Raw genomic sequence first — 58,451 nt, 5'->3', positions numbered from 1 at the left:
TAGAAACACCTTACTAGAGAGACAGGGGAGTGGCCTCTCGGCCCTGGCAGAGGAAGACGCCTCATTGTCTCATCTGTGCCCACATCCTGCTTCTGGGAGAAAAACCCACTCAGAGTGGGGAAAGGACTGAGCTCCAAGCCCTCGGCATCCACAGCTGTGCTTCAGTGGTCTCAGCTGGCATCAGCAGGAGCCAGATCCCTACCTGAGCTTGGTAGGGCTCTCCACACCGCCATGGCACACACGGGATGCCACAGCAAGCAATCTAGTACAAGCAGTGGGCTGGCAGCGGCCGTGGCACATCCGCGGGGGCGGTTTCCGTGGGGGCCGGTGCCGGTGCCGGGGGGCACAACCCTCCTGCCCCTTCTGGCGGGGGGAAGATGAAGGATTTCAGCAAGGCTTGACCTGAAATGACATTGTACCGCTTCTGTTTTTCTCACAGTTCTGGGAGCAGGGTGATATCTCGGCCCCTGCAGCCCACTCGCCCTTCAGATGCACACGCCTGCCTACGTGTCATTTCAGGGTAGCTGAAGGGACTGCTTCATTCTGAAACAGGAGCTCTTGGTTTTGGGGTTTTTGGGTTGGTTAACCCCCTCCTAACTGTAACAAACGTGGTGATGAAGGACACAAACATATGACTGTGGAGGAAGGGGACCAAAAGATTAGAAAAGGGTGAAAAAAACACTCTGATTAGCTCCTTTAAAAACAAGTTTCTTTAGCTGAAGCTGCTAAATTTGACTCAACTTTACACACTGGAAAGGTTTTGTGGTTCCTTTTGTGGTTTGGCTTGGGTTTTTTTCCGGTGAATACAGTGTTTTTTCCTCATAAAAGCCCCCACCAACTCTCAGGCTGGGTGATGCAGTTTCGGTGTGTCACAGAGGCAGGGTTAGATCCCACTCTCGGAAAGGTTGGTGTAAAGCCCAAAACATGAGACTCTGGTCTCGAGTGGGGCTCCAGGTGCCTGAAACCAGCACCTGGCCCCTCTTGTTGTTGCAGCACTGAGGCTTTTTTTTCAGAAGAGGTCTGGGAAGGGACATCTTTAACCCCAAATTCATGCCGAGAGATGTGCAGGACTCTTGTCTTGGCTCCTGGAAGACTAATCCCCTTGACCAGGGTATGTGGGGTCATCCCAGAATCATTTCAGTTGGAAAAGCCCCTGAAGCTGCTGCAGCCCCAGCCCTCTCCTCACCCTGCCAAGCCCACTACTGACCCTTGGCCCTCAGCACCTCAGCTTTGGGATTCCTCCAGGGCTGGGCACTCCCCCAGCTCCCTGGGCAGCTCACTCCAGTGCTTAAAACATCAGAGGTCTGAAGCTCTTCCACAGCCAGTCTCAGCCTGAGGAGGGATGGGGCGGGGAAAGGCAGGCAAGCCCTGGCTCCACCACAAGAGCTCTCCAGCCAGCTGAGGCACAGTGCCCCAGTTCCCCCACATGCCCTGTGGAGATAATGCTATTGCCACACAGGCTCTTGGCAAAGGGCATTCAGAGAGCCACTTCCACAAGGATTCATTACTGGGAGCTGGAGCTGTGGGACACCTGGTTTGCTGATAATTCACCCCCATCCTAAGGCAGGTGTCTAAAATAGCTCATGTGGCTCACTGTGCCAAGCAGGGCCCAAGGGCTTCACATGCTGCCTGGGGGGCAGCTGGATGCTTTCCTCACAAAGGGACAGGGGTGAGATGCCACCTCTGATACTCCAGCTCTTTGTGTCCCTGCAGCAAGACCAGCCTCTGCTCCCCAGGTGGCTTTTCCCCTTGGTGCTCATTTGTGTTTTTCCAGCCGTGGCAGACATTTGGCTATTGCTCATCTCTCATTCACAGAAAGGGATGTGGAAAATACAAACATCCCTTTTGCTGTGGCTCCAGGGTTCCCTGACCAGTCTTTTCTGTACCACCAGCCAGCTCAGCTGAGGTTGGACACGTACAGGGAGACATCGGTGTGAGAGCATTGGCCCTTTGCAAGTCCTCAGCCATCCATGAGACCCAGTGCTCCCACAACAGATGTCCCAGCAGCCTGAGATCCCCTCCTAGACCTGCTTCATCTTACTGGGTTAAGTATTACTGCAGAGGGGCTCCAACGTGCACCGATCCTTTCCCAACACCCGAGCCCCGGATGCGCCCGGGCAGCAGGATCTTGCCAGGGGACACAATGGTCCCATTCCCCTCCTGCAGCACGAGCCCAGCAGAGACAAAATCATCCGCAACAGGAGCAAACGAAGCGACTATCAGCTCGGCAGCCCTGCGCCCGACCCGCTGGGCCCTGCTGTGGTGAGGTTTCTAAGAACCACGGCAGCAGTTAGCGCGTGTTTACGGGAAGGGTGGGCCGAGCTCAGCCCGCAGCCCGAGCCGCCGCGATAGTGTTTGGGGCTGCCGGGGGGAACAGCAGCCACTCGGGGGCTTGGGCTGCTGGCACTAGCAGGCAGCATGGCCTGGAGGTTTGCTTTCGTGTAAGAGCAGCTTCCCGGGTGTTCTGGGGCAAAAGTAAGAGAGGAGGTTAAATACAAACCACATCGCAAAATAAGCCTCAACTTGGAAGGGTTTGGAGCTGCATCTCCTGCTTCCTGCAGCCCCCAGCAGATCAAAGATGCAGCTGAGGTAAAAACGAAAACCAAACAAACCCAGTTAACTCCTTCTGCTGCAAGCAGCAGTGACACAGCACACCAGGGCACCTCACAAGGCTGGGACGTGGCTCCAGGACCCTTCAGACAGCGGCCCCATGGCCGAGAGAGCGGTGCTGGCAAGCCTGGGGTGAGACAGCGAGAGGGACTGGCTGCTGGGCAGGGGAGCCAAGGAATCAACTGTCCTGTTGTGTCAGATCTGGATGAGGAAACTTACAAAGCAACGTGCTGAAAGGGGAACGTGTTCCTTGCTTGGAGCAGGCACAGGGCCCTCTGTGCACACAGCAGCAGGTGCTCTGGGAGGCCAAGCAGGAGCCTACAAATTCACCCCAGCGAGCTTGCAAAAAATCTCAAGAGGAAAAGGAAAAAAAAACCCAACCCTGAAACCCATTTACCCTAAAGCTGGGCCCCGGGCTTTGACAGGTTGGAGGGCAAGAGCTCGAGCGAAGCGTCACCGCTGCCGCCCGACTGCAACCGACTTCTGGTAATCCAGAGATCGACTTCCTCCGGCTGGGTTCCCCGCGGCGGAGCTGGAGGTGGGGACAGCCCGGCTGCACGCAGCCCTGCTCCCTGCCCACGGAGCTGGAGCAACAGGATCAGCATCTGCCCTGCCGACATTGAATTTGGCTGACATCTGGCGTTTCTCAGGCTGCTTTGATGTTTGTTGACGCGCCGGCCCCAGCACACGCATGGAAACGAAAAGGGCTCCGCACCTCTTTGATCTCTCCCAGGAGAGCTGCCAGGAGCGGGAACACCCCGGGAAGGACAGGTCCAGCCTCCCCTGTGGCACTTCTGGCTGGCTGCTCCTGGTTAACGTGCTCACTAAGCCTTTGAGTGGGACTTTGCAGTCGAGTCTCGGCTGGAGCCAAACTGGCAATCCCTGCAGTGGCCACGGGGTGCTGGGCAGGAGCCCAGGCGCCGTGTCCTTCATCCAGCCCCCAAATAAAGGGATCTCACCACAGAATCACAGAATGGTAGGAGTCAGAGGGGCCTTTAGAGATCACCTTGTCCAGCTTCCCAGCCGCAGCAGGACCACCCAGATCAGGTCACACAGGAACACGTCCAGGAGGGGTTTGAAAACCTCCCGAGGAGCCTCCACACGCTCCCCGGGCAGCCTGGGCCAGGGCTCCCTCACCCCTACAGTATCTTCCAGCTTTTGTCCATGACCCCTTGTCCTGTCACTGGCCACCACAGAACAAAGTACTGCCTCATTCTCTTGACATCCACCTTTTAAATACTTGTGTTAATGAGATCCTCCCTTCCCCAGGCTGAACAGCCCCAGGGCTGCAGCCTTTCCTCCTCACACGTTCCATCCCCTCAGCATCTTGGCAGCCCTGCACTGGCCTCTCTCCCTGTCCCTCCTGAGCTGGGCAGCCCAGCAGTGGACATGGGACTGTAGATGAGACCACCCCAGGGCAGAGTAGAAGGGGAAGAGAACCTTCCTCAACCTGCTGCCCACACTCTCTTCATGCCCCCAGGCTGCCACCTGCTTCTGGCCCACGAGGCCACGTTGCTGCTCGTGCATGTGCTGCCCACCAGCACTGCCAGGTCCCTCTCCTGGTGCAGGGGTCTGTTCCTCCCCAGCTGCAGCACACCAAACAGTTTTCAGTTTTTATTTATTTATTAAAACCGCATTAAAAAAATAAGATTTGTGGATTCCCTGTAACAACATCAGCTGTGAGCAAAGGGCCCGGCGGGCACACGGACACACCACACAGCCCAGGCCTCTCCCCTCCCCAGCCCCAACCAAGACACCCGTGGAGAACACCAAAACTCATCCGAAAACTGAGATTTGCATGTGGTGAGGAAACAACAGCCAGCAGCAGTAGGTGCAGAGGCAGCTGGGGAGCGAGGCAGCCGCTCCACACCTCCAGCACACGCCCAACACCACGGGCCTGGGGATGGACACGGGACACACACAGAGGGGAGACCCGCACGGAGACCTGGGGGATGAGCAGGATGAGCAAGGTGTGGGTCCAAACCCCACGTGGGTCATAAATAAATAAATAACTTACCCTACTGGCTAGAACTGCCTTTAAAAAACAAAGACACGTGGATGGAAATAAATTAACAGCTGGGGGGGAGGGGGGAAAGAAAAAACACAGAGAGAAAAGGTAAAATGGCACCACTATGAACAACTGTCATCGAACTCGGCTGCTCTACAACTTTGTACATATTTACAGCTCTGTTGGTTTGCATTGTTTGTGCATTCGTGAGGGCACAGGGAAGCAAAAGAAACCCAGACAATCCACGTGAGCTGGAGGCACGGGAGGCAGCGGCACCTGGCTCCCAAACATCTCCTGCCCTGTTTGCTTTTGGAAAAGGAATTATACACCCAGGCGAGTCTTGGGAAAGCAGCAGCGCAGGACAATTCAAGTAGTTCCTCCAGCACAGCCCAGGTCACACCTGAAGGCACTCAGCATGAGAAGAGACAAGAGACGCGGCTCAGCTGCAGCAACCGCCCCCTTCCCCCCAGGCAGTTCTCCCCTTGAAGCTTTTCTCCAGTAAGGTCTCTGATCCTCTCGCCGTCCTGATTGCAGCAGGTCAAGAAGACGTTTGGGAGCCTCCGAAACCAGAACCAAAGCCATAAAAAATAACTTACTGGCAAAACATCAAATGAGAGACGGGGTCATTCAGATGGAGTCCAGGACAGCTGGCTTGGCTGGCAGCCACCAGCACTTGGAAGACCAGGTCTGCAGCGCAGCTCCAGGAGAGATGTGCGTGTTCCTGTCTGCTCAGGGCGACGGCCAAGGGGAAGACTTCTGCTTTTCTTCTCTTCCAGTGGCCAGGAGACACGTGGAGCTGTTACTTCCCAGGCTCCTGGATCAGACTGTGCAGGTGGATCTCTGCTGTCTCCTGGGGCAGGTGGACATCTTGCAGCCAAGGATGGTTGAAAATGTCTTCCAAAGCCGGTCTGTCCGTGGGGCGCATGGACAAGCAGCACCTGATGAGGTGCTGGCACTCTGGGGAGAGAGCCCAGAAAGCGCTGGTCAGCCAGAAGGCTCCTGTGCACCCCGTCCCACCGTCTGCAGCGCCCAGGCCTCCCTGGCTGTGCTCAGAGCTGCACTCACACCTCCCCATCCACTATCCGCTCTGGAGGAGGGCAGAGTGGCAGGACACGCATCCCCTCCTCCAGCTGACCACGGCAGCTCAGGCTCCTCCAGAGCTGCTCACGTACCCAGGAGCCATCTCCCAAAACCCGTTACGCCCCGCTGCCGCCCGGCCGGGTACCCACCTAGAGAGATGCGCTGCCGGAAGAAGAGCTGTCCCCGGATGATGTCCTCGTCCTGCTCGAAGGGGACGTCCCCGCACACCATGTCGTAGAGCAGGATGCCCAGGGACCAGACGGTGGCGGAGTGGCCGTGGTAGCGGTGGTAGCGGATCCACTCTGGGGGGCTGTACACGCGCGTTCCTGCGGGACACGGGCAGAGCTCACCCCGCGTCCTCAGCCCCGGGCAGGGGACACACACACACACACACGCTCGGCGTGACCTGCCACCCCCACAGCAGCACGTGACTCTTGTTTACAAACTTTGGGTTGTAAAAAGCAGGCGGCGGTGCCGGAAGAGGGCAGCACGGGCCCGGGGATGGCCCGACCGTTACACGCAACAAACCACCAGCCCCTGCGAGGGAGGGGCAAAAACCACGCCTTTCCCCTGCCTCGGTCACACGGAGAAAAAGGCAAGGCAAACAAGGAGAATGGAGCAGCCAGAACCCTTCCGTGCCTGCAAACCAAACCGGCCAGCACACGGGTTTTACAACCCCCGCCTTTGCTTACCCCCAGGGGTGTTTGTTTTGGTCGGGCCGGCTCCCCCCGCCAGCCCCAGCCCGGGGCAGGGTGGGTGGTGCAGGCTGTCGGCAGGGCCAGGAGCCGGCTCCCGTTTCACAACATCCGCCCCGTGCCAAAAAACAACTTGGCAGCCGCTCGAATAATTAATTCCACCCTCCCCCACCAGCAAACGGGGGCAGCCGGGGTGCCCGGCAGCGGCGGCGTCCCCCCAGCCGCGGGCTCACCGTCAAATTCGGTGTAGACCGTGTCCTTGAGGAAGGTGCCGGAGCCGAAGTCGATGAGCTTGAGCTCCCCGGTGGAAAGGTCGATGATGATGTTCTCGTCCTTGATGTCTCGGTGCAGGACGCCGCAGCTGTTGCAGTGCCGCACGGCCTCCAGCACCTGGCGGAAAAGCCCCCGCGCCAGCTCCTCCGACAGCGGCCCCCTCTCCGTGATGAAGTCGAAGAGGTCCTGCGACACCTCCGGACGCTCCAGCACCAGCAGGAAACCGTCAGGCAGCTCAAACCAGTCCAGGAGGTGGATGATGCCGTGGAAGCTGGAGCCCACCTTGTTCATCAGGACGATCTCCAATGGCACGCGGGTGCCGTTGGGCTGCAGAGGGACCACGCTGCCGTCAGCAGGACCGATGCTGCGCCACGAGTCTGGTACCCCCTGCCCAGGGATGCGCCGGTGCCCCCTGCCCGGCCCCGCTGGTGATGCGCATCCCCCGTGCCCAGGGGATGCTCCCGCGGCCCCCCTGCCCGACCCCCCCCGGCGCTGGACATCCCCCCAGCCCAGGGGATTCTCTGCCTCCCCCCGCGGTGTCCCGGTTTCTCCCGGTGGCCCCGGTCACTCACCAGCTCGCCCCACTCGGAGATGCGCTCCCGAGCCACGTGTTTGATGGCCACCTGCAAGCCAAGGGGAGCGGCGGGCTGAGCACGCTGCCCGCGCCGCCGCAGCCCCGCTCCGCCGCCGCCCCGCCACCGGCCCCGCCACTTACCGGGGTGCTGTCGGAGAGGCGGACCCCCGAGTACACCGAGCCGTAGCCGCCGCTGCCCAGCAGCTGGCCCACCCGGTACAGGCTCTCCAGCGGCTCCCGCTCCTTCCCTGCGGGCGAGACCCGGCCGTTAGCGCTCCGCCCGGGGCCCCAACCGCCTCCCCCCGCCCCAACCGGGCCGGGACCGCGTTCCCCTTACCGGGCTGGAGTTTAGCGGCGTGGAGCTCCCCCCCGGTCCCGGAACGGAGATGGGCCAACGAGTTAATTTTCGAGAGCAGCATCCCGGCTCCCTCGCCCGATTCCGGAGCCGGTCCCGGCGCCTCCCCGGCCCGACCGGACCCCGCTGGCTCGGTTCCGGCTGCCGGGCTGCCGAGCTCGGGCGGGGGAGCCCGGCGAGGCGGCGGCGGGCGCCTGACGGCCGCTGAGCGAGGAGGCGGCGGCCGCGGCGCGGCGCGGCTGCTCGGCGCGGTGCCGGGCTCCCGTGTGGCGGGGCGGCCCCCAGCCGGGCCCGGGCGGAGCGGCGGCCGGGGGCGGGCCCGGGGGGTGGCTCTGCGGCTCCGGGCCCGGCCGCCCCGAGCCCCCGCAGCCAATGGCGGCCCGAGCACGGCCGGGGGCGGCGGCGGCGGGGCGCGCCGTGGCGGGAAGGAAAAGGCGCCAAAGGTGCCGCCGAGCGGGGGGAGATGCGGGGAGATGGGGGTGTCAGCACGGGGGCGGCTGAGCGGGGCCATGGGGGTGTCAGCACGGGGGCGGCTGAGCGGGGCCATGGGGGTGTCAGCACGGGGAGCAGCTGAGCTGGGGGGGAGATGCGGGGAAGTGGGGGTCCCAGCACGGGGAGCTGATGGGGGTCCCAGCACGGGGAGCGGCTGAGCAGGGGGGACATGCGGGGAAGTGGGGGTCCCAGCACGGGGAGCTGATGGGGGTCTCAGCACGGGGAGTGGATGGGGGTCCCAGCACGGGGAGCGGATGGGGGTCCCAGCACGGGGAGCGGCTGAGCAGGGGGGACATGCGGGGAAGTGGGGGTCCCAGCACGGGGAGCGGCTGAGCAGGGGGGACATGCGGTGAAGTGGGGGTCCCAGCACCGGGAGCGGCTGAGCAGGGGGGACATGCGGTGAAGTGGGGGTCCCAGCACGGGGAGCGGCTGCGCGGGGCGCGGAGCCGCAGCCACCGCCTGCCCACCCGGCCGATCCGTGCCCGGCGTCCCCCGGGAGTGCCGCGTGCCCCGGTTACCGCAGCGAGTTCTCGCACGGTGCCCCATTGTTCCGTGAGCGCGCGTACGGCCGCACAGCGCGGGTGGGACGCAGCCCACCCACCCCACCCACAGCACAGGGACTAGGGCGACAGGTCCCAGCCCGGGACCGGGCTCTCCCCTGGCCGCAGCGTCCCCGCGGCAACACATCCCCATGAAAAGCCTCATTTTTTAGGTTGGCTTGTCCCTCACTACTTTTTCCTGCGATCTCACACCGTTCCGCTGGGGCTGGGCATCCCCCAGCCCGCCCGCTCAGCCTGTGCTGCCCCCTCTCCATCGCTGCCTGAGCCTGTCCCGTTCCCAGTACAAGTGTCGGTTCCACTCGGAGACTCTTTTGTCTTTTTTTTTCCCCCCTTTATTTTCTGTTGTTCCCCAGAAGTCGCTGCCTGAGATGCTTTCCTGAGTTCCAGAGATAAATAATGCACAGGAGCGAGGGCTCTGATTACTCACTCCAGCAGCATTTAGAGCAAAGAGCTCCAGCCACTGGGAGCTGAATTCTTCCAGACGAAGCCCATCTGGGTTCCCGTGCCCCAGGAGCCGGAGGAGTTCCCAGCATCCCACACATACTTGTGGGATGAATTGCTTGAAATCGAATGGGTTTTACTGGAAATGCTGGTGAGCTCTCGGCTGCTTTAGGATTTTGTTTTCAGTACCGTGTGTTGCTCAGCCACAAGCCCAGAGCAGCCCCAGGTGAGGGACAGAGCTGAGCCTCAGCCTGCGAGGTCTCACCGCTGCTGCAGCCCCTTGGGTGTACCCAGAAGGCAGGGAATGAGACGACTCAAAACCCTAAAGCGTTGGGGTTTTACCCAGAAAGTGCCGTTTTTTACTCAGGGTAAACCGTGGAGGGTCTGACACAGTGGCCTCCATCCCTCTGTTGACGTTGGAAGGTGTTGTTTGGGGTGGAGGACGGCGCGGGCAGCGCTTCGCTCCCGTCTCGTTCCCACCCCACGCCTGGGCACATTTGGGATGACTGGTTCTGCCGGTCCGTGCTCAGCCATGGGACCAGGTGACTCAGCATCTGGCCCCAAACTCGTTCTCAAATTCTTTAGCAGAGTGATGAAAGGTATGAAGGGGCTGCCCTGGAAACGCAGGTCCTTTATTGACAAACAAAGCTCACCCTGGGGAGTGGCAGGGCTTTCCTGGGGGCTGCCTTCCCCTGACCTCCTTGGGAGGTGCAGCCTTCTACCCCTGCACAAACCTGCTAATTAGCATCCAAAGGAGCAAGAGTGTCTTGCAACCTGGATGATCCAAGGCCAAATCATCCTCCTGCGTAAACTGCCCCAGCTGCTAATTTCCCTGGGGGGACCGAGTCAGCAGCCAACTCTTCCTGCAGCTCAGAGGGGTTACATCCCCTCTGGGGTAGGGGAATCCTGGCTGTGTGGAGCAGGATGCAACCCCATAGTCACCTTTTTCCAGAGGAACCCACCCAGCTGCATCCCTGTTCCCCTTCAAACCAGGGCTGGGAGACAACTTTTCTTCCCCAAACGCATCCCACATGCTCACCTCTCCCCCTGCCAGCCCAGGTGAGGCCATTGGCGTGTGTCAGACGTTCAAAGTAACATAAAACAAACCCCATCCTGCTTCCTGCCCAATTTGCACTCAGAGGAGGGATCACTTCTTCCCAACCCTCTTCCTCCAGGACGAAAGCTGCCCAGGGTGCCTGGTGCAGGACAGCAGCACATCCCTCAGCTCCTGCCCCAACCAGGCAGCAGCATCTCTGACCCAGGCTTTTCACCCCAAATCTTGATGTGAGCCCCCAGAGAACAGTTTGTGGCTCGGAGGAGACTGTGCAGAGCTGGCAAGGAAGGAAAACCTCAGAAGGGCCACACCTGGGGAGAAGCGGGACGTGGCACACGGAGCTGGTGGCAGGTCTGGGGGAGAGAAGCTCCCAGCAGACATCAAAAGATCAGTTCTGAGCCCTGCAATCAATCCCAGCAGCTTTGGGGCTCTTCAGCAGCATTCCAGTCTAACCGGGGCTGCCTTGCATGATAATCAGGCTTAATTACTGCTTTATCACTCGATTGCTGTGCTGGGCCCTTGGAGCTGCAGCGGGGCTTTGGCAGGTTACTTTTTGTATTTCCTCCCCCTGCCTTCCCCAGCAGCACAATTAACAAACAAGTGAAAACAGGGAGGGCCTGGGCAACACCCAGGAGGGAGAGAGGGGCAATTTGCTGCCCAGGAGCCGCTGGGATGAGAGTGGGGGGAAACCTGCAGCCCCTGGAGCCTCAAAACTGAGGTTTCCACCGCTGTCCTGCAGATGAACCAGCAAGGTCAATGCCAAGCCAGGGGCACAACCCCACGTCAGCCCCCTGAGCAGCAGCTTCCCAGGGGACATGAGCATCCCTGGAGGAGGGAGGGGAGGGTTGCTGGCCCATTAAAGCCGTGACACACAGGCTGTGGTTTTCCTGGCACGAGCTTTGAGTCATTGCGTGACCTTGGCTGCGTCTGCCCCCGGCTCCCTCCGCTCGGGCTCAGTCGCCTGCAGAACCGGCTGGCCCAGGGCGTGGGGCCAAGCGGCGGCACAGAGCTGCCAGGCCCCGGGGAAAGAGCAAAGATGCTGCCGGCTCCGGGCAGGGAGCGAGGCTGGTCTGCACCAGGAGACGGGCCGGGACACCCCAACACACCGTCACCCGCCTGGGGCAGCGCCAAGGGGGGCTGAGGGCTGTCTGCTGACCCAGAGGTGCAATAAAACACGTGTGTGCTTCCCAGCAGCACCTGCACGGGCAGCTCTGGGCATCACCCTGCTGATGTGGCCGGTGCTGGGGGCTGTGGAGATGCCTGGGCTCTCCCAAAGCCATGGGTTGGGACCGTGGGTGCCACAGGGTGCTGGGTGGCTGCTGCTTCTCCTTCCCATCCTCCCAAAGATCTGCCAGGACCCAGCCGAGACCCCCAAGGCTTGAACCTCACGTCTCCCCCTGGGGCTGGAGTCAAGACAGAGAGGAGAAAGCTCCTCCTGCAGCATCCCGAAAGCCCTGAGCCAGCACCCAGCCCTGAGCCTTTGGGTGCCCATCCGCCGTGCTCGGGAGGGCGATGGGTCCCATCCTGCTCCCGGCCAGGAGCAGACGCAGGGACAGCGACACTGTTCCCGGAGGTGTGTGCAGGGGCCGATGTGCTGCGTGAATGCAGCCGCGCGGGGGGGCCGGGGGGGCCGCGGGGAGCTGCAAAGGAGCCACATACTTGGGATTCCTTCATCTGGGTGGGCTCCTTCTCCCCAGACTCTCAGGATGTGGGAAATGGAAGATGAAAGAGCTGCATTTCCAGCCTCTCGGGTTACAATGTCTAAAGCAGAAAAGGGTGGTTGGGGGTGGAGGGGGGAAGGAGGAGGGAGGGGGGAGTGGGATGCTACAGGGAAACCTGGGTTGGGAAGTGGCCTGCGAGGCTGGGGCAGGGAAGGGGCGGCTGGGGCCGAGCCACTCATGTTTCACATCACGTCAGGGCTCAGGAATTTCCTCTGCTCTGGGGGTGCCTCACAGAGAAAAAGGGGGAGGCTTTAAGGTTAGCTGGGGAGGAATAATAGCCAAGAGGCAAGGGATTAGAAGTGTTACCCAGGGGCTGCTGTTTGCAGGCAAAGCCCTTTGCGGAGTGGAGGGGCAAGGGGGCTGCATGGGGGTGACTGGGGGGACCCTGGCCCGGGCATCACCCGCACTCTGACCCTGGCACTCGCCCCCAGCCCCTGCCTGCTTTCCTCCCTGCACAGACGCTCCCCTGCACGTGGGGCATGTCCTGGGGTGCCCGGCCTGGCTTCCCCGCTCTGCCCTCCCGTGGCCCCAGGAGCTTTCCCACCCTCCTTGTCCCCAGACACCCAGATCATCCCTGTGCACAGGCAGGGAAATCTGCTTCTCCCACATGCTTGTGCCACCTGTGGGGTGCCTGGGAGAGGGGCAGGAGGGGGCAGCCAGACCCACGGGGATGTGCCAGGCAGGGGGTTTGTACCTGCACCTCCTGACAAGGGACAGTCCCAAAACACTTCCTTTTCCTTTTCTCCTTTATCACTCCTTTGATTGATTCAAGGTCAAGGTGTGGAGGAGCTGGGGTCTCCATCTCTGCTAGGACAGCTGGGAAGGGGCTGTCTCAGGGTGGGAGTGCAGCCCCCAGGCTGGGCCAAGGGCTGCTGCAGGGTGCAGACACAGGGTACCGTGTGCTGACAGGCTGCTCCCCCTGATTTAGCCCAGGGAAACTGAGGCAAAGAGGGGCCACGGAGCCCCTGAAGAGCTGGAGGGGCAGATGGGCTTATTCTGCCCCCAAAAAGGGGATGAAAGGGTTTGCAAGATGTGGATGGGTTCAGCCCAAGAGCTGCCTAGAGGAGGCTGAGCCTGCACCAGGTGAGACCTCTGACTGTGCCTGGGCACTGAGGGCTGGCAGCAGCACGGGTTTCCCTCTGCAAAGCATCTGCACGGAAAAAGCACCTTGCAAAGGTTATTAAAACGAATTTGGTGGCTGATGGTGGGTCGGAGGGTGCTGGGCTCTCCTCTCCCCCCTCCACCCTGCCCAGCCCTGCCTGTTCCCAGGTACATTCCTGGCATTGCTCCCGCGGGAGTGCAGGGGGGTGCTGACCCCCTGAGCCTGGGAAAAATGTCAGTCTGCGTGCGGGAAAGGAGGTGCAAATAGCGTGGGGTGAGGAGGTCAGCTGGGAAATCCCTTTCATCTTCCCCGGGGCCTCGAGCCGCCGCAGCCGGGGCTCGGCAGAGGGTTCGTCTGCGGCTGCTGCAGGGGAGGCTCCGGGGAAGCCGCTTCCAGGCTGCAGGAGGCTGAGCTGCCACGTGGGGCCAGCGCTGCGGAGATGGGATGGACAGGTCACAGCGCCAGCCCGGGACAGCCGATGGGCAATTAGGTTTGGCCTTTATCCCTTTGCACAGCTCAGCGGGATGCTGGGACCCCCCACACCCTGGGGCAGGAGGGAAGGGACAGCGTGCCTACACACTGAGGTTCCTGCCCCAGCATCACCCTGAGGGGCTCTGCCTGCTGGAGGGAGCCAGGACAGGACCCCCCAGCCCAGAAAAATCCTGCTAGGAGCCCAGGCCCTGGGAAAACAATCCTGCCTGGAGGAGATGGGGGAACTCAGGAGATGTGGGATCATCCCTCCTCTGCCACAGACCCCCTCGCTTGCCTTTGATCTGATCCCTCCTTTATCCTACCTGAACTGTAATAAACCTTCCCCCACAACTTGAACCCCGACATCTCCCTCCTGGCAGCCCCTGGGGAGCTCGGGGCCGCCGTCTCCCGCCCGTGTTGGTCAAAGGAGGAGCCGCAGCACAGCCCGAGCCGGAGCCAGGAACGGGGCTGTGGCTCCAGCTGCTGCCTGGGCTGGGAGCCCCTTGTCCCGCCGTGCCCAGGCCCCCGCGACCCCCGCGCCCGGGGCCTGCTGCGCCGTGGCACTCGGCCTCTCCCCGGCTGCACCACGGGGCAAAGGCTCCTCCTGCCTCTGCAAAGCAGATGGTGAAACAAGGACTAACGAGATCAGAGATTCATCTGCACTTTGCTTCCAAATCACATAATCATCTCATTATTCTCAGTATCAAGGTGGAGCAGGCTCCAGGCTCCAGGGGCTGCTCCTTCCCTGGCTGCTTTGCGGGGCAGGGTGGTGGCAGGGGGTCGGATCCTGCCCTGGCACTGCTCTGGGGCCGTTATTTGGTGGAACTGCCGGGTGCCCCGGGGCTGTGCGCAGTGGGAGGTGGTGGGAGAGGGCTCAGGCACCAGCCCCCCATCACAGCCCCAGGTCAACCCCACGTGTGCAGGGGCAGCCCAGCGGGAAACAGAACCCCCAGCACCTCCCCTGAGCAGACCCAGCCAGCGACTCCCAGTTCCCAGCAGTGAGAGGCAGGGAGCTGGAACTGGGAGCACCCCACAGAGCGGCTGCTGGGGAGAGGAAACGGGGGAATCTCAGGTCTCGGGGGCCGCGTGTGGCCCCGAATTCCCGCGGCGCGGCGTCCCGGCCGTTGTGGGCACCGCGGGGCTGGGTGACCCCACACTTCCTTCCTTTCCTGGAAGCCGCTGGCTCCGGCCCTGCTGCTGCTCCGATAACCGGCGGCTTTCACCACCCTGCCACGGCCCACACAGCCCCGAGGGCAGCTGCTGCTCCCCTGCCCCGAGGAGGTGGAGGCACAGCCCCCAGCCCCAGCCGCTTGCAAGAGCAGGGATGTGTTTCCCTGCCAGGTGTAATGAAGTGAGTCAGGTCTCAGCCTCATTTCCCCATCATCCAGACACCTCAGTTGCAAAGGTTGTGCTGGAAACTCCCCTTTGAAGGTACTTAGAGCAGAGGCATGAGGAGAAAAGGGCTCTTTCATCTCCTTGGCAGCACCCAAGGAAGTGCTGGTGGGTCCTGTGGGGTGAGCCCTGGGGCTGTGCTTGTGGCCAGGGGAACACTGGTCCCGTTGTCCCGGGGGGTGTGTGTGGGGCATCAGCACAAGCTGCGGGACAGGAGGGGTTGGGGATGCTTTGGTCTCCCCCGTGCCTGAAGCACTGAAGCTGGTGGCTCTTGTTTGCTCTGAGGGGCTGAGCAGTCCTCACCTGCCTTGGAAAGCAGGGGCAGGGGAACTGGCAGGCAGGGTGCTGCCCAGGGCAGGCAGCGTGAGGGCTGGGCACGTACCGGCCCCATCCCTGCGTGGTGGCAGGTCCCTGCATGCCGGGGCAGGGAGGGATGTACAGGGCAGGGCAGCTCGGCCAAAGGGGAAACTGAGGCAGCAACAGGGCTGCCATGACCTGCCTGCACCCTCTGGGAAGGGGATCCAGCAGCACTACCTGCTCCCTGCCTGGTGCTGGCAGCTCTTGGGGTGCTCAGTGCTGATGTGGCATTACAGGGTTCAGCCCTGGACTTGGAGGCATCCCCCAAACCCCGCTGGGACTCGCTCTGCTGTCTGCAGCCCTGCCCTGTGCAGGGCCCAAGGCATGCCCAGGGGATCAGCACTGCCCAAGACACCCAGCCTGGGCTCAGCAGCAAGGCCAGGGCGCCGGGTCCTCGCTGCCAGGCGGCTGCAGGGCTGAGCTCGGCTCCTTCACCTTATCCAGGCTGTGAGAGGAGGAAGTTTGCAGGGTGGATTCCAGCAGGCAGGTAAACAGCAGCCAGATGGGACGCAGATACCCGCCTGGAGACACCCTCAGAGCCAGGTTTGCACAGCCCAGACGCCTGTTTGCTCTGGGGAGGGCTTTTCCCTCCCGGACGTCACCAGCAGCGCCGGGACGTCACCCCAGCAGCAGCATCCCCGGGCTCCTCGTCACCCTCCCGGCCACGGGCCAGCAGCTGGGCTGCAGGTGCTGCCGTGGCACAGGGGGGCTGGGAAGTTGCTCTGCTCCCTGTGCCCCTGAGCCAGGGACTGTGGCCTCATCTCCCACAGACAGGAATCAGCAAGGTGCTGACGTGCTCGGGGAGCCTCGGGTGTGGGGCAGTGCAGGAGGCACCAGCCTGGCCCTGCTTTGGCTGGGGGGCTGCTGCTGGTACCTCAGGTGGTGAAGCTGGCTGTGCAGAGCCTGGCTGCTGGCAGCAGATGCCAGGCGTGCCCTGGCACACGTGCAGCCCTCACCCAGCCCTGGGCTGCAGCGCTGGCAGGCTGCTCCCAGCGCTGGTTGCGAGATCTGCTCTTGGCTCATCCGGCTCACCCTTCTCCCACTGCACCCAGGAAGCCTGAACCACGCTCCGGGGGAAACTGAGGCACGGGACTGATGCAGAGACACGGAGGGGAGCTGCCAGGGGAGGCCGTGGGCAGCTGGGGAGGGCTGAGCCTGGCACCAGGGCTGCCTGCACCCAGCTTGGACCCAAAGCCCTGGATCTGTCAGCATCTCCCGTCCCGTGGATGCTGCTGGGACGTTTCTTCTCCCACATCTCTCTCTTCCCCCACCCGGCAGCTCCAGCCCTGAGGTGGGACGGCTCCAGGGTGCAGCACCCACCACAGCATCACCCCCCTTTCTCTGCACGTTGTGGGGTGACTGTGCAGAGCCCAGAGGGTTCCTCGCTGCAGGAGCACCCCGGGACGCTGCTGCCCTTCCCTGCAGGGCACGGGGAGGGGGGAGACGCGGGGTCGGGACCTGGGAGCGTTTGTTTACTGTGTCGGGAAGAGCCGTAAATTCGCCCGGTTTAATTGAAAGCCGGTGCTGTGGGTTTGGCTTCATCCACCCTCCTCCTCCTCGTCTATTAGATAACGTCTCACTGAAACCACTTTGCAAACTCACGGCATTCCTGCGTGCTGAGCACCGGCTGCAAGGGCTGCTCCCCCGCACTCATCCTGCCGCGGTCCTGGCTGCGAAGGGCTGTCTGCAACAGGAGAGAGCTGAGACGTCACCTGGATGGGGCTGAAGCGGGCTGCGGGGGGCAGGGGGCAGCACCCCGAGGGTCCCCAGGAGCCGAGCCCAAGGGCTGCAGCCCATAAAGACACGGGGAACTGTTTCGGCTGGGGAGAAAACGTCACCCTGGGCCAGGACCCCCCGAGGGGACCCTGCTGCCCCGCACCCGGCCCCCCGGACCGGCACCCGCTCGGGGGGAGGTGGGCTGTGCCGGGGGGCCGGGCCGAGGGCAGGGCTGCCGGGGGCTGCCGGGGCCGGGGGTGCCGTCGGGCCGCTGCTGACCCGCGAGGAACGCGGTGAGTCACGGCACAGGCATCCCCGCGGCTGCAGCCCGGGCTTCGGGGTGAGCCCGCTGTGCACCGTGCCAGGACACCCCCCGAGCGGCCCCGAGGCAGATGCAGCCCCCGGCCGGGCTCTGAGGGCAGCCGAGGTGCCGGTGCTGCCCCCGCGACCATCACCGCGGCGTCTGGGCACGGGACGGGGTGGGCAGGGCACGGTCCCCGGCTCTGGGGACGCCAGACGTGAACTCAGCCTGTGGGATGACGTGAGGCTGGGAGGTCACCCAGGGCCAGCAGCACATCCCAGCCCCGCTGCGGGCTCAGCCCGCTCCGTCCCCCCGGGCGGGGAGGGAAGGGGGCAGCCGCTCCCGCAGGCAGCTCCCGCTGCAGCCCTGCCCCTGGGGAAGCTGCTGTTCTCAGCTTTATCAGCTCACCACAGCTTCGTGCTGCAGAGAAGACAGAGAGGTTTTTCCCAGCAGTGCCTTATCGAGGCGCTGAGCCCCGGGTGCTGCTCTGCCTCGGGTCATGCTGCAGAATTAGAGGGAAATGGCTTTTGGGGCAAGAAATGCAAATTCCTGGAAGATTATCTGAGCAGGGCAGCTGCCCCCAGCACAGGCTGCTGGGAGGTGCAGTGGGGCCAGGACCCTGCTGGGAGCCAGCACAGAGTCCCAGGAGGGGACAAAGCCCAGAGCATCCTCCACAGACCAGCAGCCAGAGCCCTCCTGGCTGTGCCCTCGCAGCCTCCACGGCTGGATGTGGCCTGACCAGGCTACATTTCCCCAGGTGCCTCAGCCCTGGGCTGCTCTGGGGCACTGGGAGGGCGCTGGGAGGATGCTGGCTGCAGGTGGGAACGGCTGCAGGGAGGAGCTGCATCGCTGAGCGAGGGACCAGCGCCAGACGCTTCCTCGAGAGCAGCCACAGCCTTTGCACAGCACCGTGCACGGGGTCACTGACGGGCCAAGCACGGCCCAGCGGGAACCTGATGCCACCTCCTGCCTGTGCCCAGCACCAGGAGGTGACAGGGAAGGGGGCAGCTGGGCAGTGATGCTGAGCTGATGAGGGACAGGCAGTTCCCTCCCCGAGCTGGAGCTCACATCCCCTGCTCTGGGCATCTCCAGCTCTGAGGTGTCACACCAAGAGCCACCTCATCATCATCACCCTGTCCCTCCTGTCCTCTGCCTCTGCTCAGCTCCAGGAGGAGCAGAGACCTGATGCTCTTGTGACACCTAATGGTGGTTTCTGTTCCCAGACCTGGCAGCCTCAGCCTCCCACAGAGCCAGAGGGATGCTCTGGTCCCCAGCCCAGGCTGGTGCTGCTGGGGCTGGATGGACCTGCCCAAGGGGCTGGAGACGGAGAGAGATGGAGAGATCGTTCCTGGGAAAGACAATGCCAGAAGCTGCTTTGCCCCCACCCCTCTTTCTTATGGGAACACAGGCTGTGACTGTGCTGGTCACTCATTCCCCTCCTCCCAGGGACTTCTGGACCTGCTGGTCCCTCCAGACTGAGGAGTGCTGCAGAGCTGAGAACCACCAGGCAAGATGCACAGACAGGAGAAACTGACTCTCCAATCCTCCCCTCACATGAAGGGAAAGGCAGGAGCCTGCCCACAACCACAGCACCAGACATCAGAGAATCCACAGCAAAGCACCACAGAGCAGCCCTGGCTCCCCAGGTCCTGCTGCTGGAGGAACACCCTGATAAACCAGCCCTGTCCCCAGGGTGCAGGATGTGGCCCCTCACACCACAGCACCCAAACCTCAGCCCAGGGCTCACTGCAGCACCCATGGGGGAAATTGGAGTGACCCCAAATCCAGCCCTGAAGGGGTCAAACCCTTTGAATTCCCAGAGCCCCAGGACACAGCCCTGGCTCTGATCCCTGTCTGATGGCAGCCCAGAGCACAGGACCCTCAGCCCCCAGAGCCACGAGGCTGACAGAGGCCTCAGGCTCCTTCCCCTGACAGCAGAGCAGGATCCTGCCGTTGGGCTCTGCTCAGATCCAGCCCAGGGACGGGCAACCCCGAGGGGTCCCTCGGGCCCTGCTGCCAGCAGGGGCCAGGCTGGGTGCAGGGGCTGTGGGGGATGGGGCAGGGGATGGGTTTCCAGGAATTGAGCTCCCAGCCCACACACCACAGTCCCCACTACTTCTGTTCTGGGGAAGGGAGGTGACAGGGGACACAGCCCAGGCAGCGCTGCGGGAGGGAAACTGAGGCACAAAGCAGGGGCCTCTGGGCAGTGTCCCCCCAGCTCTCCCAGGGAAACAGGGGGCTCGGGAGACAGCCAAGCCCAGGAGCTGACCCTGGAGCTGGCAAAGCATCCTCAGGGCTGGATCAGGCTCCAGGAGCTGCAGCCCCACGCTGCCCCCCCATTCCCACCCACCTCCAGGCTCTTTTCCCTTCCTGAAGTGGCTCTTTGCAGCGTGGCTGGCAAAGGGGGGCACAGGCTTTAAGTGTATTTGATGGCTAATTCCTCATTACTTTAATGCATTTGCAAGCTGGGATAATTGATGGATGTTTAACAGGATGCGTTTCCGACACTGGGCTGCAGAAATGGACTCCCAGCACCCCCCAGCGCTGCTGCTTCCCAGCCAGCTCCTTTGTTTCGATTGATCCTCGTCCTTCCCATCACTGGCTGCTCATTAATAATCCCCAAAGCAGCTGCTGCTCCCCCCTCCAGCTCCTGCTGGCCTCAGCAGCTCGACCTGTGCTGCAGGCAGCGTTCACAGGGGCTGGAGCAGATCTGGGCAGTGGCCCAGGTCTCTTATCACAAGCAACACCTTTCTTTGCCCCCTCAAAGCGTGGTCAAAGCTGAGCAAGAGCAGGGCAAGGGCAGGTCTGAGGGGTCACCCAGGCTGGAGGGACACAAGCTGCACTGCAGGGAGGGGAGAGGAGGGGGGATGTGGAGTGAAGTGGGGCAGGCAGCCAGTGCCCTGGGCTGAGCCCAAGGGAGAGGTGGCTCTTTGGGGCCGGTATCAGCCCAGGCCAGGCCTGGGGCTGAGCCTCCCTCTGCCCACCACAGGTTTATCTGCAGCTCCCTCTGCTCAGGAAGGGCAGCCCAGGGGGGTTATCGGCCCTGCCCGTCCCCAGCGAGGCTCCGTTGCCCCTGGTGAGGGGTCTCTGTGTGCCGGGGGTCTGGGGGGCAGCCAGGGCTCTCCCAGCCCGTGCTGCAGCAGAGCCCTTGGCAGGACTGTGCAGACAAGGCTCCTTCCTCAGCTGGTGCCACTGGGGTAGGGGTCTGGGCCCCCACATCCAGGAGGCACTGGGAGTGTCCCAAGGGGCTGTTTCCCCAGCATGCTGAGCTCTTCCCACTCTCCATCCTGCTGCAGCCCACACTGAGTTGCTTCCCCCACAACGCTCCCACCTGCAGCCCCATCCCTCACCACTCACCCCCCCAAAGCTGGATTTGGGGCTCCCACTTCCCCCCTTTCCCCAGCAGACCTCAGGCCCTGCCCAGCCCTTGCTCACACCCTCGCTTCTGCTTTCCAGTTCCCCCCTGAGCTGCAGCCAGACCTGCAGCCTCCTCAGCAGCTTTGCTGCTCCCATCCCCTTGTCACACCCAGCCATGCACCTCGCTGCCTCCCTCCTTATGCCACTTACCACAAGCTGCCCCTGCTCTGCAGCATCCCTGCTCCTTCCAGCCCTTTTCCTCCCCAGGCTGAAGCAGAAGAGCCTTGGCACAGGACACGAGCAGCCACAGGCTCAGTTTGAGGTGCTAAGGGTTTATAGAGCCCCAGGTGGGTGAGGGGCACTGGCTGCAATTCAGACCAGCTGAGGAGATGGGATGGGACAGGACTGACAGACCCACAGCTGGGCTGGAGGTGGTGGGGCTGCAGGGTGGGAACAGGGGCCTGCAGGACACATCCTTACCCCAGGGGGCTCTTGGGGGGTCCAGGGGCCACGTCCCAGTGCAAAGAGCCTGACAGAGCCCACGCTGCCAGGCTGTGCCAGGCTTGGGGCCTCAGCTCAGGAAGGTCTGGTGGGACAGAAGAGCCCAGGAGCCATGTCCATCCTCCTCCACAGCATTAACACAGCCCCTGGCAGTTAACCAGGGGAGGGATGAGCTCAGTGGGCAGAGCTGGATGAGACCCTTTTTGCTGCAAAGGAGGTGCTGAGCAGGAGAGATGGGGGGGATAACTGTGACTGGGGGCTGTCACCATTCCCACAAGGCACATCCCAGGGCAGATGCCCAAAGCAGGCTCCAGCCCCAGAGATGCCCCACGAGCACCCAGGGCTGGCACCTGCCCATGTGGGGCATCTCCAAGCCAGGACCAGACCTCACACGGGCAAACCTGGGGGGTCCTGCCCAGCTGCCAGCACAGCTCCACTCCCCCCCTGAGCTGCAGAGCTGCTCTTCAATCATGGCAGGAAAGCTGGTAAAAGCCTCGGTGCCTTCAAGCATGAAGCACAAAGCACTCCCCATCCCCTCTGAGCCTCTTCCCCCAGTGCCAGGCTCACGGCGTGAAACCTTTCACATCCCCCCTGGATTCACATCCCCCCTGGCTGCTCCTGCTGCCGGCTCAGAGCAGCCCCCCCTCAGGGCACGAGCCCGAATCGCTCCCTGCCTTTATCAGTGACAAATAAATGAAGCAAGAAAGGAGGAAAAGCGAGGCTGCAGTTGCCTTTCTCACCTCTGCGGTGGCAGGTGGGGGAGGATGGGAGCCCAAAGCCTCCCTCTTGCCCCATCCCCAGCGTTCACCCCCAAGGGTGCTGAAGGGTTTGGTGCCAACAAGAAGGGCTCAGGGAGGCATTTTGTGACAAGGGCCTGCAGATGTTTGATGGGGATGTGGAAATGTCCCCACTGTTCATGGCTGGAGCAGCCTCAGGCAGAGCTGGAACCCACCGGGCAGCGAGGAGCTGGATCCCGCCTGGGCCACACGGGGGTGTGGCTGGAGGCTCCCCGGTGCTCCTCAGCATCATTTCATTGTGGGACAGTCCCGGGTGGCACAGTGACCCCACAGCTTCCCGCAGCAGTGAGGACAAGCCCAGGCAGATGCTTCCCTGCCCCAAACCCTCCCGTGGCGGCCGGGACAGAGCCCGTTCCCCTCTCCCCACTGCACACGGAATCTCGCCAACTGCAACAATTTAAGGCGTCAGTTTCTTCCCCCTGGAGCCGGCCCCGGTCTGGGCAGGGTCTGGGCAGAGTCTGGGCTGGGTCTGGGCTGGGTCTGAGCAGAGTCTGAGCTGGGTCTGAGCTGGGTCTGAGCAGAGTCTGAGCTGGGTCTGAGCTGGGTCTGGGCTGGGTCTGAGCAGGGTCTGGGCTGGGTCTGAGCAGAGTCTGGGTTGGGTCTGGGCTGGGTCTGAGCAGAGTCTGGGCTGGGTCTGAGCTGGGTCTGAGCAGAGTCTGGGCTGGGTCTGAGCTGAGTCTGGGCTGGGTCTGAGCTGAGTCTGGGCTGGGTCTGAGCTGGGTCTGAGCAGAGTGTGGGCTGGGTCTGAGCAGAGTCTGAGCTGGGTCTGAGCTGGCTCTGAGCAGAGTCTGGGCTGGGTCTGAGCAGAGTCTGGGCTGGGTCTGAGCAGTCTGAGCTGGGTCTGAGCAGAGTCTGGGCTGGGTCTGAGCAGAGTCTGGGCTGGGTCTGAGCAGGGTCTGGGCTGGGTCTGAGCTCGCTGCCGCTGTGCTGGAGGTGCCCGGGCAGGACGCTGCTGCCCAGCTGCTTCTCTCCTTGCAGGGGCTGCCCAGCGCCCGGCCGTGCCCGTCCCAGCCTCGCTGCATTCGCTGCTCTTTGTCACGGCGCTTTGCTCCGCGGGGTTTCACCTTCTCCTGCCTCCTGCCCGTTCCCCTCAACGCTCCCTCTTGTCCATCCTCCGGCTCTGCCTCGGCTCCTGGCACCTCCCGTCCCCGCACCCCGCTGCTCACGTTTAGGGGGGGATCAGCCCTTTGGGCTCCATCCCCGCGCCCCGCAGCCCCCGCAGCCCCCCGCACCCCCCAGCCCTGGCCGTGCCGAGCTCGGGGACATCGCCGCCAGCAGCAGGTTTGGCGCTGGGTTTTGGGGGATGGGGGGGGGGACGCAGCCCACCGTGTCCCCCCGATCCCAGCCCCGGGGCCGGCGGGGGCGGCTGCGCGCCGCAGCATCATCTCCCCCCGCAGCCGGGGCTGGCGGAGCGGGGGGCTGGGCGCCCGCGGTGGTTCCATGTGGAGCGGCCCCGACCTGCTGACAACGCCAGAGCTATTTTTAAAAAGCAGCCACTCAGCGAAATCCGCGTCCGCTGCCCGTCCTGCGCCCGCAGAGCCCGTCCCGCGGAGCCGGCGCGTCCCGCAGCCTGCACCGCGCAGCCAGCCCCGCGCACGCCTCAGCCCCTGCCCCGCACCCGCACAGCCCCCTCCCGAGGCTCCCCGGGCTGCCCAACCCCCCCGGGGCGATGCGGGAGTCACAACCGGCGCTGTTCACAGCGCCCCGGGGCTGCCGGTGCGGTGGGGAGGGGGCACCCCACAGCTTCCCCCGCTGGGGGTCCCCAAAGCATCGCCCTGCCCAGCACAGGGCCCTTCTTTCTCCCAGGGTGATGCCCAGCGCGGTGCTGGCTGTGGGGCAGGATGGCAGCAGGACCACCCTTGCACAGGGGCTCTCCCACTCGTGCTCCTCCCTGCTCACGCCGTGGGTCAGCAGCAGCCTGTGTCCATCCACACCCTGGGTTGTCTTCTCCATGCCAAGCTGGTTGGCAGCAGGGAGGGATGAGGTCAGAGGGGGGGTTGGCATTTGCAGAAGAAGAGCTGGATCTGCTCTAGATTCCCAGGGCAAGAAAGTTGCCCCAAGCCCCCCACCCCCAGCACCAAACTAAGGTTCACCTCGAGGGGCCAGTGGGACCCCAATGCTGCTGCCTCTCAGCCCCTTCCCAGCACAAAACACTCGGGGTGGGGCTGATTCCCAGTTCTGGGGAGATTGGGGGCTCTGCCCCAGCCTCATCCAGCAGAGGTTGTGCTCCCCAGCCCCACCTGCTCCCCCCAAGGCAGCTGCCCAGGAGCCCTCCTTCCCTTTTATTGCCACGATGTGAATTAATACCCATTTCCTGAAGCTTTTATGGTTTCCTCCCAAATGGCTCCTCCATCAGGGGGATATTGGGTTACAGCAAACACCAGCAGCCAGCAGTGAGCCCGGGTTCTGCCCATCCTCAGTGCCTTCGGGCACCATCAGCCTCCAGCCCCACTCCCCCTGCCCTCTCCCTTCCCCTGAGCCAGATGGATGCTCTCAGCAGCAAATGACCCCGTTGGGATGGTGGGAAACACTCAAGGACCCCCTTGGACATCTGCAGAGGAGGAGTGGGACTGGCTCAGCCCCTGGGATGTGGGGATTTGAGGGTGGCCCCCAGTTTTGGGGCATTTTCGGGGTGCCTGGCAGAGCTGCTGGGGCTCCTGTGTGCGTCTTGCTCTGAGCACACACACACTGCTCGGGCTGGTTACTGTAGAAACGAAATTAGCACGGGGAGGGAATGCAATCCCAGAGCTAATTAAGGTAATTACAGCTTCACACCAGCTGCTCACGAGGTCCAAGGACCTTCTGTAACTTGTGGAGGGGATCAGCCACTCGGGGAGACTTTGAACTCCAGCTCCTGGGGACCACATGGCTTGGGTGGCACTTGGGCTGTGTCCAGGCTGAGGGGGGATGCACAGCCCCAGATGTGTTGGCCCCGCTGCAGCAGTGGGGGCCAGGCCAGGTTTGGGGTCTTAGGTGGGTTTGGGGTCACTGGGGAGCTGCTTTGGAGAGGGTTTGGTGCTGGGGGCTGGTGGGAGGTGCTCCCTGAGCCCAGGGCAGCGCTGGGGGAGTGGAACTGAAGCCGTGTCGGGGTGTCCCTCAGTCCCACCAAGCCCAAGGGCACAGGAGGGTGCAGGGAGACAGCAGGACCCGGGGCTGGTGCCTGCCAGGGGTGTTTAGGAGGGGACACGTGGCCTCCAGCATCTGCCCAGGGCTGGGGGATGAACCCCCCGACACCAGCTGGGCTGGCTGGGGTCAGCCCCGGGATCGGGGTGCAGGAGCATCCCCAGGGCTCCTGCCAGACACTAAATGTTCCTCCAGAGCAGAGCTGGTGCCTTCCCACACAACACGTGTCTTGGAGCCGATTCCCGGCACCGGCCCCGGGCAGCAGCAGCCAGGGGAATGCGGCCAAACGTGTTTGTGTGGCGGCTGAAGCTGCGGCTGGGGGGCTCTGGGGGCTCGGGGGGGCTCTGGAAGTCTTGGGGAGGGTCTCTGGAAGGCTCGGGGGGTGCTGGAGGGTTCTAGGGGGCTCTGGGAGGCTCTGGGGGGCTCTGGAAGGCACTGGAGGGGTCTGGAAGTCTCTGGAAGGCTCTGGGGGGCTCTGGAAGGCACTGGAAGGTTCTGGGGGGCTCAGGAAGTCTCTGGGGGGCTCTGGAAGGCACTGGAAGGTTCTGGGGGGGCTCTGGAAGGCTCTGGAAGGCTCTGGGGGACTCTGGAAGGCACTGGAAGGTTCTGGGGGGCTCTGGAAGGTTCTGGAAGGTTCTGGGGGGCTCTGGAAGGCTCTGGGAGGCTCTGGAAGGCACTGGAAGGTTCTGGGGGGCTCTAGAAGGCTCTGGGGGGCTCTGGAAGGTTCTGGAGGGCACTGGAAGGTTCTGGGGGGGCTCTGGAAGGCTCTGGAAGGCTCTGGGGGACTCTGGAAGGCACTGGAAGGTTCTGGGGGGCTCTGGAAGGCTCTGGGGGGCTCTGGAAGGCACTGAAGGGTTCTGGAGGGCTCTGGAAGGCACTGGAGAGCTCTGGGGGGCTCTGGAAGGCTCTAGGGGGCTCTGGAAGGCTCTGGAAGGCTCTGGAGGGCTCTGGAAGGCTCTGGGGGGGCTCTGGAAGGCATTGGAGGGCTCTGGGGGGCTCTGGAAGGCATGGGACGGTTCTGGGGGGCTCTGGAAGGCACTGGAGGGCTCTGGGTGGCTCTGGAAGGCTCTGGGGGGCTCTGCTGCCGGGCCCCAGCGCTGGGAGGCTCCGGGCTGGGCACAGAGCTGCCGTGGGAGCCCGCAGTGCTTCGCTGCTCAGCAGCACACTCGTTCCCCAGCGTGGGCACGGGCTGGGCAGGGGGCAGGTGAGTCCAGCGCCGGGCGTGGGGAGCGGCAGCCAAGGGTGTCCCCATCCTCCCCCTGCCGCTGCGTTCCCTGGCTGCTGGAGTCGGATGGAGGAAAAGAAAGGCTCACAGAAATCGCTCTCTCCCGGCTTGTCCCCGTTTGCCCTGTGCCTTGGCAGCGCTGCCGAGGTGGGATGGGACTGGGACGTGGCGGGAGCCAGGAGGGAGGGACGGTGGGAGGCGGCTCCCCTGGGATCCTCATCCCCAACAGGGTGATGGGACGGAACTGGGACCCCTCTCTTGCACCAACCCCCCTCCTGCAGCCCGTTCCCTGCTGCCCCGGGGGAAGCTGGCTGCGATGGAGCTGCCTGAGGAGCACGGGCGTGAGAACGGCCCCGGCTCGGTGCAGGGATCAGAGGCAGGAGCGTGGCCCCGGGCGATGGAGAGGTGGGAGGGAAGGGGGCAGATCTCCGAGCTGGTCCCCAGAGCTCATCCCCCAGCCTGAGCAGTGCTGTGGGAGGCGAGAGGCAGCCCTGGGGCTGGAGCTGACGGAGGGGGCTGGATGCAAGGCAGCAGGATGCTGGTGCGAAGGGATCGGCTGTGGGAGGCTGGTTCTGCTGCAGGGGGATGGAGCTGCTGCAAAAGGGCCGGCTCTGCTGCAGAGGGATGTATCTGAGGCAGATGGATGTGACAGTGACACGAGTGCAGGGTTTGTGCGCCCCCACCCCCCGGCCCCAGCATGGGGCTGAGCCCATCACCTCTCTTTGTCCCCCCCACGCACAGCCTCGCCCGTGCCTCAGTTTCCCCGCACAGCCGAGGGGCTGAGGCTGCCCCGGCCCCACTTCCCCGCGCTCCTGTCGGTCCGTGCGCTGCCTCCGGCATCGGGCTGGGCGCGGGGGCTCCGACCTCCGCCCGCAGCAGGCGGGAAGGGCCGGAGGAGCTCCCACCCCCCCCGGGTTATTTATAACCACTTCCAAGTGCCGGTGTGCGGCGGCAGCTCCTGGCGATATTTTTAGCCCGCTGCAGGGAACCACGGCGGCGAGAGCCCGGGGGAGGGAGGGAGGGAGGGAGAGGTGCTGCAGCCTGAAGCTGTGCCAGCATCCCTGCCCTGGACTCACCACGCTCCCGTTTCCCGGGAGCAGCCCCCCCCGGGCTGGCTGCAGGGTCACGCCTGGCCCTGGCACCGTGCCCGCTGGCACCCCGGCGACCCCCCGCCCCGAACAGCGGGCAGGGGGCTGCACCCGGCCTGGGGCACCCCCCGAGCCGCGGCCGCGGGCACAGGGGCCGCGGGGGCTGCAGCCGCCCGCTGCAGACACGGAGCCGCGGAGAGACTGCGCTGTCTGCATCGCTAATGGGCTGCGGGAATGAGGCGCTGCGGGGGCTGCGGGAACGGCATCCCCGGCGCCCCGCCGCCCGCGGGGCTGCTCCGCACCCCGACACACGCCTGAGCCCGCGCACTCCCACGCACGCGTGTGCCGGGAAGGAGCACCCATCCTGACCCGCACCCATCCTGACCCCGCACCCATCCTGACCCGCACCCATCCTGACCCGCACCCATCCTGACCCCGCACCCATCCTGACCCGCACCCATCCTGAACCTGCACCCATCCTGACCCGCACCCATCCTGACCCGCACCCATCCTGACCCCGCACCCATCCTGACCCGCACCCATCCTGAACCTGCACCCATCCTGACCCGCACCCATCCTGAACCTGCACCCATCCTGACCCGCACCCATCCTCACCCACACCCATCCTGACCCGCACCCATCCTGAACCTGCACCCATCCTGACCCGCACCTATCCTGAACCTGCACCCATCCTGACCCCGCACCTATCCTGACCCCGCACCCATCCTGACCCCGCACCTATCCTGACCCCACACTCATCCTGACCCCGCACCTATTCTGACCCGCACCTATCCTGACCCGCACCCATCCTGACCCCGCATCCATCCTGACCCACACCCATCCTGACCCAGCACCCATCCTGACCTGCTGAGCGCGAGGCACCCCTTGTGCCCCCCCCCCGGGATGCCGAATGTGCTGCAGCGTCACCTGCTGTGACCCCCTACACCTGCTGCAGCCCGGGGGAGATGCTGAGCACCCGCTGTCTGCTTCCCAGGCACCTCAGCATCTGGGGACCAGGGTACCCCAGGGCAGAGCTGGGCACCCCGGGCTGCAGGGCTGGGATCCAAACCCAGGGACAGACACCCAGCGTTTGTGGGACCGAGGTGTGAGGCTCCTTCCTCCTCTCCCAGGCAGTTTCCCCGGTTGATTTTCCTCCCACGCTGGGTTCCAGCTGCCAGGACGCTGCCTGTAAACACACATCAGGGCTCATTTACATGATGGTTTATTTGGGAGCGAATTCCACAGCTCAGTGCTCCAGGCAAAGCACAGTGCCCAAAAGCCACCCGTGCCTCGGTTTCCCCATGTGCAGCCCGGGCAGGGGAATGGGGGGGAAGGGCTTTCCCCACATTTCTGCCCCTGTGTTCCTGGAGAGCCCGGGGTGCTGTTACCGAGGCCATTTATAGCCCCAGCAATGGGTTATTAATATGATTACTCAGAGCGTGGCAATGGAGAACGGCCCCGGGGTGGGGATGACAGTGTGTGTGTGTGTGTGTGTGTGTGAGAGGTGCTGCATGAGGATGGGCCCAGCCCCAACCAGGAAAAACTCACCCCAAAACCCCAGGGAGGGGCCCTGGCTGGTGATGGGGTCCCACAGCAGAGCTGGGGGGGTCAGGGCTGCTGGGGGGCTGCTGCTGCGGTGCCCCAGTGCTGGAGTCTTGTTTCGATCATGGTGATTAGCTGAGTCACAGCTGGGGTGCCGCTAATTAAATGTATTTCTTAATTAACAAGATCACAGAGGAGTCCTGCCAGCCTGGCTTGGCTCTCAATCACGGCTGACACGGGCAGCTGCGGCCACAGCCCACGGCCCGAGGGGTGACAGTGTCCCAGAGCTCAGCTCTGCTCCCCCAGCCCCAGAGCACACCTCCCCAGAGCTGTGGGGACGGGGAGGGCTCGTGTCCCACCTCCCTCAGCCCCGGGTGAGCCCCTGGCTGTGGCAGCCCTGAGGTGCAGCGAGCGTGTCGGGGCTCAGCGCGGGGCTGGGCCACTCCTGTGACTCAGGGCTGCTTCACGTCCCCCCCGGCCCTCCCCACCACCTGAGCCCTGACAAGCCTCATATGAACACTAATAACACCCCCCAGAGCTGCTGTTCACCGACCTCAAAGCACAACCTGGAGTAACCCCGTTCCCTCATGGGGAAACCTCCGCTCCCGACGGATGGGGAAACTGAGGCACGGGAACTGGGGCAGGAGCAGAGCCAGGAGCTTTCCCTGCTCTCCCATCCGGCCTGGCCTTGAAGATGGGGCAGCAAAAGGCTGGAGAGGCACCCACAGCCTGATGGAAACACATGGATGGGCGAGTCAGAGTGGGCAGGGAGGGATTTTCCTGCCAGAAAGGAAACAAGGGGAGGGGGAAAACCCCTAAAAATGGCTAAAAATAACTGTGAGAGGCTTTTCTGCCCCCAGGCTGAGCTGTGCCCCCAGGCACGGGCCGGGGTCCCTGCGGGGCGCGGGGGCTGGGCTCGGGGGCTGGGCAGGCTGGCAGGGAGCAGCAGCGCCGGGCTCCGCGGGCTCGGGCAGCCCGGTCGTGTCCCGCGGGACAGCGGCAGCTCCGAGGCACGTTGCAGCAGCAGCGGTGACTCACGGCCACCAGCACAGCCCAGCCCAGCCCAGCACACACATTCCTGGATGGAGGCAGGAAAAGAAAACTGAATAATAACAACTGTCCCCTTCCCTCCCCTTTTCCTTCCCCGGCACAAACACCGCGGTCCTGCGCCCCAGGAAACCCCTCCCGGCTCGACGGCACACAGAGCCCTCTGCCCACGGCACCCCCAAAGCGAGCTGGAGCTGCACCCCCCTCCCCAAAGCTGCCCTCAGCCTGGGGATCCCGGGGTCCCCCCTCCTGCTCTGCTCCCGGGCGGGTTGTGGGGGGATGCAGAGCAGGAGGGGGGTGCTCCAGCCCCAGGGCTGCACTGTCCTGGCTGTTGGGGTTGGGGTTTTTTTTTGGAGGAGGTGCAAACGACAGCTATTTTGCACCATTGAGCAGCATCTGCCACCCTTCAGCCGCCTCCCGGGGGTCTGCTCCAGCGTGGGGGCCCTGCAGGGCTGCAGCACCCGAGCTCTGGAGCCCGTGGCCCTTGGCTGCAGGATGGGGTTTGTCAATGAGAGGCGGCCCGGCCCCGGCACTGAGGGTTTCACAATGTATTTTGGTCAGTGCTTTACAAGAAGAGGCCGCGAGGGGGGCTGCGGCGGGGGGGGATTCCCGTAAATGGCCTCTGAGCCTTCCTCATTCTCGAGAATAGGAAACTGCCCGAGCGCTGCGCGGGGTTTCGCTTGCTCCGAGGGGAGGGCACGGACCGCTCCTCCTGAGCATCTCTCGAGCATCGCTGTGAGCTGCCCAGGGACGGCAAAAGCAAAGGGAGACGAGATTCCTCAGGGCAGTTGCTGCACCTGCACAAATCTCCTTACTCATGTGTTTATTGGCCTATTTGTTTATTTCTTTTCCCCAGGAAAGCAGAGCTGGGAAATCCCCCCCCCGCGGTCAGGTGCCCCCAGCCCGTGCCAGGGCAGCCCGTGTCTCCCTGGCAGCCGTTTTGGGGGATGGCACGAGGCCCCGGGTGTGGCACTAACCCACCCCCATCCCTCAGCTGCCCCTCCCCAGCATGGGGGGGATGCCGCGGGGGTCCCGGCGGGCAGAGGGGGGCTGGCATGAGGGAGAGGGGAGCAGGAGCTGGCACGGAGAGCCCCCGGCTGCCCCCGGAGTGGTTTCATGGGTAAACAAGAAATCGATTCTCAGCCCCATTCCCGTGCCGTGGGGCAGGGCCGGGAGCAGCCGCTGCTGCACACACGGCAGCGTGGGGCCGCGGTGACTGTCCCCACTGCCCCCCTCCCCAAAAACGGCGCCTTGGGTTGCACCCGGGGGCTGCAGCTGGCGTTTATTGCACAGCCGCTGCCACAGCCCCGCCTGGGCATCCCTCCGCAGCCGGGGAAGGCTGAGGCGCTGCTGCCCTCGGGCGGCTCAGCACGGCATGGCACGGTACGGCACGGTATGACACGGCATGGCATGGCACGGCATGGCACGGTACGGCAGAGAGCAGCTGGTGGGAGCACACAGGGAGCCGTGATGTCGCCTGTAGCCTCCCCGTGCCCCCCGCTCTCTGCGGCCCGGGGCAGCGGCTTTGCGGCAGAGCCCTTCCCGGGGAGCTGGGAGGATGCTCTGCACAGATACAGCGCGCGGTGCTGCAGCCTCAGCCCCGCACGGACCTTCCCGTGTGTGCAGAGGCAGGGACAGGGATGGTGACCCAGGCAGCTGCGGCCCGGCCCCGGCACGGAGATGTTTGGGGAGCAGCGCTGTGTCCCCCCCGCCCCACACAGCCCGTCCCCGACGGCAGCAGCGAGCTCCGGGAGGGTGCGGGTGCCCCTGCGCACACCGTGACAGCTCCGGGGCTCTGTCAGAGCTCCTCACGCGCCCCCTGGCCAGCAGGGATGCTGCGAGCTGCGGGGTCACGTCCCCGATGCGGGGCTGCAGCTGCTGCGGGGGGAGCTGCAGAGCCCCAGCCCAGCCGTCTGTGGGGCTCGGGGTGGTGTTTGGGGGCCCCGGGTGGTGTCTGTGGGGCTCGGGGTGGAGTTTGGGGGGCCCAGGTGGTGTCTGTGGGCCCCAGGTGGTGTCTCTGGGGCTCGGGGTGGTGTTTGGGGGCCCCGGGTGGTGTCTGTGGGCCCCAGGTGGTGTCTGTGGGCCCCGGGTGGTGTCTGTGGGGCTCGGGGTGGTGTTTGGGGGCCCCGGGTGGTGTCTGTGGGCCCCGGGTGGTGTCTGTGGGGCCCCGGGTGGTGTCTGTGGGCCCCGGGTGGTGTCTGTGGGCCCCGGGTGGTGTCTGTGGGGCTCGGGGTGGAGTTTGGGGGCCCCGGATGGTGTCTGTGGGCCCCGGGTGGTGTCTGTGGGGCTCGGGGTGGTGTTTGGGGGCCCCGGATGGTGTCTGTGGGGCTCGGGGTGGTGTCTGTGGGGCTCGGGGTGGTGTCTGTGGGCCCCGGGTGGTGTCTGTGGGGCTCGGGGTGGTGTTTGGGGGGCTCCAGGCGGTGTTTGGGGGCGCGGACTGGCAAAGCGAGGCCCGCCTGCAGCCGTGCCGGTGCCGCCTCAGAGGGCCGGGGAAGGACAGGCGCCGCGGGCTGCGAGCGGCACAAGCGCGGCGCCGCGGCACTGGCTGTGTGTGGGGCAGCTCGTGAGCCGGAGCTGCGCGGGGGGGGCGGCTGCGTCCCACCGGACCCCAGCCCGAGCTGCCCCGGGCCCGGCTCCGCCCGTGTGCGTGTCCCGCGGGGGCTGCCCCGGCCCGCCCCGCCGCCGCGTCCCCTCCCCGCCGCCGTGGTTCCGCCCGTGTCGTGTGCGCGTCCCCCACCCCCCCCCCCCGCGCCGATGGTTCCTGCCGGGCGGCTGCGCGTGCGCGGCGCTGTGTGCGCGCGGCCATGGCGGCGGCGGCGGCGCTGCCCCCCGCGGCTCGGGCGCCCCCTGGCGGCGGCGCGGAGGCGGCGCTGGCGGCGCTGGGCGCGGGGCTGGCGGCGGCCACACACCCGCTGCTCTACGTGAAGCTGCTCGTGCAGGTGCGGCACCGGCACCGGGCGCCCAGGGACGGGGGTGGGGTCTGTGACGGGTCCCCGCGGCGCCGGGAGGGTGAGGGCGGCGCTGGGACGGGGCACGGCCCGTGTGGCAGCAGCGGCGCTGGGACGGGGCACGGGCCGTCTCTTGGCAGGTCGGGCACGAGCCGCTGCCTCCGGTCGTTGGAAGAAATGTGCTGGGAAGGAAAGTGCTGTACCTGCCCGGCTTCTTCACCTACGGTGAGCAAACCGCCCTCCCCGCCACTGCCAGCTCCTGGCCAAGCCGTGCTGAGCCATGCCAAGCTGTGCCAAGCCGTGCCGAGCCATGCTGAGCCATGCTGAGCTGTCCCAAGCTGTGCTAAGCCATGCCAAGCCATGCTGAGCTGTGCCAACCTGTGCCAAGCCATGCTGAGCTGTGCCAAGCCATGCCAAGCTGTGCTGAGCTGTGCCAAGCTGTGCCAACCTGTGCCGAGCCATGCTGAGCTGTGCTGAGCCATGCTGATCTGTGCCAAGCTGTGCTAAGCCATGCCAAGCCATGCTGAGCTGTGCCAAGCTGTGCCAACCTGTGCCGAGCCATGCTGAGCTGTGCCAAGCCATGCCAAGCTATGCTGAGCCTTGCTGATCTGTGCCAAGTTGTACCAAGCCATGCTGAGCTGTGCCGAGCTGTGCCGAGCTCCAGCGTGGCCCTGGCTGAGGGCTGGAGGCGTTTGGGTGCTCCCTGTGAGCTGTGGCCAGTTCCCAGCTGACAGCAGCCTGGTGTTTTCTTCCCCAGCCAGACACATCGTGGAGGTGGATGGGAAGAGAGGCCTGTTCCGTGGCCTGACTCCTCGCCTCATCTCAAGCACTTTGTCGACCATCACCAGGGGGAGTGTGAAGAAGGTAAAGGGGCAGCTTCTGTCTCCATGAGCTTGCTGGGGCTTGCAGCCAGGCAGGGAGCCTGCCCGTGCCTGTGCCCTGCAGGGGCATCCCTCCATCCCCCTCTGTCTGCTGAGGGCTTGGGATGGCCCTCCAGGACAGGAGGGGAACAGGCCCCAGATCCCCAAAGCTTTGTGTTTTAAACAATTCTAATTAAATTTGAGCAACCACTCGCCTTTTGTAAGTAGTTTCATGACCTTTCGCTTCTCCTGGGTTCCTCCTTGCCTGTGTTTGTTCTCCTCCCATCAGGGGTGCCACTGCTCCTGGTTTCCTCCTGCCCTCAGATGTCCAGGGTTTGGGGCTCAGCATCTCCGCCACTCCTGTGTCTGTTTCTTCTCTCCCTGCTCAGGCCTTTCCACTGGAGGACATGGAGCACGTTTCCAACAGGGATGATGTGAAGACCTCCCTGAGGAAAGTGGTGAAAGAGGTGAGAGTGATGGGGAGATGGCAGTGGGGGTGTGCCTGCAGAGCAGAGCAAGCTCTGGCTGCGGGGGAAGGGACTTGGAGAGCAGCTGTGGGTGAAGAGGCCGTGCTGCTCAGTAGCCTCTGTGTGCAGAGAGCTTCATCCCAAACATTGAGAGAGGGATCTGGAGTGTGTTTCCCTGCTCTCAGGACAGGGCCTGCAGGTGCAGGTGCAGGTGTTTCATGCAGGTGGGGTTTTGTTCCTCCCCTCCCCAGACATCTCACGAGATGATGATGCAGTGTGTGTCCCGGGTCGTCTCGCATCCGCTGCACGGTGAGTCCTGTCCTCTGCCTGGCAGCTCTCCCTGCACTGAGGGTCCCTCCAAAACCTCCTCTGTGGGTCTGAGTGGCTGCAGAGGGAGGCTGCTGCTGGGGCTGCCCTCGGGCACTAACCTGGCCAGGCACTGAGGTGCTCTGCTCCCACTCATCCAAGGGCTTGTCCTTGAGATCCTGCTGGGGCTGGGGCTGGGAATCCTTCCCTTGGAGGCTAGGGAGGGCATGAGTTTCTCATGAGTGAGGGCAGAAGGGTCAGGTTGCCTTTTCTTTCGCTCCCCTTGCAACCCACACTGGCCTGGTGTCTGTCAGCCCTGTGTTTCCTTTCTCCCAGTGATCTCTATGCGCTGCATGGTCCAGTTCGTGGGTCGGGAAGTCAAATACAGGTGAGTGGCTGCAGCCCTGAAGGGTTTGGGCACACACAAGCACAAGCCCAGGAATCAGCCCTGTCAGATGCTCCCATGCAATGAGGGATGTGGCAGCCCAGGAGGTTTGGGAGCACAAAGAGCATCAGAGCTGTGGTCAGAAGGTGGGTGAGTGCAGGGTGAGGGGCTGTGGGGATGCTGGGCTGTCCCCAGCTGCCTCTGTCCTGCCCCTGGACACTGCTGGCTGCAGCACTCTTTGCTGATCACACAGAGGAGCTGCTGCCCTGCTTTAGATGCTAACAGAAAGGGCAGTCAGCAGGGAGGCAGAGGAGGTAGCACCAGGTATTGCTGTGGCCCTGCAGGATTTTCCCAGCAATAGCTGCCCTTGTAGGCTTGCTAGCCATCACTGCAGCTGAGCCTGCACTGGGAGCTGGTGCTGGCAGAGGTTCTTCAGGCTGACTCTCAGCCCATCAGAGCACGTTCCATGCTGTGGTGGTGGCACTTGTGTCCACTCACACAAAGCCAAGCAGAGCTCTGCTGGCTCCAGGCTTTAGTGCAGCCGAGCGGGGTGGGGGGAACAACCCTCCTTCAGGGGCTGAGGAGAAGCAGCACAGAGCTGCCCACTGCACAATGGCTGGGGGAGGGGGCTGGGGGGCACCCAGAGCTGTGTGGGGCAGAGGGAGCAGCCCCTGCACACTCACAGCCCTTTCCCTTTCTCGCAGCGGGGTGCTCGGTGCCATTGCCAGGATACTTAAGGAAGAGGGGATCCTGGGATTCTTTGTGTACGTGAGTTGTCCTGTAGATGCTTTGTCCAAGGACTCCCCTGGCAGCTCTGTCAGCCTCAGTCCTGCTCAGCTCCCCTGAAACCCCCTCACTTCCAGGGCCACAGGTAGAGTCTGTGCCTTTGGCAGCTCGGGTTGGACCATTGAGTTTGCCCCTGATCTCACCTTCAATCAAACCCTCAGGACCCAGAGAAAACCCTCTTTTCTCTTACCTTGCTTTTCCCCTTGAGGCTTCTTTGTGTTTCACTGAAGGGCCATTGAAAGCATTTGTTTGTGCAACAGGCACAGAGATCAAGCACAACAATGAGAGCTGTTGTTGCAATAAAAGGCAGGGCCTGGGTGAAAGCACATTCCTCTGAAGAGCAGGCTGGGAGCTTGTGAGGGGCAGGTGGCTGGTGCTGGCAGCAGAGCTGCTGTGCAGCAGGAGCAGGATGCTCTGGGCTGGCTGCCCTGGAAGTCCAACAGACACCTTTTCACCTGAACCTTTCCACTAACACCTCTTGTCCTTTTTGCCCCTCACATCTGTAGCAGAGGAGAACTGCTGATGGTGTCAGTTATAGTAAAGGCAGCTCTGAAATGTCAGGAGGGATTTTCATTGCTGACACCTTTCCATCACAAAACCTCACGTGTGAATGACCAGGAAGAGGCAGCAGGTCTCACCCTGTGCTCCCCCAGCACCAGGGGTCTGCACAGACCCCATCAGTTGCCACTGCATCTTCCTTTCACAGCCCAGGGCTTCTCTGATGAGCTGTGCAGCCCCCAACCTGCTCCACTGGGCACAGGTTCCTCTGGGAGGTTCCCTGAGCTGGGGCATGGCCGGGGGTGGCCTGGCTGCCCTCCCCCCTGCACCTCCCAGGGGCATCATGTGCAAGGAGCCTCCACTTTTCCTTCCACCCACATAAAATAAACACTGTTGGGAGCCTAATTAAACTTAATAGTTCACAGGAAAGGCTTTAATACAACTCAAAAGGTCTCAGGAGGGCTCTGAAGTTATATGTGCTCCAGAACCCCACCAGGAACTGTGACAGCCATGAAGGGAACACAGGCTGCTGTTCTCTGGTTGCAGCCCCAACACCTCCAACTCCCTGTGGGGCACTTGTTTCTCAGTGCCTGTAACCCCTGAGCAGCACTGACAGCAGCACAGGCTGGCTTTAACACAGCCCTGCATCCCTCTGCATTGCTCCATGCCAGCACCAGTGCTGGTGAGGCACTGACACAGTGGAAACCCCCCTGTGAGAGCCACCCACCCGAGCAGCACACGAGTCCCTGTGCAGGGGCTGGGAAGTCAGAGGCCCTGATTTTCATCCCACTTTGAGGTTTTGCAGAAACAACTCCCCCTGTTTGAAGTTCTAAAAGGAGGGAGATTCCACAAAGAGATGAACTTCTCACCCTGCCTCCAGAGCAGCAGCATCAGCAAAAGCAGCTCAACACAAACCCTCACCTGGGTTCCAGAGCAGGCTTGGGGCGAGAAGGGGTTTGGGGTTTAGGTTTGGGTGAGTTGTGCATAAACAACAGATGCCCAGGTTCCTTCTGCTCCTCACCCCCCTCCTTTTGCCATTGCAGTGGGTTAGTCCCTCACATCCTGGGGGATGTCATCTTCCTCTGGTGCTGCAACCTCTTGGCTCACTTCATCAACACCTACGCGGTGGACGATAACGTGAGTGGAAGCGCCCGACGGAGGGTTTGGGGGCCTGTACCAAACAGCTGCAGGTGTAGGGACTGACAGGGAGGTGAATGGCTCCTGTAATACAAACAGGCTTTGGGTGAAGCTGAAGATGTGCTGAGGATGCAGCCTGTGCTCAGGGCAGTGGTTCAGCTGCAGTTTAGGGATCGGGTTTGAGAGCAAATGTCTTCCCCAGCTCTCAGCTGCGATGCAGCGTGGCTGCTGCTGCTCTCTGGTGCCTTCTCCTGCCCCACACCCTTCATCTTGGGCTGAGAAGGTCACAAAGTGACAGTGACAGCCTGGTGTCATCACCTCCATAAGCCCTCTGCTTTCTCCCTCCAGTTCAGCCAGGCATCGGTGATCCGCAGCTACACCAAGTTCGTGATGGGGGTAAGGAACTGCTGTGTCACTGCTGCCCCTCCTGCCATCTGTGGGTCCTGCCCTGGGGACAGAGGCTGCTCTGTGCTTTCTGTCCAGAGATGAGGGTGACTCTGCTAACACGCAGGAAGCTGGAAACAGCTTTTGTGCCGTGGTGAACCTCAGAGAGGCTCCTGGCTTTGTGTGCTTTCAGATTGCTGTGAGCATGCTGACCTACCCATTCCTTCTGGTGGGAGATCTGATGGCAGTGAACAACTGTGGGTATGTCCCTCACACTGAGATCTAAGGCTTTCCTTTCCTTTCTTCCAGTCTCTTGTTGTCTGAATCCTCTGCTAGTGATGGTAAAGCTTTCACAGAGACCTCTGAACTCTGTGGCACCTCCAGAGGCGGCTCCTTTCCTCTCCCAGGTTGCTCGTAATCGTAGATCAGAGGGAACAGACAAGAGCAGCATAAAAAGTGGCAAGAAACAGGGAGAGTTGTGGTGTGGTCCCATCTGAAGTAGAGGCAGATGAAAGGGACTGTGCTGGCTCCAGGGAAGGCAAAGCTCTGAATGCACTGATGGGTGCAGACAGGAGCAGAACCAGGCTCCAGCTCCCAGTCCCACTGCTGTAAGAGGTGTTCAGCAGTGGTGCTGGATCCAAGCCACTGGTGTAGTGTTTGCTCAGTACCTGCTGGCTCTCGGTGTCATTAGTGTGTCATCCTGGACTCTTCCATGCCCAGCTGACACCCCTTTGCACACTCCAGAGGTAACTCCATGCCACAAGCCGGTGTGTTGTAAATAACGAGCTGGTCATTTGGCCTTCAGCCCAGTGCAGACACTGCAGTGTCCTCACTTCCACTCCCTGCTGCTCCTGTGTTACCTGTGTGGGTAACCTGAGCTCTGTGCAGAACCTCAGCTGTTTCCTGTTGCCACAGGTTACGTGCTGGCCTCCCTCCCTACGCTCCTGCCTTCGCCTCCTGGATCCACTGCTGGAGGTATCTCAGTGCTCAGGTGAGGGACAGGGGCACACACAGGCCCTTGGGCTCCTTCTGCTCCTTCCCAGGGTCTCCAGAGACGTGTCTGTGCTGCATCCTTGACACACTGTAGCCCGTTTCCACCCCTCCAGCTCTGGCACTGGCACCAGGCGCCCTGTGTGAGCCTGTTGCACACTCTGAGCTTGCAGCCTGCGCAGCCTCAGGCACCCTCTGCCCCCTCCATCAGCCATCCCTGGGGGAAATGCCTGACTGCAGCACACACGGGGCCAAAGCCCCACTTTCTCCTCTGTAGCACCCCACAGTGGGCACAGTCCCTGCTAAACCAGCTGCAGTTCCCTGGCAGCTCTGGGCAGCTGCCCTCTCCCCGTGCTCACTCTCGTTCTCTCTGGTGCTCAGGGGCAGCTCTTCCGTGGCTCCAGCCTCCTGTTCCGCAGAGCTCCCGCCCGCCTGCCCCCTGCCTGACCAGGACCTGAGCAGCTTGGACTCCTGAGGAAACCCAAAGCTTCTTCTGACACATGTGTAGTTTTTGTTTCTCCTCAATCCAAAGCCCATGGTGCCAGAACAAGACACCTCCTCCTCCTCCAGCAAGACCAGCAACAGATTGGCTTCTGGAGATCTGGCTTCAGGCTCCAGCCGTACCAAAGCTCCGTCCTCAAGGCTGTCTCACCTGGGATGTGTAGCAGAGAGAGCAGAAGGGCATTGTCTTGTCTCTTTGGTCCAGGCTGTAGCTCAGGAGATATCCAGGGAACCAGAAACCGCCCAGGTACTAAAGGAGCCAGCCCTGAGGTGCAGGGACAAGAGACTGCTTCGTTCTGCTGTGGCTGAGAAGCAGCAAGAGATCCCGGCCCAGCCTCCTGCCTCACCTGCTGCCGAGAGGGTAAATGATCGAGTTGCTCATCCCAGCCAAGATCAGCCCTGTGACCTGTCTTTAAGGTTTTGAGGGTAGCTGAGCCCCAGGAGCACACCCCTTCCCATGGGCTGCAGCAAAGCAGAAGAGGAACCCGAGTCCCACTGCGAAGAGCAGCAGAGTCCCAGAGCGAGGGGCAGCTGGGCCCAGGGCAGTGCTGGGGCTGGGCGGGTGTCTGGCAGCAAGAGGGGCTGTGCTTGGGATGCAGCAGAGCTGTGGGCAGGGGGCTGGCGTGGGACTGGCCCAGCCATGCTGTGGACAGGTCCCAGCTGGCAGCACCACAAGCCCTGAGGGCTCCTGCCCAGGCCCAGCGTTGCCGTGGCCATGGAGGAGTCGCTGGGACGGGCGCTCGGGTCCTTCCCAGCGGCACAGAAGGAACCAGCCTGGAGCTGGCTGAAAGCCCATGAGGTGCCAGGGGCTGCTGGTGCCCATGGGAGCACAGCTGGCTCCTGCCTGGCACAGCTCAGCAGGGCAGGATTTATCCCCATCCCCCAGACAAGATTTGCACGGGTCTGTGCTGCCGAGGCAGCCAGGCAGATCCCCCCCTTCACTTCCCCCAATGCAGTCTTTTGCACAGAGGTGTTGCTGCACTCCCTGGGAAGAGGTTTTGGGGTCCCTGGGGTTACTGCAGGGGCAGCAGCCGGGGTCATATCTCATGCTGCTGCCCTGGAGCAGGGTTTTGATGGCCACCTCCCAGCCAGGGCCTGCAGGACAGTGCTGGGACACACTCCCCCAGCCCCCCTCGGTGTCCTGGAGTGGATCCTGTCTGTCCTCACCTCCTCCCAGACAGTTTGTGTCACAGTAACGGTTCAGTAATGCATGGCCCTGCTCCCTAACACCAGGGGTTATTCCCAAGAGGATTTAACTCTGCTCTAAAATACAGCTGTAAAACAACAACTCTCAGGTGTGGCTTCTTGAAACAAAGTGTTATTTCTTTCTGCCTCCCCCGTGTAGGGGAGGTTCCAGGGAACACAGGCACCTCGTCTGGTCCCTTCCCAACAGCAGCGGCCAGAGCAGCTGGTGCAGATTCGGATTCCCCCCCAGCCCTCCTCACCGTGGAAGGTTCAGCGGGTTTAGGCCGAGCAGACAGCAGTGGCAGCAGCTGGAGGCAGCAGTGGGCTTGGCTGCCTGAACCAAAGCACACAAAAGGAGGGATGGGGAGTGAAAATCGACCCTGAGCTCTTGTGGAAGGGGTGAGGGAGGCCCTTTGCTTGTCAGAGCTGTCGGGGGGGGGGGGGGGCTCAGCTGCTCCCTGCCCAGCCCACAGGATCTTTACCCAGCAGCCTGTTACTGCATGGGCTGGTTTCTCACCTGCTCCAGCACCAGGCAGGGCCTGTCCCACGCACACAGTCCCTGCTGAGGAACACACCTTCAGAGTCACAGCCACCCTCAGCTGGTCACACGCCTGGGAAAGCTCCTACAGCCCGTGTGCACAGCCTGGCTGCAGCCACTGCAAGGAGAGGGGCTGTTTCCTTTTGCTTTGAGCAGTTTACCCCAGGTATTTCACTATCTACAGCAGCTCAAGCACCCTGCCAGCAACTGCTGCCCAGCTCCCTGCAACCCACAGGAAACACAACACTCAGAGCTTTTGGTCATTGAGATGAACCAGCCTTCAAAGCTCCCAGAGCACGGCCTTACCCTGAAGCAGGGGCTGCTCTTCAGAGGATGACTAAATATTTCCTTGCCTCCTCCCCCTTCCAGCCCTGCTGCTTCTTGTCTCATGCTCCTTTTTGAGGTTGCCCACCCTGGAGACAGCATCTGCACCCACAGCATGCAGAGGCAACCCAAAGCCTGGCTGCCTTCCCCCCTCCCTCTTATTGCTGCCTCATTAGCAGGTGCCCAGCCCCACAGCTGATGCTCACATGGCACAGCTAACAGCAATAAACCACACTCCCGCAGGAGCCCGCACAGCAAACAGAGAGGTGTGGGTCTGGCTTCTGGGCTGGAGCTGGGGATTGCTCTCACCTGCAGCCCCAGCACTTCCCTTGTCTGCCCAGGAAAAAAAGGTTGAGTTTAAATATTGACTCTCCTACACAGAACAGGGATGGGTGGGGATTGCTGCTGCTCTGTGCCTGGGAGCTTTATCAGCCTTCAGTGGAAAATAGAGATTGTCAGGACTTTGGCCTCATCTGCTCTCAGCTGCTGGAGGGAGAAGGGAGGCAGCGGCAGCTGGGAGAGGGAAACTCAGGTCAATGCTGCCCTGACTCTGCAGAGCCTGAGTGCTGGGGGCTTGGGAACATGAGGGTGCTGCTGAAGCCCTTGTCCCCAGGGAAAGTGCGGCTGAGCTTGGACTGGTTGCATCCTCCTTGCCTCTCCCCACACACAGAGCTGTCCTGCTGAAGGCCTTTCAGTGTGAACCAACCCCCAGCTGTGCTGCTCCCCTCGCAGTGGGGCTGGCGGCGAAGCTGCCCTGCGGCCCCTTCCCAGCGGCGCGCGGTGCCCGTCACCCCGGTGCCTGGGCAGCAGGAAGGCCGGGCGCTGCCAGGCCCCGCCGCGCAGCCACACACGAGGAAGTGCCGCTGGTCTGGCTGTTTGTGCCCTTCTGCAGCTCCAGGGAGGCACAGAGTTAACTAAAAAATACAGCTATTAAATAATAACCCTCATGGAGGGCGTTCTGGGGCCACGGAGGTGGCACTGGCTGGGGCCAGGGAATGCCCAGGGCAAGGGGCTGGACGCAGGACCCGGGTGGCCCTGGACCCATCCCCTGCCTTCGCCCAGCCCTGTCCTCGCTGGTTGCAGAGTGGCCCCATCCCTTGTGATGCCCAAAGAGAGAGGTTACGGGGGGCTGGGTCCTGCTGGATTCACCTGGCTGGGAACAAGGAGAAAAGGCCCCAGAGGGTGCGGGGGGAAAGCTCAGCATGGCAGCCCGAGCTGCTGGGGCTTGTGAAAGCAAAGAGCTGCTGTGGGGGCTTCCCTGGGGGAGCCCTCCCTCAAATCCCCCCTTGCTGAACTGCCTCCACCCCTCCCAGGATGGCAGAGCTCTCAGGGCCAGCCAGCAACGCTCTGAGGAGATCCTGGGCCTCGGGGGAAAGAGATGGCGGCCCAGGCTGACCGGGGCCAGCCCTTCCCCGTGGGCCCCGCACGGGCCCCTCCGTGCCGGGGTGCAGCAGGAGGCCCAGCGGGCCGGGCAGGGGGAGAAGCCTCCGGCTCGTGCCGTGGTTGCTCTGCCCGCGCCGCGATGGCCGGGCCGGCGTTGCTGAGGGCCCGAGGCGGCCGTGGGCCGAGGCGGCCCCAGGCCCTTCCCAGAGCGTGTTACCTCCCCAGCCTCTGGGAGCAGAGTCTGTCCCCTCGGAGCCGCCTGCGTGCGGCCGCAGCTCTTGTCAGGCTGCCAGGGGAGGCCGGAGCCGCGTCACATGCTGCGAAGTTTGCCAAGGCGAGCGAGCCGTGTGGGGAGAGGCCGGGAGAGGAGAGACGGGAGAGGAGAGGAGAGAGCCGGCCGCAGCACGCCGCACGCACACGCAGGATCCTCCTCCGGGCTCCCTCCGGCTCATCCCAACCTTCATTTGGGGTTGTTTTCTCTCTGTTTGTTGGTTTGCTGCTGCTGTTGGAAGGACAAAGCCTGGGGGGTGCTGGCGCGGTTGTTGTTCCGGGGTTGGTGTCGGTGGATGGGGGGAAGGTGGAGGGGGAGTCGGGCAGCTGGAAGGCGAGAAGGTCCCGAGGCTCCCCGGCCGAGCCCGTCCGTGTGAGACTTGGAGACGGAAAGACGGGGGGAAAGAAGGGAGAGGGGGGGAGATGATTAAAAACTCCCCTGTACTGACGTCACTGGGAGCAGGGTGCCCTCCCCGCTGCCTGTCAGATGCGCCTGGAAAGAACAGGGCAATAAAACAACAGCCGCCTCTGTCTCCCTCGTTAAACACAGCACTAATTGGATGTTAATTTCTCCTTGCTCTTCTCGCTGCTCGATTGTGAGGGCTCAGCCTGGCTCTCCCTCTCTCTCGCTTTTCTTTCTTCCCCGTTGCGATGCTCTTGGCAGCTCGGAGGGAGCCGGGACCGCACGTTCCCCTCCCGCCCGTGGGCTGGAATAATTCAGGAGCCGGGAGAATGAGCCGAGCCGAGGCCGGGGCCAAGCGGGGCGGGCGCGGAGTGTCTCCAGAGCTGCGCTAATCTCCCCTTCCCCGGGCATTGTCCTGACTTGGAGCTATTCTCTTCCCATTGGATTTGTCTTCTCCCCTTTTCCCCTCGCATTGGGTTTGGGCTGCTGGGCAGAAGGAGCTGCTTCAAACCAAATAAAAAGGGAAGGAAAAATGGGTAAAAAAAAAATAAAGAGGGAAAAGGCCCAAAAGGGGGGGAAAAAAAGCAAAAGCATTAAAAAACCAGCAAAGGCAAGGAGGAAAAAAAAAAGCATGGTTCAATGACGACAAACCCCCAAACCTCCTCCCAGCTCCCCCCGGCGCGCCGCACCGCCTAACCCCTGCGTGGAAACAGGCGTTTTAGGGAGCCGGAGCAGGAAGTTGTTGTTCTCTGTCTTGCCCAGGTCATCCTTAAAGGGTACGTCTGCAGGAGTGGCGGGCGCAGGGGGCTCGGCGGGCGAGCGGCCTCCCCCACGGGCACCGGCCCGGGCGGCGTTTTGGGGGGACAAGAGGGGGGCCCAAGGGACAGGATGGGTGGGGGAGCGGAGGGGAGGGAGCGGGAGGCGGAGGTGGGGGAAGAGAGCGAGAGCCGGGGAGTAAAGTCCTACCTGGGATCTGTGCCAACTTCCTGCAAAGGGTTACAGCCCCGCGGCTTTGAGAGCCCACCAGAGGCGAGTGCGCTCTTGTCACGGTTCCAAGGCGAGATGAAGGCAGCGGGAACAGGTACAGCAGATGCCGAGTGGCCTCGTTTGCTCGGGCTCGGTTCAAAGCCGGCGGCCGGGGAAGGCTCCGGCGCCGCCGCGGGCAGGGGCCCGGCCGTCCCCGCACGAGGCCGGCGGGTGCCAAGGGTGGGGCGTGCGGGCCGGTGGCGGGGCCGTGCGTGGCAGGGCAGGGGGGGGCTGCCGCTCGTTCCCTCCTCGCCGTCGGGATTAACATGCGGAAGATGCGCCTGTCACTTTGCTTACTGTCAGCGTCGGCTCGGGGATGGGCGACGGCTTTGTTCGGCGCGGCCGGGGGAGCGGTGCCAACTCGCACTTGGCAGGCGGCGCCGGGTGGGCAGGGAGAAGGGGCCGAGGCGGCGGGAGCGGCTGCCGGGGCGGCCGCGGAGGGACGTGGCCGCAGGCCTGTGGCGGAGCGCGGCGGCTTTCTGGCGGCTTTCTGCGCCTCCCTCTCCCTCCCTCTCTCCCGCGCCCGGGCTGGTGCAGACAAAATGAAAACGTGTTTTGTTTCCTTGGCATCTCCCCAGCAGCGCTGCCAACCCCAGCTGCTCCCCCCTCTCTCCCCGGCCCCTTCCCCACCCCGCCGCGGCTCCCCTCTCACAGTCGGCACAACCCAGGTGCCAGGGCAGCGAAGGAAAGAGAAAAGGCCAGAAGTACCCCCCTGGCACCCAACCCGGCCTCGATCCACCCCCTCGGCGGTGGTTGCGCCCAACCTGCTGCCACGGCCTGTGCCTTGCCGGTCGTGTTTGTGTGGTTTTGGTCCTTTTTTCCCCTCTCTCTCCCTCCCGCCGGGTCCCTCTCGCTTTGGGGGTGTGTGTGTCCCTATTCAAGCACCCGCCGCCTCCTGTCGTGCTAGAACCGGGAAGGAGGGAGCCCAGGGCTCGTTTCTGCCCCAAGGCCGGGGCAGTGTGAGGGAGCCAGCGATGGCGGGCACGAGGGCGACAGGCGGGCGGGAAAAGGAGCCCGGGGGGGGGCAGGAAAAAACGAATCCACCTCCCCGGGCCTTTTGTTTAACCGGCGTCGATGCCAAGGAAGGTCTTGGCTTGTTTGTTTCTTTCCCCCCTCTCCTCTCCTTTTCTCTCCCAGGCCTGAGCCTGGCGAGGCCGCTGGGAGCCCGCCGGGGTGCCGTGTGGCGGGCGGTGCGGGTGCCGGGGGCCGGGCCATGGCGGCTCGTCCCGCGTGGCTCCCAGTGCAGGAATCCCTGCCAGCTCGCCTTTGTGCCAGCCTCCCTTGGCCTTGGGTGTCTCGTTCGGATGGAGCCTGGCATCCAGGCACCGCCCATTTCTTGGCGTTGAGCTGTGAGGAGAAGGAAAAAGGGGAGAGAGCGAGCGAGAGAAGGGAAAAAAAAGCCGTCTCACTCAAAGTGGCCTTTGCCGGAGCAGGATCCTTCCCATGGCGTCGGGGTAAGCTCAGCCCAGCCACGGCTCCACGCAAACCCGCTGCCTGCCGCGGCGCGTCCCTGCCCGCCCGGGTACGGAACCGAACCTCACGCTGAGTTCTGGGGGGGTTGTGTGGTTGGGGGTTTTTTTCCCCCCTTCGTGTGGTTGGGTTTGGTTTCGTTGCTTTGCCTTTGGTTTGAAGCCCGTGCCGTCCCTCTGGGCGCCCTGCTGTTGCTGTAACCTCCCTTCTCCCCACACCCCCTGCCCGTCCAGTCCTGCGGCCCTCGCTGCTCAAGCGCCCGACGCCGGGGTCGGTCTCCCGGAGCTGTGTGGCAGAGGCAGGTCCCCAGGGGCAGTGTTTGGAGCAGGGCTGGGGGGTGATTTCTCCCCCTGCCCTCACGCCGTGGCTCGGGACGTCCCTGGCTGCCAGCCGGGGCTCTGTGGGTCTCTGGTTCCGCTGCCGCGGGGGGACGGAGCCGCGTGGAACCGTGTGGGGTCTGCGATTCAACATGGCAGCCGCCGGAACGTGGTGGGAGCCGGCGGCACCCGGCAGCCCGGCGGGCACGCATGCTCCCGGCCCCTGTGCCAGCGTGGGGGCACGGCAAGGGTGGAAGGAAGGAGAGGGAGGAGAGAGCGAGGAGGGAGGGAGGAGGAGGAGGGAGGGACGCCCGCGTGAGGTCAGAGGAGGAGGATAATTTTATTTCATTCTGGGGGGGTGAATTACACCAGGAGCGACTCGGGAAGGAGGGAACTCGGCTCCGGGTTCGTCGCCGTTAACCGTTTAGAAGCTGGCTTGTTCCTCACGCTGGCACGGCGTGCCAGGGCAGCTGGCAGGGCTGGGGGATGCCCAGCAGCGGGGTGAAGCGGCCCAGGCGCCGCTCCAGCAGCAGCTCCTGCCCGAGCCACGGCGGCCTGCGGGCTCCGGACGGGCCGAGGCGGCTGCTGCTGGGAGGCCGCCGCCGTGCCCAGGCATCGGACGGCTCCCGGGGCCCCTCGTGCCTCCTGCAGGCTGCTGCCTCTCCCCTCGCACCCAGCCCAGATAAAGCAGCAGCACGACGCTGGTCTGCAGGTGTGCCCGGACAGACCCGAGCCCGGGCTTTGGCCCCAGCGTGTGGCAGCCTGCCCTCTGTCTGTCAGGCTCCACTCAGGCCCGGCTGGGACACAACAAAAGCAGCTTGTTTGCGGGGCAGGGCCTCCTTTGCCGCCTCACACCTCACGGTGCTCGGGAGCCCTGAGCCACTCCTCCAACTCCTTCCCCAAATTCCCCCTCCTCCTTTCTCAAAGACCCTCCTGCAGTGGGTGAGGATCCTGCAGCAAAGCTTCCAAAGCCACCAAGCCCCTGCGTGCCCTGGCCCTGCCGTGCCTGTGATCCGTGCCTGCCCTCCGGGCCGTGCTCCAGGACATCCCGCCCCGGGCATCCGTCCTCCCAACCCCACAGGGAGCTGCGTGGCCTCGGCCACACGGGTTTGGTGCCCAGGACCCAGGGCACAGCCAGAGGTGGGTTTTCACCATCTCCCACGGTGGGGCTGGGAGCTGAGACGCCCGTGGGGCAGGAGATGGGGGCACAGTCATTTGTAGGGTCCGAGCCCCAAAACGTGTGGGGGTGGCCTCTTCAAGCAGAGCACCTGTACACGCTGGGTTACACCCCAAGCCTTGGTGCCAGGGAGAAGGCAGCACAAGTGTTTTCCTCATCAGTCCAGCTTTCTCCTTCCAGGGTATTTATACCTATCAGGGCTGGGGTGAAACCAGACCTTCCCCAGTCTGCTTCCAGTCCCTGTTGCTCCCCTGAGAAAAGCTGGTGGAGGGTGGATATAAAAAACCTGCTGAAGCTCCAGTGGGCAGCCCCAGAGGAGAGAAAGTCTGAACCCAAGCAAGACACTTCTGATGTGTCCCAAGCAAAACATCTGGCAGCCCTGGAAGAGCCCCCCAGCCAAGGGACACGGCTGTTATAAAACAGCTCACAGCAAAACAGGGCTCGTGCCTCCAGAGCATGGCTCAGCAAACAGGACCAGGCCCTGACACTGGGATCTTTCTGCTGTTTATTGCCTTTGAATCCCTGGGCTGCTCTCAGGCTGCTCTGGTGTGAGCTCTGCTCTATCTCAGGCAGGAGACCAGGAGCTTTTCTCCAAGGCTTGAGCCTCATTCGGTGGCTACAACCCCTCAGCAGCCAGCAGAACCAGGTAACCCTAACCCAAGCCTGACCCAGCAGGCTTTGCACTGACATTCCTGAGAGCAGGATCAGGCCTCCAGGTTTGTCAAGGGTGGCTCTGGGAAATTTCCTCTCCTTACAAGGGGCAGGTTTGGCCAAGGCACAGTTTGGACTGTGATTTCCTTTTTTCCCCTCCTTTTTCTTAAAGAAAACCCCATCCCAACCCAACCCCAACCCAACCACCTCAGAGCTCAGCTGCACTGGTGACAATTCCCTGATTCCCAGCCACAGAGACACTGTGCTGAGTGTCCCCACAGCCCAGCCCCGAGGGACCAGCTGCCCCCAGGCTGGACCAGCCACGGAATCACCACTTCTGCTGGGGACAGGAGGGGTGAAAGGCAGGGAAGCTGAATTTGCCCTTTGTGGGCTCCATCTCCAGCCTTTCCACTAATTGTTCAAAGGGTTTGGGGACAGAAGTTTAACAGGATCCTTGTAGCGACACATCCAAGGGAGAGCTGACGGCAGCAGCCCCGTGCACTGCAGGGGACAGAACCCAGAGGTGCCCAGATCTGATTCACCCTCTGTGCTACCCCACAGCTGGGCCTCACAACAATCCATGTCCTGGATTTCCTTTCCAGCAGGTCCTTTCCTCTCTCTGCCACCTCTTTCATTCCCTACTTTGCCCCCACGTTGTGTCTGTAGCTCTGGTTTGTTGGGCTGGAGTTGCCCGTGGCTGCTGTGTGTCTCTGATGGCTGCTGAAGGGTGAGGCCTGGGCGGCTGAAGCCAGGCAGAGGGTTGGTTATCAGTGGGCATGGGGCTGTGTGCCTGCCTTGGCATGTGGAACGCCTCTGAGGCACACAGGGCTGACATGCTGGGCTCACTTAGGAGACAGTCCTGGCCACAGAAGACTAAGAGAAGCAGCCCAGCAAAGGGCACAACCAACACGCTGCATGAAGCCACAGGCTCCTCGTGTGGAGTCAGGGCAGGTGCTGATACCAACATAATGAACAGCTTGAATTCCTGCACATCTGCTCCCAGGGCTCCTGGTCGTGGGAGAAGGGATGAGCAAAGACCCTGGGAGCTGAACAGCCCCCCTGGGAGGATGCCTGGGGCCACCCCTCCAGCCACCCTGCCCGGGGAGCACATCCCTGCAGCTGAGCTGGCATGGACGTGGAAAGGCCTCCAGGAGGGTTTTGCTCCTTCCTCCAAGCTGGCACTGCACAAAAGCGAGGCAGATGACAAAACTCAACCACTCAGCATGCTTCAGTCTCCCAGGAATAAGAATGCAGATAAGGCCTCCAGCATCACCTCCCCCGTTCAGGCTGGCCAGTTGTCCTGCAGCCTGCTGGGGAAATGCCTTTGCTGGTTTGAACCTGCGAAAGCTCCTTCCCTCCCTGGCTCCATCGGCCTCACGCTGCTCAACACACCCCAAAGCAGCTGCAGCTCAGCACAGACACACACCATGTGTCAATCCCCAACACGGCCTTTGTTGCACAACACAGTCCTGTTAGTCCTGAAATCTGTCCAGAGAGGCAGCAGCAAGAGGAGAGTCGGGCAGGGAGCTCCCAGGGTGGGGAACTGCGGTGTGAGGGGCCTGGCTGGGCTGTGCTGGGCTGGAGCTGAGCACCAGGACAGGCCCCTGAGCTGGGGCTGAGTCCAGCCCTGCCTGAGCACCCTGGGAGTTCCCATCTGCATCTCAGCTTTGCAGTCTGGGCCCTCCCCTGCCCAGGGGATTAGCAGAGATGTGGTTCCCAGGGCGGGGGAAGGGGCTAATGAACACAGACAGGATAACAAAGCAGGTAAAGGCTTCCTGTCCTCCAGGGCTCAGGAGGAAATCCTGCAGCTGGTGAATCTGGATGTGATTAGTGTCCATTTCTCCCTGTGTAATGAACCCATCTGTTCATCCCAGCACAGCCCCAGCGCTCGCCCCGCTGCAGGCAGATGCCTCCTGGGCTCTCTTTGGGTCTGGATCTGCCACAGCCTCTCCAGGCAGGCTGAGGAAGGCTCTGTGTGAGCCAGGGATGCTGTGACAGCCTCTGCTCCCTCTCTCTGCAGACACAGGTCAGGCCAGAGGGACCCCCAGGAGAGCTGCAGCCAACACATGGGCTGTGAGGGCTGTGATCTGAGCCAAGGGAGAGCCTCTGCTTTGGAGGGAGGGCTGGGAACAAAACAGCTCAAAGTGATAAGCTCAGCTTCCCAGACACTCCCTGCTCAGCCCAGCTCAGCTTCACCAGGTAAAGCTGGATTCTGTTCATCTGCCAGGCTCAGAAAGTCCCATTAATCATGTGTGGTCCCACTCCCCACATGCTACGGAGGGCTGGGCTCTGGAGGAACACTGGCTGAAGCTGGGGGGTGCTGGGGCAGGATCCTGAGGGTTCATTGCATCTTCTTTTCCTTGGCAATCTTGTCCAGCTCTGCAAAACCCACGTGGCAGAGCTGCAGTGGCTGGGAAAGGGCAGCCCAAGGGGCTGGGCTGAGCTGCTGTGGGGATCAGTGCTTCTCCAGAACGCTGTGCAGTGGCCTGTGGGGTCTTAGTGAAGGTCAAGCACGGTGCCAGAGGCAGGATGAAATCGAAGGGTTACAAGCCCCAGTCCTGTGGACTCAAGCTGTGGGAGCTTGCAGTTGTTTCAGCTGTTTTTTGTGCTGTGTTTGGTCACTGGAGTGTCTTGAGGGATCCACCAAGTGCTGTCCACAGATAGATGGAGATGGTCCCCACCTGGGGCAGCCAGTGCCCAGCCCAGACCTCTCCTGTGTGGAAGGTTGTGTGATCCAGATGCCATTGGCAGAGTGAGGAAACCCCTGGCCAGAAACAATGTGAGGTATGCATCACAGATTAAACAGTGCTTTGGCTTCCAAGGGTACCTGTTGCTTAACTTCTCAGTGCAACCTGTCTTCAGCCCCTGTTACATTGATCTGGGCTGCTCCCTGGGTCCTAAAGCTTCTGATCTTGGTTTGTTTTGGAAAGTGCTGGTTTACCACTAAAGATTAAATGACAAAGCAAAAGAAAACAGCAGTGCTTGTTTGCATAGGCCCTACATTGTTCTGCTGCTACTGAAAGGGAGGTGATAAATCCTAGTCCCTGGACAGAGAGGCTTTTGGCTGTGTGCAAACAAGGCCAGGGAAAACAAGCAGAAAAATGCTGGGTTTAGGAAGTGCCAGTTGAGGATGGCCAGTCAACTGATGGGTCAGAGCCAACACAACACCATCAATCAGCAGAGGCAGAGTGAGGTTATTTCTCCAAGGCAATTTTCATCATCAAAGAGGGAAGAGAGATGGAGCTGTGTTATGGTATCTGTGGTCAAACTTGGCTGGAGTTCAGGATCTGTACAGTTTCTGTGCTGGAAAAGAGGAGTTTTGTAAAGAACTGCCTGCAGAAAGTGTGTCCACAGTCACAGGCTCAGCCAAAAGGGTGGTGAAAACCTGTCTGTTGGTGTCATGGCCAGGACTGGTGTAGCTGGGAACAGTTGCTCCTCTTGCTTATTGTAGGGGGCCCCGCTTCCAGTGGCAGTTCAGCCCTGAAAATGCAGCTCTGAACACTCAGGACACAATCCCTGCCTCAGACTGGGCTGGAAAGGGGAAAGCCTTCTGCAGCCTGTAGGTTCTTTCCTGCCTAATCACCATTTGCAGCTTCTAAGAGAGGCCTCTGTACCGTGTACCTGACACCGGAGCAGCAGCTGTGACACTGCCTTGCCTTTTCTTTCCCAGCTGAACCTGCAGAGTTTCAGAGCTTGCAGAGCCACAGTGGAAGTTAGGTTTGGAAATCAAACTCCACCTTAGTTCCCGGAGCAAAACTGCCCCAAGTTCTCTTCCATCCAGCCCACACAGGGTGGCCTCAGGACAGGCTCATTCTTTCCTGGGCAAGGCGTCCCAGCTGAGAAGAACCAGGAGCTCATCCTTGTGGAAGCCAGTATTAGACTTAAACCTTCACCAGATCTACTGCCTCAAGCAATTTGTTGTTCAAAGCACATTCAGTTAATTAGTACATTAACTAATTAACCTTCTGAGCATCCCAGGTAGGCAGCACGTGTGTCCCAAGGGAGGAAGCAGAGGGAAGGTGACTCGCTAAGGCCGGGTGCGGGAGCTCAGCAACGCAGCTGCTGAGGCTGGTTTACTCCTTCCCAAATGATTTGTTGCTGCTGCTTCTGTACATAGTTCCCCTGAGACAGAAATGGAGGAGTCCTAAAGACTCCTCAGAGAATGTGCTCAGGCCTGCTGAGGAAAGGTACTGCTGGGCAGGGAACAGCATCCATCCCAATGCCCCATGAAAGCAGTTTGGCTCACCCACAGGCTTTGCACCGACCAAGGGGAAAAAGCCAACTCCATTTCTGCTCATTCACAAGGAAAGCTTTTCTCACCAGCAAACGAACAACCTCCCCCTTTGCTGCTCACTCACATTTTCATCCTCTCCGAATTTCCTGAGCCAGAAGCAGAAAGGCCTGTGCAGGGAGGAGGGAGACGTGGGAGCTGCCAGCGGGGCTGCGCTTGTGTGGGCTGCCTGGGACGGGACGAGAGCAGCGGGATGAGACCTGAAGAGACTCCAGCGAAGAGCCGGAGGGGAAGCTGTGATGCTGAGGAGCCATCCACTCCAACACATGATGCTGAGCAGCTGATTTCCACAGCTTCACAACACCAGGAAAAAAAGCAGAGCTAAAACACAAGGGTAGAGTTCTTTGGCGTGCAAGACCCATGGCAGCATCCCAGGGCCCTTTCTCACGAGCCTGGATCACAAACAGAACTGGGGGTACTGTTCTCCCCACCCAGCTCTGAGCTGAAGGCAGACAACAAGCTCTGCTCAACCAACTGTCAATCAACACCAACAGTGGCAATCCTTGATGACAAGTGTGTGTGTGCAGAGGGATGAGAGAACCACCTCTTGCATTCAGCGGTTCATCTGAGATGAGGAGAGTGTCCCGGGGCTGAAGCGTGGGCCCGTGTGCCTCACCAGCCCTCTGCTCCTGGCTTCCAAGCAGCTTTTGCCCAGGCTGTGAGCCCTTCACAGCAGGCTTGAACAGCAATAGCAGGGGTGTGCTTTGAATGAGAGCTCTGCTGAGGCCACAGCAGCAGCATCTGAGAGCAGAGAGCCCTGAGGCCTGTCCCTTGGGAGAGGCTCCTTCCATGACCACATTTTAATCTCCCACCACTTTGCTAAACCCACAGCAGCCCAGATTGGAGGCTACAAAAATATCCCCCTGCTCAGCACCTCCTCCCTTGCCCTTTGTAAGTCTTCAGCACATTAATGGCATTCACACCTCCCTCTCCCAACACAAACCATCTCAGTCAGCTCTCTCCACAACCCAGGTCCACAAAACCTGGCTGTTTGTGATCTGCCTTCCCCTCCGTGCTAATGAGCTTCCCTCTGGCTTATCCTCAAGAGCTTATGCCCACCTTTCACCTCAGGCACACACTCCTCAGTTGACTAAGCCACACTGAACAAGCAGCCAGTGCTGAGGGGCCATCTGCAATCCTGTGTGGGCTGTTAGCACCTTCAGCAGCCCCTCTCCCATCCCTCATCCCCTCCTGCCCCATCTCAGGGCACCGCTGGGCTGACCCAGGGGCCCCATTACTGGGAAAGGCACAAGACCCCTGTTAATGGATCTTGTTCTGCCTCATCCACAATCAGCTCTCACTTAGAAAAGGGATAAAGTTCCTCAGTTTGTCAGGGTTTTTAGAGGGAGGTATTGGTGCCAGAGCAGCTGAACTTGTCTTTCATTCCCAGCTTCAAACTGCATGTTGCACGTGGCCACTTCCCGATCTCTTGCTTCAGGCATTTACAGCCCTTTGGTTCTTACTCTGCAGGCTGCCTGGGTGCTTTTGCTGGGACAGTATTGCCCAAGAAGTGCAACACCCCTTCAGTGCAAAGGGGAAAGCTTTCCAGGGAGCCCTGGCTTCCCTATTAACATAAACCACACTTGGATCCCCCAAAAACCCTCAACATTCCCAAACTCCAGGCTCACCCGAAGCACACAAACCCACCTCTGAGGGGCTGAGCTCCCGGGGCAGGACAGGCAGGCGCTCAGGGGAGGCTGCTCCAGCTCGCACTTACTTTCAGGGGCATTTTAACGAGCCTAATCAAACACAGCAAGTCAATCCACAACAGTTTTCACCTGGAGAGCTTGGCATTGCTGTGCAGAGAGTTGGTGAGGATCAGGTCGTGAGGAACAGTGGTTATTAAAACCAATCCTGCGACTTCAGGGGTGTTTTCAGTGGCTTATGGAAGATGTTGGCATGATGGCTCTGCTCTGGATTACTCTGCAGAGAGCTCGCCCTCCCCACTGACCGCAGGAAGTTTCGCAGGGCCAGTGGCCAGTGCTTCAATTTATCCCACATGGCTATGTCACAAAGTGCCTTGTCCCATGAACAACCTTCCTCATAGGATTTTCCTCCAAGGTCTGCAACAGCTCCAAATCTGTGCCAGGTTTCGTTGTTTCCAGTTCCCCGCATCCTTAGGTGATGGGGCTTGCAGCTGGGAACTCCTGCTCATCCCAAATCCTGGCAGCAGTCCTGGTTTCCACTGCTCGGCTCACCTTGAAGCAGAGAGCCCAGGGGCGTTTGGTTTGTGTGCCCCTAAAGGTCTTCCCGTGCTAGATGCACTCCTAAAAGGCCACGAGGTGCTTGCCTTGCCCTAAAAACCTCTTGTCTGGTTTTGGTCGGGACTGGAAGGGACCTGACCTCTGTGGTGGGGGGTGGGATTCATCTGTGCAGCTTCTCGGCTTCTTCAGCCAGGCAGCTAATTAGGAGCTGAGCCCCGTGCGTTAGGGAGGATGAGTCGGGCGAGACGCTGCTCTGGCCCCTCAAGCCGTGGGCACGTTCTCTGCAGGGACAGCTGAGGCGTCGGTCTGTGGCAGGGCAGGAGGACAGGCGAGTGTCCTGGTGCTCACGAGGTGCTGCTGGGGAGAGCCCTGGGCAGGCAGCGCCGCCCTGAGCCCCGTCCTCCACCGCCCACGGGGCCTCTCGCTGCGCCCGGCTGCCGGGGGGACGGGCCGGAGCTGCCCCCGCGTCACGGGGCTGCTGGAGAGCAGAGCGGCCTCGTGCCGGAGCAGCCGGGCCCTGCGCAGGCCGCGGCCACGCGGCTGCGTTCCCGAGGCTCATCCTCGGCCTCGGATGGCTCCTCCCCGGGCCGGGCCCCTCGGGTGCCGTCGGGCCACGGGCTGCAGAGGCCACGCTGCCGCCATCGCCGAGGCCTGGCTGCCTGCGCCAGGTTCCTCTCCCCTCCCCACGGGTGTGTGTACACGGCTTCCTGCCCAGGGAAGCTGAGGGGTTTGCCGCTGCGGGCCGGTTTCCGCTCTCTGCCCGGCTCCCGCCGGGAGCTCACGGAGCCGCAGCCCCGCGGTGCCGGCAGCAGGAGCCTGTGCACGGAGCTGCCGCCGGGCCCGGGGTGGGACGCGGAACTGCCGCCATTGCCGGGCCGGGCGGCTGGAGCTCAGCCGGCCCCGGAGGGCTGGGAAAGCCGAGCCCGCGGCCGTCCCTCTGCCTCCGTCCCGCTCAGCCCCGGCGGGAGGAAGGGAGGACGCGCCCGGGCATCGCCGCAGAGCTTTTGGGTTCCTGCTGAATCGACGCCCTCCCCTCTCCCTCCCTTCTCCCCCCCTCGTCCTTCCCGCCTGGCCCACGTCTCCCCTCCCTTCCCTTCTCCCTCCCATCCCGCAGCAGACAAAATGGCTGCTGCATGGCCATTTTGTTTTCTGTCTGAAGGGGGAAGCCAGGACGCTGGGACTTGGCTCTTTTCTGGAGGCTGCGGCCATGTTCGAGCCCAACTCTCCCGTCTCTACGTGGCGCCGGCTGTAGCGAAACAGAGAGGGGGAAAGAAAGAGAAAAGAGAGAGAAAAAAAGGACCTTTTGGAACGAGCCCAAAGTCAGAGAGTGGGTAGTTTTGGCGTATGTTGAGCGCTGAAAATGCCTGGAATTGCCAGAGTGAGCTTTTGTGCAGCAGCGTGAGGCTGCTGGGCGCAGGCAGAGGCGCGGGGCCGCGCTGGCGCCGGACCGAGAGGTTTGTTTGCTATATTCAATAAAGCAGCCCTCCTTTCTGCTGGATTTGTGAGGTACCAGAGAGCTGTTGTCTCATTTGTCGCTGGCCGGGCGGGTGGTTTTACACATCGCTCTGGTATGATCCGAGCCGCTGGTTGCCGGACAGTAGCAGTTTAACCTGTTGTGTGTCCTGTGGTGTTTGGTGAGGGGCAGATCCGACCCTTCGGCTGCCCTGGCGCTGCCTGGGCTGAGCTGATGCCATCCCCAGCGCGTCTCCTTTTGTTGCTTTGAGGGATTTTTTGGTTTGTTTACTGCCTCCTTGCCTTGAAAGTTTTCATCTCAGGAATGCAACATCTTCATTTAAATATTAAAAGAGCCGTTCTTGGCTTTTGAAGCCTTTGCTTTCCTCACGGACCGAGCTGCCCCACAGGCTGCTCACTGCCCGGCGCGTGGATCCCGCACCCGTCAAGGTGTGAGACGCGACAGAAGCAACAGCAACAGCAACACGGCTTCAAAGTTGGAGGGAACTTGGTGGCATTGCCACGCAATTTTGCAGGGAAGCATGGCAGAGCCGGCGCCACATGCGCCAGAGCTGAGCCCTTCGTGGGGTGGGTTTTTTTTCCTTTAAAGTGATGCAGCATTTCCTTGAGGAGCTGGATGTCAGGAGCCAGCAGCCGTGGCTCTGTGCTCACGGACGCCTGGAGGAGCGGGATGCTGGCCAGTGGCACGGGGGGGACTGGGCTCCGATAAGGCACCGGTGTTGGGGTGATCGTCCGACTGTTCCTTGAGGGGCCGCCCGGACGTCGGGAGAGAAGCAGCCGCCTTCAGAGAGGAGCTGGGAAGGAGAGCAGAAAGAGGTGAAATCGCTTTTCTTGCACAGAAAGGTATTTGCCTCCATGTGTGCTGGGCTCGCTTACAGCAGACAATGCAGAGAGCTGCCCGGTGGCTCTGGTGGTCCCGGGGCCGGGGCTGCATGTGTGGGCTCAGGGCGGGCGCTTTGGGTGGCAAATGAAACGTCTGGGTGCCAATCCGTGCTGGGGGTGGACGCTACCTGGGCACCTTTCCTGAGCAGCTTCCAAAGTGACCAGCCAGAAGGAAAACGGTGTTAATGGAAGAGTTTTACAGAGCATTACAGGAAAGGATGTCCTTCCTTTCCGTTTGAGTTAACCTACAGAGCTGAGGCAGGTAAAAATAACCAGAAAGATCATTTTTTCTTTCTTATATCTCCTGCTTTTTAGTATTTTGGAGAAATTATGTAATACCCATTGCACCTGGATTACTTTTATGGCAAAAATGGTGGGATTTTCCTTCAGGAGAGTGTTATCTGCTCATTTACAATGGAATACAGGAACGTTTAGGACAGACGTCACCCGTGTGTCCACCCTTAGTAACGGATTGATGGAGGGTTACTAACAGATTAAGTCCTGTAACAAGCAGGTTACAGATGCCTGTGCTGTGGATTAAAATACCAGATTCATTAATGACGATCCAGATGTTTCTGAACATCTGACAGGCTCGAGACAACCCCTCACAGCTACTTATTGATACATGCTAATTGTTTAATATAAACAATGGTCACAACACCATCGATGTGAAATACTACCTACATCCTGACAAGAGCATGGAGGAAAAGCACTGCTGAGAGATGAGGGCTGGTGCCTTTAAACATTTCGCTTCCATTTCCCTTTCCCTGTTTCCAGCACCTCTGATTAACTCTTTCAAGACGAGATGTTTTAACCTGACCCGGGCCGGTGTGTCGGGGCACACAGCTGGCCTGGCTTGTCTGAGGGGTTCACCTGGCCTCTGACAAGTTAAAAGCGACTTGTGCTCATGGCTAGTTTGGCACATGGCATTTCTTTTGCCTCCCAGTGGCACAGCAGGCGGCTGAGGTGCTTTTTGGGGCTGTCTGGTGCTTCTGTGAGCAGTTCGTCGCTGCTGGCCGGCAGAGCCCCAGGGTGGACGCACACCCTGACGCCCAGGCGCCCGTTGGAAGCCATCCCCAGCTCGCTGTTGGCTGTGCTCATTCCGGTTGTGTTGCTTGTGGGGGTGATTTGGTCCCGTTTCGTTTCCGCGAGGCCACCAGCGGCAGAGCCACCAGACAAAATGGCCGTGGGTCAGCCATTTTGTGCCAAGGCAGGCGCCCGGCTGCTCGCAGCCCTCGCCTCGGCCGCAGCTGGTCCTGCCCCGTCCAGCCCGTCTGCAGGAGGCTGAGGAGCCTCTCAGAGACACGGGCCCTGGTGTGCCACGGGGCCCTGGTGTGCCACGGAGCAGCCCTGGCTGGCCACAGCACGCTTTGGCACCGGCGCGCGGGACGGCGGCCGCACAAAGGCTGAAAGCGGTGTCTGCTTTTAAAGGAGCTACTTTCTTGTTCTGTGGTTTCCTCCTCCCTCCTCTCCCCCTCCTTCATTTCATTCAGTGCTCCTTAATAAACCAAATCAGCTCCTCAAAGCTCCGGAGCCTCTGCAGCCACTCTGAGGCGGGCTCCGTGCCCCCTGTTGGAAGGGCAGAGCCTGGGCTGCGCTCGGGCAGCTTCTGTCTGCAGATGCTGTGAGACCTGTCGGGGCTCAGCTTGGCTTCTCTCCTGGGGGTCTGCCCAGCCGGCCATCACGACCCACACTGACCCCTGCTAACTGAGG

General features: G+C 62.1%; 3 protein-coding genes and 2 long non-coding RNA genes across 10 annotated transcripts; 3 read left to right on the top strand and 2 right to left on the bottom strand.

Annotated features, from left to right (window-relative positions):
• Positions 1-4,214: 4,214 nt before the first annotated feature.
• PIM1 (Pim-1 proto-oncogene, serine/threonine kinase) lies at positions 4,215-7,830 on the bottom strand. The gene is made up of 6 exons (XM_062013630.1): positions 7,578-7,830; positions 7,382-7,488; positions 7,239-7,289; positions 6,627-6,993; positions 5,848-6,024; positions 4,215-5,575 (listed from the first exon to the last, which is right to left on the bottom strand). The coding sequence occupies exons 1-6, from the start codon at positions 7,657-7,659 to the stop codon at positions 5,418-5,420; spliced, it is 942 nt and encodes a 313-aa protein (XP_061869614.1). The 5' UTR covers positions 7,660-7,830; the 3' UTR covers positions 4,215-5,417.
• Positions 7,831-8,445: 615 nt separating this feature from the next.
• Positions 8,446-11,017, top strand: LOC133627545 (uncharacterized). The gene is made up of 2 exons (XR_009820270.1): positions 8,446-9,239; positions 10,264-11,017. It is a non-coding gene; the product is annotated as an uncharacterized LOC133627545 (long non-coding RNA).
• A 3,765-nt stretch (positions 11,018-14,782) lies between these two features.
• On the top strand, positions 14,783-19,264 carry LOC133627522 (collagen alpha-1(I) chain-like). The gene is made up of 3 exons (XM_062013277.1): positions 14,783-14,787; positions 16,914-17,959; positions 18,426-19,264. Exons 1-2 carry the CDS (start codon positions 14,783-14,785, stop codon positions 17,938-17,940), a joined length of 1,032 nt encoding a protein of 343 aa, XP_061869261.1. The 3' UTR covers positions 17,941-17,959; positions 18,426-19,264.
• An 11,715-nt stretch (positions 19,265-30,979) lies between these two features.
• On the top strand, positions 30,980-40,438 carry MTCH1 (mitochondrial carrier 1). 5 transcript variants are annotated; one of them, XM_062013281.1, is made up of 12 exons: positions 30,980-31,310; positions 32,971-33,055; positions 33,588-33,694; positions 34,080-34,157; positions 34,343-34,466; positions 34,800-34,851; positions 35,553-35,612; positions 37,176-37,269; positions 37,618-37,665; positions 37,847-37,914; positions 38,569-38,644; positions 39,025-40,438. In XM_062013281.1, exons 1-12 carry the CDS (start codon positions 30,999-31,001, stop codon positions 39,088-39,090), a joined length of 1,170 nt encoding a protein of 389 aa, XP_061869265.1. In that variant the 5' UTR covers positions 30,980-30,998; the 3' UTR covers positions 39,091-40,438. The 5 variants fall into 5 exon arrangements, with proteins under 5 accessions (XP_061869265.1, XP_061869267.1, XP_061869264.1 ...); XM_062013284.1 differs by lacking the exon at positions 30,980-31,310 and adding an exon at positions 32,687-32,821 and having other exon boundaries at positions 34,409-34,466; XM_062013283.1 differs by having other exon boundaries at positions 34,409-34,466; positions 38,569-40,438.
• Positions 40,439-40,440: 2 nt separating this feature from the next.
• Positions 40,441-44,777, bottom strand: LOC133627523 (uncharacterized). Of its 2 annotated transcripts, none has more exons than XR_009820255.1 (2): positions 44,214-44,777; positions 40,441-43,750 (listed from the first exon to the last, which is right to left on the bottom strand). It is a non-coding gene; the product is annotated as an uncharacterized LOC133627523 (long non-coding RNA). The 2 variants fall into 2 exon arrangements; XR_009820254.1 differs by having other exon boundaries at positions 40,441-43,747.
• Positions 44,778-58,451: the final 13,674 nt, after the last annotated feature.

The sequence above is a fragment of the Colius striatus genome, chromosome 22, assembly GCF_028858725.1.
Source record: "Colius striatus isolate bColStr4 chromosome 22, bColStr4.1.hap1, whole genome shotgun sequence".
In the NCBI taxonomy this organism is placed as follows: Eukaryota; Metazoa; Chordata; class Aves; order Coliiformes; family Coliidae; genus Colius; species Colius striatus.
The sequence above is the reverse complement of the archived record's forward strand: the minus strand, read 5'-3'. Positions and strand labels throughout refer to the sequence as shown.

What these genes read in the sequence shown, in the direction of transcription:
- PIM1 (XM_062013630.1), bottom strand. Translation starts at nt 7,659, where the DNA reads ATGCTGCTCTCGAAAATTAACTCGTTGGCCCATCTCCGTTCCGGGACC. An exon ending in CGCCGCTAAACTCCAGCCCG is followed by an intron (nt 7,489 to 7,577) that starts GTAAGGGGAACG and finishes TCTCGCCCGCAG; the next exon opens with GGAAGGAGCGGGAGCCGCTG. An exon ending in TCTCCGAGTGGGGCGAGCTG is followed by an intron (nt 6,994 to 7,238) that starts GTGAGTGACCGG and finishes GTCCCTCTGCAG; the next exon opens with CCCAACGGCACCCGCGTGCC.
- MTCH1 (XM_062013280.1), top strand. Translation starts at nt 30,999, where the DNA reads ATGGGTAAACAAGAAATCGATTCTCAGCCCCATTCCCGTGCCGTGGGG. An exon ending in GGTCGGGAAGTCAAATACAG is followed by an intron (nt 34,852 to 35,552) that starts GTGAGTGGCTGC and finishes CCTTTCTCGCAG; the next exon opens with CGGGGTGCTCGGTGCCATTG. An exon ending in ATGGCAGTGAACAACTGTGG is followed by an intron (nt 37,915 to 38,568) that starts GTATGTCCCTCA and finishes CTGTTGCCACAG; the next exon opens with GTTACGTGCTGGCCTCCCTC.